This window comes from Hordeum vulgare, chromosome 5H (genome assembly GCF_904849725.1).
Source record: "Hordeum vulgare subsp. vulgare chromosome 5H, MorexV3_pseudomolecules_assembly, whole genome shotgun sequence".
Lineage (NCBI taxonomy): Eukaryota > Viridiplantae > Streptophyta > Magnoliopsida > Poales > Poaceae > Hordeum > Hordeum vulgare.
The window spans coordinates 407,586,937-407,659,025 of NC_058522.1; the positions used below are offsets into that span (position 1 = coordinate 407,586,937).

Below are 72,089 nucleotides of genomic sequence, written 5' to 3' on the forward strand. Positions count from 1 at the left end.
CACAAGAGATACTTGATAGAACTTGGAACTCCGGAAAAGAAAGATAAGAACACTTGAGAAAAGAATTGATATCGAGAGCCACTCCGGACGAAGAATTGAAATCATTTGATGAAACAAGAATAAGAATTATGTTATGCTTATCCTTCACCAAATTAAATTGATGACAAGCAACGGATCTCGCATCCAACTTATTCTTCTAAAAAGATTGAGGAGAGATATGAGCACAAACTAGAAGAATTGTTGCAAGAAACACAGGTGAGAATTGAAATAAATGAGGCAACCATCAATGAATGGAAAAACATGAGAAAGAAGGGATCATGAGCCACCTGAGAGAAAACTATAACAAGGCACCGGAAAAACCCGAGAGACGAACGAAGAGACAACAATTGAGAAGAATTGAGGATGAAAGCTGAAAGCTGAGAACGAAGAATCTTCTAACATGATGGCCTTCGGAGCAACGAGAATGAAAATACAGAAATGCACTCGATAGCAAGAAAGGGATTACTCATGACTGACAACAATTAAGATTATGACACAAAGCTGAAATGATGAATCTTCAAAATAATGAACCAAAATAGAGAGAAACACTCCTTCGGATAGCAAGCTGAGAATGAGGAGGAGAACACCACCAAGAATTAATGAGACACTCCGGAATAAAGAAGAATGCAAGGTTGAGCCAAATATGAGAATTAATTCAAATAGATCTTGAAGAAGGGATATGACTGATGAAATTCATACTTACGTCATAGTTGAAAAGAATTAAAGATCTCTGAAAAGATTAGAAGAGACATATAAGATCCTGGGGAAAACCTGTGGGTTATGGGCCCACTCAAAGAAATCACCGTTGACAAGATTGCTTAGAAGAGGGATATTGCACCGGTACAAATGAAAACTAGATGAGGTTGAGAACCTCGAAATAATGAAAGATCTGAAACAAGAAACTCTGAGATATCTTCAACGCACCGGATGAAAAGAGAGGAATGAATAACCAAGATAGGCTCGTAGAATCTCCAACATGAAAGAGAATTACAAGGATAATTAGGATATGATGAACACGGATAGCTGAATTAAATTCACCGGAAAAGATGACAAGAATGAATAAAGATGAACACGAAGCTCCTGAGAATCTTCACAATGAATCACCGGCTACAAAAAGGAAGAAGAGATAGCGGAAGCATCACTGAATAAGAAGGCACTTGGATGAAATCCAAACACTGAAGAAAAGGGCGGGAGGGCGGGGAAAAAACAAAGACGACTTGAGACAGATGAGACAAACTCCGGAAAGAATTGAGAGAATGATCTGCAAAAATTGGAGAGGGTTGAATTCAGTTGCAGAGAAGCACACCGGTTGAATGGAATTGATACGATGACTCCGGTTTAAAAGGAATTGACATGACAATCGATAAAGCAAAAGAATTAATACTCTCATAAAAATATGAGAACACCTCTTAGAAAAGATCTGAAATCACCACTTGACATCGAAGCAACACAAAATTGTTGGAAGATCGTCCTATAAGTAACTACTTGAATTCCCACATATGAATTCCCGAAATAACTGGTCATGCAATCTGGTACACGGATACAAGGAGTAATATCACACAACTCCTATACTAACCCGTCACCTGTATCACATCCGTCAACACACAACCAGAATCTCGGACCTTCATCTACAACAGACCCTCGTGATCACAACGATACAAAGTATGGCAGTACTCCCGAACAATCTGCACCAGTACTGGGGACATCGGGGTTATCTCGCCACTACTAGTATTGAAGCAATTACGAACATCCTTCGTTCTGAGATATTAAGAAATCTGAATGATAACGATGTACTCAAGAATCCCCTGGAGCTCAACTCCCCTGAAACTCAAAGCAGATAGGAGGCACCAAGACAGAACTCCGTCACATCGGCATCATATAGATTCCAAAAATATCCGCATGATCCTAAAAAAAATTGAGTGAGAAGAGGAGTAGAATTAAATTATTACGTCAAGATTCCTCACCAGAGCATAGACGAGGAGAAAAAAGAATCCTACTCTCCGATATATAACTAGACTCAAACAGTTTTTCACTAGACTTGACTCGGCCAAGTTCAATCAATCAAGGGGGCTCCTAGGTCGGTACTGCCCTGATACCAACTTGTCATGCCCAAGATGCGACCATATCCTCAATTTGGCACGAAGGCCTCGTCAGGGATAGAAGCGCATCTCGTCGTGTCGCAAGAATGGATATCGTTACAAGTACATGTACTGAAAAGAAGAGATATATATATAGAATTGGCTTACACTCGCCACAAGCTACATCAGAGTCACATCAGTACATTACATATTCATCAAGAGTAAGAGCAGGGTCCGACTATGGACGAAAATAAACGACAAAAGAAGAACGACGTCCATCCTTGCTATCCCAGGCTGCCGGCCTGGAACCCATCCTAGATCGATAAAGAAGAAGAAGAAGAAGAAGAAGAAGAAGCAAATCCAAATGAACAATCAACGCGCTCGCGTCAAGTAACCTTTACCTGTACCTGGAACTGGTGTTGTAGTAATCTGTGAGCCACAGGGGACTCAGCAATCTCATTTCCAAAGGTATCAAGACTAGCAAAGCTTAATGGGTGAGGCATGGTTAAATGGTGAGGTTGCAGCAACGGCTAAGCATATATATATGGTGGCTAACTTACGAGTACAAGTAATAAGAGGGGGAAGATCTACGCATAACGGACGTGTCTACTGATGATCAAATGAATGATCCTGAACACCTACCTACGTCAGACATAACCCCACCGTGTCCTCGATCGGAGAAGGAACTCACGAAAGAGACAGTCACGGTTACGCACACAGTTGGCAAGTTTTAATTAAGTTAACTTCAAGTTATCTAGAACCAGTGTTAAACAAAGCCTCCACGTTGCCACATAACCGCGGGCACGGCTTTCCGAAAAGATTTAACCCTGCAGGGGTGCTCCAACTAGTCCATCACAAATTACCACAAGCCGCATAGAAATCCTCAATCACGAAGCTCGCTATCTCGTCGGATTCCCTAGTGGAAAACCTCAACTCTGAGATTACCCAAAGCATCACCGGAATACCGATGCACAAGATATCTCGTCAAAGGTAAAACTAATCCAGCAAGGACACCCGGTGTGTCGACGAACCCGATAGGAGCCGCGTATCTCGTTCTCAGGACACACCGTCTATGCAAAGTGGACGGGAACCAAACGTCGAGTTGCCCCGTGGTGGCACCGCCGACTGCTAGGTGGGAGGACCAACACTCATGAGGAGCACTGGCCCGGGGGTTGATTAAATTTCCTCGGGTTAATTACCACATATGCAGTTCATTAGTTATTAGGCAAATGTAGTACCAAAGTTGGGCCCTGCCAGACCAGCTTTAATCTAAAACGAATTATCAAGGGGGTCCCCATAACAACCTCGATCGTGTTAGGAGCGCTCGTTTATGGAACATAACACCGGTAGCCGAAACTAAGGGGGCAAAGGTGGAACAAAACACCAGGCTAGAAAGGCCGAGCCTTCCACCTTTTACCAAGTATATAGGTGCATTAAATTAAATAGCATTAATATGGTCATATGACAAGGAACCCATGTTATCACATGGAAGCAACTACACCTGCAACTAGCAACGCTAACAACAAGGTTAAGCAAGCAGTAACATAGCCAATCAGTGGTTTGCTAGGTCGAACAGGTTGAAGGTTTCATGGCATTGTTGAGAGGCTGATATTTAACAAGTGGTAGGCAACGAGACATAAACGATAGAAGCGATAAACTAGCATGGAATGATAGTAATGGTATGTGGGGAAATGGTCATCTTGCCTGAGATCCCGTTGAGAAGAAGAATGACTCCGAGAAGTCAACGAACAAACGTAGTTGAACGGGTCCTCACATTCCGACACGCTTGCGGAAGTCTATCGAGACGGAGCAAACCGGAAACAAACAGCAACACAGATATTCACCACACGATGCACAACATGATGCATACCCTAATATGATGCATGATCAGTTCATCGATGCACGAGATGGCATGGCAATTCACCTCACGCAAACACTACACATTAAGTGAAGCTCGATATGCAACGAGTTGCATATCGACGAAACTCCATGATTAATTATTTAATTCACTCCCGATTATTTGCACCGCAATATTTAATTGTTGTTAACATGGCAAGGGTGTAGCGATGATCCTACATGGCATCCTAGACGGTTAACACGCGGAACAAAGAACGGAGCTACGACACAAGAACATGCAACACAAGATTATATGCCATGAATGCGGTAGGCATGCAAGTTCAACCACGGCAAGAAGGGAGAGAAGCAGGTGTCGCCACGGCGAGTGAAAGGGGAACTATGTCGGCAAGACGGAAACGATGCCACGGCAACGTACCTATCTCGATACTCAACGAGATATCGGTGCCACGATCTGGAAGCGTGTGCGGGAACATTAAATAAAGATGGGGTGATCCCGTATCTCGGGTTCCCATGTGTCGAGGCACGACGAAAGAAGACAACGTACAACGGGCAACATACGATGCAACATACATTCAACTCATACAACACATTCGTTCGTTACACGACACGTCTCATCGGTATACCTTTGAAGTGTGCGATTCGAAGCGGATCGGTTCGTAGCGGACGTCGTGGAAGTAGTCGTACACGGTCTCGTCGATGGTAGTCGTTCTCTCGGCGTCGGTAGACGATATTCGGTGTCGGGAGTCGAACACGGTTTCCGGGGGTCGTCGAGGACGTCGTGGTGCTCCGCGAATTTGTCGATGACTCACGGTGGCGGGGATGGTGCACGCGGCGACGGCAAGCGAGAACAACACGGCTAGCGAAAGCAGACAACCACCAGCAACTAGCAACTAGCCTAGCAACATCATCTAACAGAAACTAGCAGCAACTACATCGGCAACATGCACAGCGACCTGATAGCAGCAAGCAACAAGTATCTGCAGCAGCAGCAAGCTGCAAAGCAGGCAAATAGCAACAACAGCTATTAGCTAGCAAGCAGCAGCAAAACCTACCTAGCAGCAGCAACCTACAGCAGCGGCTACCAACTAGCAAGCTAGCAACAGCAGCTAGCTACAGCACCAAAGCAACAGCAACAACAACCTGCAACTACGGCCAGCAACAGCAAGCAGGCACAAATAGCAGCAAGCAACGACAGCTAGCACGGCACGGCACAACAGCAACAACAAACTTGACAGCAGCAGCAGCAAAACGGCACAACAACAGCATTAGGCAGCAGCGACAAAATGCAACAGCAGGGCAGCAATCGGCAAGAGCAACAGCAGGCAAGCGGCACTGCTCGACAGCAACAAAAACGCAGCAGCGGCACAACATGCAGCAGTTTCGCACAACAACAACAGCAGCAGACAGCGACTCAAGCAACAGCAGGAGGCACAGCAGCAAAAACGCAGCAGCGGCAGGCAGGGGAACGGCGGCGCGGCGCTGCCGGAGGGTGCAGGCGGGCGAGGTCGAGGAGCAGCTGAGGCCGGCGGCGTGGGGGACCTCCGGTGACATCCGGCAGGGGGGCCCTCCTTGCGCAGGCGGTGGGCGGCCATGGCGGCGGCCGCACGAGCTCGCGAGGGCCGAGGCCGAGGAGAGCACGGCGGGCGGCGCGCGGGAGTCGATGCAGACGGGCATGGCGGCCAGCTGATGCGGGGCCTGGTGGCGCAAAGGAGAGGGTGAGGCAGGGACTTGCACGCGGGGCAGAGGGGATCGAACGGGGAGGGGCGAGGTCGCGAGGGAGACAAGGAGAGGACGACGGCGCTCGGGAGGAAAGGGATCGAGCTGAGCGAGGCTCCTGCTCGCTACGGTAGCGGGGTTAGTTGGGCCGGCCTGGACCTGGGAAGGCCTTAGCCGGCTGGGCTCCTCCCCCTATTGTTTTTTTAACATTTTAAACAGGAAAACTTAAACAAAGAAAACTTTTTAACAAACTAAAATAATTAAAAAATGCCTTTGCTCCTTTGAAAAAAAATTAAACCCCAACTATATAAAAAAATAGATTGGGCGTTTTTAAAGAAGTAAAAATAAAACCCTTTTTAAGAATAACATAAAACCCTTTTATTTAAAGAATAAAATAAAAACCCTTTAAAAGAGAAAAGAAAAAGAGAGGGTTTTTTTTTAAATAACTCACAAGGAGAAATAAAATTAAACCCAAGGGTTGCCCCCACATTTAATAAAAGGATTTTTAAAAGAAGACGCTTTTTTTAGAATGGTTAAAACGGAAACTTTAGCAAACCGCAAAAACAAAATAAGAAGGGAGAGGGGGAACTACTATCGCACTACGACTCGGTGATCACTCGAAGCACAACACTCAATACACCACTCGAGACAAACGATGCAAGATGCCATGCATGATGCGACGATGCAAACTAAATGACAATGCAACAAGTAAAAATACCCACACGACGGAAACAGAAAGGAAAGGGGAATCTTCTGGGACGTCGGTCTCGGGCTGTCACAATTATATCGATGAACGGCGGCTAGTTATGTGTCGCCCTATGTTGTGAATGTTATATGATGGATATTATCCAGCAATATCATCGATACAGTGCCTGCGAGTTTTCCACATATTGTGCTTGCTAAGTTACTACTGTTGCTACTGATGTTACAACTGCTACAAAACTGCTATCACTGTTATCGTTACTGCTGCTATTGTTACCAATGCTATCAAAACTATCATATTGTTGTGCTACTCATCATTGTGCTGCAAATACTAAATCTCCAAGTGTGATTGAATTGACAACTCAACTACTAATACCTGCAAATATTCTTTGGCTTCCCTTGTGTCGAATCTATAAATTTGAGTTGAATATTGTACCCTCAAAAACTACCGCGATCTCATATACTTGTGGTTTATCAATGTGGAACGTGAATATTACAATTAAAAATATGAGTATGAAAATACAAATATATGAGAGTTAGTATACTTGATTAGTTTATTGCTGCAAAATAGTTTCAAAACATACCTTGGAGTTGTCCATGCGGGTGTCTTCTTCTGTGACAGCCCTAGAATAATTGGTTGCAATTAGTTGCATCATCATCTTGCATCATTTTAAACCCAAATGTTTTTGAATTTTGGACTAACAAAACCCTAGCACCTCACCTCACTAAAGGAAATTCTACTAAGTGTGATTTTTAGTGAACACAAAATGGATTTTAGAAATGTTCATCTTTTCTGATAAATGTTGGCAACAACATTTCAGTGATGACTTTTATTTTCAATAACTTTTGACATTTAAATTAATCCACAAAAGGCACTGGAAATTGCCAAAACAAATAACTATAAATATTTAGTTATTTCAAAAATACTAAATCTTTTTGTGGAACTTGGAAATAGTCCAAACAAAACCCCACAAATGATTTCAATATTTTGGCCTAGGGTTGGAGCCAAAACAAATAAAAACAAATGCCAGAAAGTAAATAAAAACAGAAAAGGAAAAGAGAGAGAGAGAGAGCTATCCTGTGCTCACCTGCTGGCCCAGCCCACCAGGGGCACCCCTGTCTTCTACCTCTTGCCAGAAGGCAGAGGAGAAGCAGGGGACGGCGAGCTCGCGAGGGCGCCACCTCCTCCCTGCGTGCCTGCCTCGTCGCCCTCCTCTCCCTTATCTTCGCGCTGCTGAGCCGCCCCCGACCCCTCTGCCTCATCTTCTTCCTCCCCTTCTCTTCTCTCTTCTTCCTCCCGCCATTGACGAGCTCGGGCTCAAGCTCTCCACCACCCCCTCCGGCCCTCTCTAGCCCAGCTGATGTGTCCCATAGCTCCGCCGCTCACCTCCCCATCTCTACGCGCGAAGAATCGAGCTCAGACACCCTGCCGCACCGCCATCCGCATCAACTTCATCGTCAGCCACCGAACCTCCCCGGCGTCGATTCGCCGCAACCGGAGCTTCCCCGGCCTCTACGTGTGCGCAATCCGAACCCGTGTGAGCCACCGGACTCGTTCCCCCTCTCCTTGTCGAGCTCCCCTTCCTCTAACCTTGCTAGCCGTCGGAGCCGAAGCTCCTGCCGCCGGCCATGGCGTCGCCGTGGCCAGTGCCACTTAGGGCCGCTGCCGAGCACCTCTCTGTGCTCTCCGCGCTCGCAGGAAGCCGTAGCCGGCCTCAGCTGCTTTCCCCTGGTCCCCCAGTCTTGAGCCCGACTAAGCAGAGCTCCGGCCGCCGCTTAGGCTCATCGCCGTCGTAGTTCCGGTGCCCCTCCGGCCACCTAGCTGCCACATAAGTACTCAGCGTGTCCTATAGTGTGAGAGTAAAGGTGTGAATCTGATTTGGTAAAGGTAGCGATGAGAGGCCATGTAGGAGTACATGGCGGGTTGTCTCATTGGGACCGTCCTTAAGAACTGAGTTCTGTGTGTGTTATCCAAGACAAATACTACCACACATTGGGATACTTAATTGACCCTCTCGACTTATTAATCGCCTAGATCTCTGTCCAGGAGTTGCAATTAGTTTCTGGTGTTTGTAGGAAAAGTGTTGGCGGCCGTGTTTAGCTCTGCCCGACGGGGTAGGCTTCACTACGGTAGATACACAGTGGCACGGTGTACCAAGTGGCACCCGGATGGTGGGCTTGGGAACCGTGCGCACATTGTTTGGGGCCGTAGAGGAAACCTCGGCCGGACTTCTTTGCGGGTTCAGTCTCAAATAGGCGATAAACCTGGACTAGGGTCTTGTGTGGTTAACGGTCATGGCCGACACCCACGCCAGTGCTTCCGCTTGAAGGTTGCCGAGATGCATGACGTGCATATGGTGATAAGTAGTGGGAGCGTATGTGAAGAAGTATACCCCTGCAGGGTGTTTCAATCTGTTCGAATAGCCGCGTCCTCGGATATGGACTACTTGGAAACATTACGTGGTACATAGACAACTTAAATGGATACTTTAAAACATGCAAGATAAGTGTGAGTGCTATGGAAGTCCTTCTCGTAGGGAAACGAGGGTGGATCCATAGTGGTGTATTGAATTGGTGAATATGTGGACTCGTGTGCGCTATCCCACCTCAAAGAAACAACTTGTAGTCGTAGTACAGGTTAGCCAAGAGTCAAAGCTGGCTTGCTGCAATCAAACCCCACAATCCTTTCATTGAAACATGATGCATATGTAGATAGTTCTGATGTAAGACTTGTTGAGTACTTTTGTACTCACGGTTGCTTTATTTATGTTTTTGCAGAGAAGGCTTAGACTCATTAAAAGGTTCTACGTGATGTGTTCGATGTTGACCAGAATAGCTTGGGAATCCCAGACAGAGGTCTAGCTCCTTTGGTAGGGTCGTAGTAGCTTTCAGGCACTTCCGGCCACTTTTAGTAGATGTCTATACCCAGATATGATTTGCTTCCGCTTGTTGTTTGTATGACTTGAGAGTCGGGTCACGAGACCCCTGTTTGTAATATCATACTATGTTGACTCTTATGAGTCTTTAATAAATGCTTGAGTCATAGAGTTATGTTGTGATGCCATGTTGTATCTACACATATCGTGCATAATGTGTGTATGTTTGAAATGCATTATATGTGTGGGATTTCGACACCTAGTTGTTTGTCTTTAGTAGTACTCTTTACAGGGAAATGCCTCTTTGTGTTTCCATCGGGCCTTGGTAGCTTGCTACTGCTCGGAACACATTGATTGACCGGCATGTATCCTTCTTTGCTGTTGTGTCTGTCCCCTCGGGGAAATGTCACGCGGTGTAATGGAGTCCTTGTAGCTTGCTACAAGTCGTCTACACACGCTGATGACCGACACCTGCTTTGCTGGGTTATGTATGCATGTCCCTGTACGGATGTACCGCTTGGGTTTATAACTAGTCATGCCGACCCGGGTTCTTTGTCGTTTGAATGCTATCAACATATTCATATACGTGAGCCAAAAGATGCAAACGTTCCCGGCCAAGGTAAGGTGGCAGCCGTGGAGTTTACCGTGCGTGAGGCCGCAAAGTGATGTGATGTGTTACAGGCTGGGTTCTTATGACTTAGGATTGGGGTCCCGACAGCTTTGGTATCAGAGCTTGACTGCCTGTAGGATAACCAAGCCAAACCGGTCGATGTTGAGTCTAGCAACTCTTTAGTTATATAAGGGAATTGTTTGTGAAAGGGAATGTAAGGCTCTTTTTACTCCTTTCCTTGTGTCATCCTTATTCTGAGTCACCCTCTTCTTTATTCTACGGGCTTTAAGAATTAGGCTTTCCCATCTATTCATTAGGATGACGAGTTACTATGTTGGAGACTTATAGAAAGATTGTTGTCTTTCTGGATCAGTGTCTCCATAAGAATTCAATTGTTATGTTGTTAGTTTTCTTGCAGGTTGCCTCATATTTCATGCCCGTACAGCCGTTATGCTGTCCGAATTTTCCAAAGTTCCCAAATAGTCTGATGCGATTGCAAATTCCTTTCTCTTTTCCCAATGTCTTTTGGTCGGACAAAGCACACCAATAATTGTGTTGAGGTACTTTATTACCTCGATGTTTTGTTGAAGTATTAGGAAAACATGTTACTCTGAAAACTACCCAATAGTCTAGATGTGTTTTGGTTTCCAGTGTGATAGTTCTGGCCATCATCTTCGAAAAAAAACATCTCGTGATGTTAAATAGCTTGTAGGTACTCTATTTCTGGGTTCCTGAATCCAATGATCATTCTGCTCATCTCTGTTGATAGTGTTGCTAGTTCCTTTAGAATGATTAGTAACCTTGTTGTAGTTCCCAAGGTTCATGGTATATCATTTCTCCAACACCATGAATCATCTTTGGCAGAAGTTCTCCGTGAACTAAAGATCATAACAAGAGTGCTTGTGATGAGTTCTCTACTCCATATTGTGATTCTGCCAACTCCACTCTTTTGCATGGGTTATCTGGAAGAATTATGTTGAACTCTTTCTACATTCTAATCCATGCATCCATAATTCAAGAATTTATGTGCTCTTGAGCTGGCCCTATCTAGTTGTATTTTGACCTTCATCATTGAAAGGATAGTCAAGAGTAGTTGTGCATTCTTGTTATCAATGTCTTTTACTCCTGTGGTCTGCCAAGTTGTTCTATTCTCGAATGACTGGGAGAAGCAAACTCCAGTACCACATCCATCTCTTGGATTGGGTCAAAGTAGTTGTATTCCGCAGATCGAAATGCTAAACCAGCTTTTGCTCTGTTCTATCTTGGAGTATTACCCTCTTTTTGTCAAGAGTGCTATGAGAATTGCACCATCTCTTATGAGCTCTTGATGTAGTGATACTTTTCGCTATCATTGTTCATTCCTCGGTTTTTGTGTTGGTTGTAACCGAAATATCGACAAGTGAGCCATGATGTGTGAAATCAATACTCCTAGCAATGTTATTGCTTGGTAGTTAATGGACAATAAATTCACTCTTATGGTGATGATGATTGAATCGTCATCCTAAGATTGAGCGTGCTACCTAGTCCATGTTGCATGGTGCACTTTTCGATCTATGAGTTAGGATTTTGTCAATCCCTCGTTCTATTGATCACATCATCTTGCCTTGAAAAGTGAGATTGTTCCCGAGCTTAATAATATATCGGTGGTTCGTGATTTTCCGAATATCTTCTCGGAAGTATTACCAGGTTGTTTCCTGACTATTATGATAGAGCTCGTGATCCAGTTGGTTTTTCTATAAACCAACCCCTTCTCCAAGAATCCGTATTGGATACCCCGAGCTAGTTGGTTAAGCTAAACAACAACTTGGAGAGTTGGAAGATAAAAGCTTCGCCTAAACTCAGCTCATTTAAAAGGGATATCTTTCTGTTGTGAGAGTCTTGAAGAAAGATGATATTGCCATCGGTTGATTCATGTGATCAATTGTTGCATATATTATCTTGTTCAATTTTGATTTGAGCATGGGCTATCGTCAAATCAAACTCAGAACCAAAGATTTTCGTAGCAGTGTTTTACTCATGGATTTCTCTGAGCATACACCATTATATTCTTTGATCTGACCAATGCTATTATCTTGCTCACATAGTTATGGAAATCCATTTATATGGGTATCTTGATGAATTGTTGTTGAGCCCATCGGCAACATTCTAATTTGTTCCATGATCTATGTTGGACATTAAGCTAGTGCTGGAAACTTTGTAGACATTGTCTTCGTGTCTCGTGCACGAGGTATATGTTAGGTGTAAGAAGTGAATTCCTCTAATTCATGTGCATCTGATGCAAGTTGCCGCCGTGAATTCGAGAAAAGTTAATTTGTTTCTTCGGAATCATCCCAAGTCAATCATGCACGTGCGAAGTATTCTATGGTTTGATAGACTGATCATCTTCACTCCATATGTATCTCCTAGTATACCAAGCCACTGATTGATTTGTTCAAGGAAAAGAAGGTAAGTGCCATTCCTGAAGGTACCAGACGGACTTGTACATGGCTTCGTTATCCGCAATGATGGTTCCCATCCAGAACTCGGTAGTGTTTTGTTGTAAGATTTTTTATGTGTTCACAGTTGTCTTGGGCAGTGTGTTCACGTGGGTCTTGCGATCCAACTCATGTTCTGGAGTTGTCTTCCGTAGTTCATTTCCTGAGAATCTCGCAACGATATCTCGTCGATTTGTGTTGCAAACTTTCTTTTTGGACATGCTGAGTCTGAAGCATCGTGGCACCAACCGGAGCTGAATCTCAGGCAGTTATAATGGTTGGAACTTCCCCAAGAATTATAATATTGGTCTTTATGTAACCCGGTAAAGTGGTGAAATGGCTAACACACCTAGCCGGAAGACTTGATATTATAATATCTTGCATCAGCAATCTTAGCCATCTTCCGTGTGGTTCTTGTATGACCTATTTTATAAGTTGTTCCTCATGGATCCCCTTTGAGCCCGAAGTCCGATCTATATTGATGTGCTAGATATAAAGCATGACTTATAATTGGGTTGTGCTAGTACATCAAGGAGAACATTAGAAGCGGAGTGCTAAATGTCTCTCGGTCGATCAACCAGATTTCGTTCCCTTGGCACAGCTAAGGTGAAATCTGAGGAAGTGTTGTCTTCCTTTGCATCTGCATCCTCCATCACTGTTCATCATGGTAGTATGTTGTGTCACCAGGATCCTTGGCACGGATGTTGGTAAACCTTGATGAATATGGAAATGCTCAAGTTCTTGAGAGCACGCTCAGACACTAGGTTATATCCTCGGTAATACTTGGAATGTGCCTTCCGTTCGCCGAGATGTTCTATAACTCTAGTTTCTTTCCAACTGAGTATGCCATTCTTTCAGTTCCTCCAACAATTAATTGTGAATTGCCTTACTCTGGTATGAAGAGTTTCAATGATCTTAGGATCAAAAGTAATTCTTTTTGCCACTTAGGGGAATAACTCTAAGAGTCACCTTCCTAAGGTGCCCCATTGTGGTATGAAGGGCAACCTAATCCTCGCTACTTTGAAACCTCGTCCCCATCTATTTTAAGCGTGGAATTGTTGCCTACCAATTGAACCTTCGTCATATGCCTCATTTTCTCATCCGTGTTATGTGTTTTGTGTCTCAGCTCAAGGGACGTTCCTATGTCTCATTCTATGAGTTAATCTTGAGTTGCTCGATCTTTGAGGAGATCGAATCTTGTAGAGTCTTCCTGTTCTTGTCGTCGAGCTAAATGAAGACCTCAAAGACAAAGATGTCAAGATCAACATAATGCGATGACTCAATATCCTCGAGAGGAGCAAATGGATCATGAAGATTGTGATAGTTTAGTGTTCCCTCTTCCTCTTCCCGACTACGTTTGAATCTTGCGGCGAGATTCTTGTTTAGTGGGGGTGAGTTGTGACAGCCCTAGAATAATTGGTTGCAATTAGTTGCATCATCATCTTGCATCATGTTAAACCCAAATGTTTTTGAATTTTGGACTAACAAAACCCTAGCACCTCACCTCACTAAAGGAAATTCTACTAAGTGTGATCTTTAGTGAACCCAAAATGGTTTTTAGAAATGTTCATCTTTTATGATAAATGTTGGCAACAACATTTCAGTGATGACTTTTATTTTCAATAACTTTTGACATTTAAATTAATCCACAAAAGGCACTGGAAATTGCCAAAACAAATAACTATAAATATTTAGTTATTTCAAAAATACTAAATCTTTTTGTGGAACTTGGAAATAGTCCAAACAAAACCCCACAAATGATTTCAATATTTTGGCCTAGGGTTGGAGCCAAAACAAATAAAAACAAATGCCAGAAAGTAAATAAAAACAGAAAAGGAAAAGAGAGAGAGAGAGCTATCCTGTGCTCACCTGCTCGCCCAGCCCACCAGGGGCACCCCTGTCTTCTACCTCTTGCCAGAAGGCACAGGAGAAGTAGGGGACGGCGAGCTCGCGAGGGTGCCACCTCCTCCCTGCGTGCCTGCCTCATCGCCCTCCTCTCCCTTATCTTCGCGCCGCTGAGCCGCCCCCGACCCCTCTGCCTCATCTTCTTCCTCCCCTTCTCTTCTCTCTTCTTCCTCCCGCCATTGACGAGCTCGGGCTCAAGCTCTCCACCGCCCCCTCCGGCCCTCTCTAGCCCAGCTGATGTGTCCCATAGCTCCGCCGCTCACCTCCCCATCTCTACGCGCGAAGAATCGAGCTCAGACACCCTGCCGCACCGCCATCCGCATCAACTTCATCGTCGGCCGCCGAACCTCCCCGGCGTCGATTCGCCGCAACCGAAGCTTCCCCGGCCTCTACGTGTGCGCAATCCGAACCCGTGTGAGCCACCGGACTCGTTCCCCCTCTCCTTGTCGAGCTCCCCTTCCTCTAACCTTGCTAGCCGTCGGAGCCGAAGCTCCTGCCGCCTGCCATGGCGTCGCCGTGGCCAGTGCCACTTAGGGCAGCTGCCGAGCACCTCTGTGTGATCTCCGCGCTCGCAGGAAGCCGTAGCCGGCCTCAGCTGCTTTCCCCTGGTCCCCCAGTCTCGAGCCCGACTAAGCAGAGCTCCGGCCACCGCTTAGGCTCATCGCCGTCGTAGTTCCGGTGCCCCTCCGGCCACCTAGCTGCCACATAAGTACTCAGCGTGTCCCCGCGATCCCATTCCGCCCTTCGGCGCGTCAAATGGATGTCGATGACGCGATTCCGGCGAGCCTCCGTCGCCCTGTTGGTCGCCGGCGTTGACCTCGCCGGCCTGAGCCACTGCCATGTGGGCCCGGCCGGTCAGGATTAGATTAGCCTAATAAAGCTACTAATTAACCCAGAGCCACTGACAGACGGGCCCCACTTCTTATTAATTCATTAGTTAGCTAATAAAATCCTGTTATGAAACTGAGTCACTGACGTGTGGCCCCCACACGTCAGGTTTGACCTGGCCCCGGCCAGTTGACTGCTGACGCAGTAATTGATTTCCTATTATAAAATAAATCCAGGAAATTTCTAAAACTTGTAAAAATCATAGAAATTAAAATATAACTCGGATGAAAATAATTTATATATGAAAAAGGATCAGAAAAATCCAAAGAATCTGATTATGGCATTTTCATGTATGTTTGAAAAAGTTAACAACACCAAATAGGAAAAATGATGAATAGGGTAAATTTAATAAATAGTTTGGAGTTGGAAATTGATACTTATTTGATTTCCACTTCAACTGTTATGACCAAACATTGGTCAATGCAAAACAGTACCTCAAAATACTAACCCCATGCATGTTGGAACAATTTGTTATGAGCATCAGGTCGAATCAATTATAAGGGTACTTGGAAAGATACCCGGCTTGAAGTGATGTTTGGATCCTAATTCAAACCAACTTCAACTTAAGAAATGATAACCACATAAGCCCTGCCACCTTTCATTTCATGTCTTGAGCATGCATCATAGTGTTGCATTTCCGTGAAGTAATTGTTGTTCTTTCTTGTTTGTCGGTGTTGTTCCCCCTCGGTAAACGATGTTTCCGACGATGTGATCGTTGACATTGATGAAGACTCATTGCTATCTTCAGACGTGTCAGGCAAGCAAACCCCCCTTGAGCATATTGATATAAACCCACTCTCTCGCTCCTGCTCTCTTTTACTGCATTAGGACAAACACGATTCAACTGTACATGTTATCGGTAGTTGAACCCATTCCTCTGCATGACCTGATTTTGTCACAGTAAATAGTTGAAACCACTTAGCATGAGTAGCAACTGCTTGAGCCTTGTTGTGCTTACTCATCCATGCTTGTTTACAATGCCTGCTATGCTTAGAGTCGTGTCGGGTCTGATCCATCTGAATGATGTATCGGAATGGTTGTGTTCATGTCCTATAGTGTGAGAGTAAAGGTGTGAATCTGATTTGGTAAAGGTAGCGATGAGAGGCCATGTAGGAGTACATGGCGGGTTGTCTCATTGGGACCGTCCTTAAGAACTGAGTTCTGTGTGTGTTATCCAAGACAAGATACTACCACACATTGGGATACTTAATTGACCCTCTCGTCTTATTAATCGCCTAGATCTCTGTCCAGGAGTTGCAATTAGTTTTTGGTGTTTGTAGGAAAAGTGTTGGCGGCCGTGTTTAGCTCTGCCCGACGGGGTAGGCTTCACTACGGTAGATACACAGTGGCACGGTGTACCAAGTGGCACTCGGATGGTGGGCTTGGGAACCGTGCGCACATTGTTTGGGGCCATAGAGGAAACCTCGGCCGGACTTCTTTGCGGGTTCAGTCTCAAATAGGCGATAAACCTGGACTAGGGTCTTGTGTGGTTAACGGTCATGGCCGACACCCACGCCAGTGCTTCCGCTTGAAGGTTGCCGAGATGCATGACGTGCATATGGTGATAAGTAGTGGGAGCGTATGTGAAGAAGTATACCCCTGCAGGGTGATTCAATCTGTTCGAATAGCCGCGTCCTCGGATATGGACTACTTGGAAACATTACGTGGTACATAGACAACTTAAATGGATACTTTAAAACATGCAAGATAAGTGTGAGTGCTATGGAAGTCCTTCTCGTAGGGAAACGAGGGTGGATCCATAGTGGTGTATTGAATTGGTGAATATGTGGACTCGTGTGCGCTATCCCACCTCAAAGAAAGAACTTGTAGTCGTAGTACAGGTTAGCCAAGAGTCAAAGCTGGCTTGCTGCAATCAAACCCCACAATCCTTTCATTGAAACATGATGCATATGTAGATAGTTCTGATGTAAGACTTGCTGAGTACCTTTGTACTCACGGTTGCTTTATTTATGTTTTTGCAGAGAAGACTTAGACTCATTAAAAGGTTCTACGCGATGTGTTCGATGTTGACCGGAATAGCTTGGGAATCCCAGACAGAGGTCTGGCTCCTTTGGTAGGGTCGTAGTAGCTTTCAGGCTCTTCCGGCCACTTTTAGTAGATGTCTGTACCCAGACATGATTTGCTTCCGCTTTTGTTTGTATGACTTGAGAGTCGGGTCACGAGACCCCTGTTTGTAATATCATACTATGTTGACTCTTATGAGTCTTTAATAAATGCTTGAGTCATAGAGTTATGTTGTGATGCCATGTTGTATCTACACATATCGTGCATAATGTGTGTATGTTTGAAATGCATTATATGTGTGGGATTTCGACACCTAGTTGTTTGTCTTTAGTAGTACTCTTTACAGGGAAATGCCTCTTTGTGTTTCCATCGGGCCTTAGTAGCTTGCTACTGCTCGGAACACATTGATTGACCGGCATGTATCCTTCTTTGCTGTTGTGTCTGTCCCCTCGGGAAAATGTCACGCGGTGTAATGGAGTCCTTGTAGCTTGCTACGAGTCGTCTACACACGCTGATGACCGACACCTGCTTTGTTGGGTTATGTATGCCTGTCCCTGTACGGATGTATCGCTTGGGTTTATAACTAGTCATGTCGACCCGGGTTCTTTGTCGTTTGAACGCTATCAACATATTCATATACGTGAGCCAAAAGACGCAAACGGTCCCGGCCAAGGTAAGGTGGCAGGCGTGGAGTTTACCGTGCGTGAGGCCGCAAAGTGATGTGATGTGTTACAGGCTGGGTTCTTATGACTTAGGATTGGGGTCCCGACATCTTCATCGAGGAAAATTGGACCTCACTAGTGAGGATGACTCTCTCCATATACGTTGATGTGGTAACTTTGTTAAAAATGAATACATAGTTGCGAAATCCAATGAAAAGAAAGTATGACCTTGAAAATCAATAAAATAAAGTATCTAAAAATAGAATGGAAAACTTTTGAATTACAGTTAGAAATGTCATTTGGAACAAAAATGTGAAGGACGACTAGCATGAATATATGATGTGGCAAAGTTACATGCGTAGACTAATGCAAAAATAATTATAATTTATAAGTTAAACGTGTGACTTGCTTATGTGATAAATTTTGCATGACTTAGTGGGATAGAAGACTTAAATGTATTGTTTAGTGGGACGTTGAGGTGAACACTTTGCATGTTGAGAGAATTGAGACCAATTTCTTAAGAATGTAAGATATGATGGCATTTTGGTGGGAAGGTTAGATAGGAGAATGTGGGAATTGTGATGATTTGATGACATATTTCACTAACACTACTGATCCCCTCTTAATAATGCGGGATCTCTATACTCACGAATAAACAAAACGAGATACATAGATCTTTTGTTTCTTCTTCCTTGAGTCATATCCATATTGTACGTCTGTGATCCACACACATTGTCATATACGGACTAACACATGAGGTTTACTAGACAAACATAGTTAGTCCCCTACATGTATATTGTCACCAACATCAAGAGAAGATTTAAGGGCATGGTTGCATTTTAACCAACAACAAGGAGGGTGAAAATAACTTGTGTTCGCTGGTCCAAAAAAGAGGACAAAAGTGACGACTTCGCCAACCTCGTCGAGCTATCGTATTTGGATGAGGAGGACGAGGACGACTAGATGATGGCAGTGTTGGAGTAGTGGTAGTATAGCAACACATATTTTGAAAATGCCACTTAGGGCCAGTTCTTTTGAGCATAGCTGTGGAAATAAGCTCTTGTGGGTGCATAGTGATGAGAAAGGCTCTCCTCGTGAGCATAAGATCCTTTAAGCATCAAGGGAAAACACTTGTCGCAATAGCATCACGGATGGAACCCATAGTACCATCATCAATGGGTGCATAGTGATGAGAAAGGCTCTCCTCGTGAGCATAAGATCCACTCTCAACCATGTCAATGAGGTGCCGCCATCGCATACTCATTTGTCACACTAACATCATCAAATATAGTACTCAGTTTGATCTCATCCTCTAATGGAGCAAATCGAAACTTGGCGGCAAGTTCATTTCTCTGAAAACAAACATATCACAAATTAGTGCAACAATTGCAAGAGCAACAAATTCCAAACAATGGTCGTATTAATGTATACTTGTATCTCATTTGCCCACCATTCATCACTAGCTGCAATAGTCTTGGTAATAGGATCAAACCCAATGCATGTTGTCTTTTGGGTTAATGTCTTCCAAACAATATAATCTTTTTTCAGCACATCCCACTTATTCTTGAATTGTTTTTTGCTATATTCTCTCCTCGTGCGCTCAAAAAACTTTCCTACCACATTGTCATATCCAAGTGGTGTCAATGTTCCTTCTTTGCCACGGTTATTGTCATTCACTTCTTCCACACATATATCAATGAAAGTTCTAAGACCAATATTATCCCAATGTGCTTTCATCTATTTTTCATCATGCCAATACAAAAAATTGGAATAATTAGTATATATGAGCTGCTCACAGCAACAGAAATCAACCACACAATCTATATCAAATTTCTTTCATATGAGTTGCTGTAAAAAAAATCCCAAAAAATAACACACATGAGCTGCTCACCTTGCTGCCTCACAGGAGGGGAGAGGGAACGGTGGTGGGGCGCCGGAGAAGTGGGTCGCCGAAGGAGTGGGTCGCCGGAGTGTTGCGCCGGACCGGGTCGACGGGAGGGAGGGGTGCCGCCCGCGGGGACGGATCTGGGGGCGTTCGCGAAGTGGGAATGGAGCAGCGGGGAGGGGGGCGGGGAGGGGCGACGGGGAGGGGCGACGGGGCAGGGCGGCGGGGAGGGGCGGCGGCGGCGGCAGGGCGGGGCAGCGGCGCAGCGGCGCATGGGAACCCTGGAGCAGAGAGACCGAGAGGTGGGAGAGGCTCGCGCGGTGTTGGATGCGGGACGAGGCGAGTTTTTTCTCTCGGTGGCAATTCGGCCGTAAATAACACCAAACAATATGACCCTTCGCCATACCTGTTCGTTTCACTTGCGGGAAGCTGCGGGAAGCCACCACGGACAAGCTTTTTCTCATTGCACTTGCCTGGGAGGTGAAAATAAGCTGAGGTAACTTTTTCTAAACCAGTTCTTTTGGGCTTCTGGCTTAATTTGACAAAAGGCTGAAAAAAGCTTCAAAAGAACTGGCCCTAACGACATTTCAAATCGCAATAAGTACGTAAATGTGACAATTTTAACCACTAATATAATTTCTAATAAAACTATCATGTTTGATGGTGTTTATGCACTATTTTGGTTGGATTAAATGCCATTTAAACTAAAACCAAAAATTTGAACCAACCAAAGAAAAATGTATATGGATGCTTCATATGGCGATTTTGTGTTTGCACATAGGCCCAATAACCTTCAAATCATTATGGAATACGCTCCATATGACGGATGGCGATACACATTTTGGTGACTGCTAGAATTTATCTAATTCGATTTCTTTCATGATAATGACTTCAAGTAGGGATAAATATCCTCACGCCATCGTCGCCATATCCAGCTGGAGATGACCGACACAAGGATTTTCATTCTGGTTGCTGATACCAACTAATGAAGATTAGTAGGCCATGGATCACACAATACCTTTAACAAGATAATCAACACAAATACGTCACTGGTGAGCCCGATCAACAAAGCTTTTAACAAGATAATCAAGACAGCCCGATCAACAAAGCACGGGACAAGAGTTTTCATGTGGACATGAAACAGTGTTCGAGTCAATATCTTTAAGATTGAATGTTCAATAGCCGAATGCGCCAACACTCCACGCCAAGAAAAAAGGCACTAGCAGATTGATGAGACTTCTTCACAGTAAGTCCATCGCCACACTCGCAAGTGAGCTGCACGTGTCTCGGTGGGTATCTGTCCGTTGCCACTCCATATCAGTGCTAGAAAAACTGCAACATCCATCATATCGTCGAAGCCGCTGCCCTGTGATAGATGTTGTCATCAACACTGAACAATATGTTGCCGTCACAAACCTCCTCCTACGATGGCCGCTACCCTCACACTGAATTTCCTTTGCATGCCACACATGACCACTATTGCCATGCTTGTAGATTCGCTAACACGCTTGTAGATGCGTCTCTGTGTCCCTTAATCGTCTTATCCCCATCTTCAAGGGTTGTAAGCCACATCACAATGACCCGCGGAGACCGTCACCGCCATCACTGGTCCTCATAGTGATCCGGCCAACGTCGTCGACGTCGTTGAGACATACTCTCTCCGTTTCTTTTTAGTCTGCATATAAGGTTTGGTCAAAGTCAAGTTTTGTAAAGTTTGACTAACTTTATATTAAAAAGTATCAACATTCACAACATGAAATCAATATTATCAGATGCACCACGAGATGTATTTTCATACTATATAATTTTAATATAGTAGATATTCATATTTTTAATATAAATTTGATCAAACTTTATGTTGTTTGACTTTGACCAAATCTTATACGCGGAGTAAAAAAACGGAGGGAGTACGTAGAAGCGGTTGCCCCCTCCAGCCCAAAATACATGTGAATTGATTTCCATGGCAGGAGCCCAAAGGCAGAACGTTTGTTAAGAGAAAATTAATTCCAAACATCACTCTTTGCCAAAAACACACCAAACCAAGCATAGAGAACAATCACACAAAAGGTTTCCATTTCGTGCTAAAAGAGATCTGGCAAAGATCAAAATCTTTCAACATCAATGCCCACGTCATATACCGCATCAGGCTGACCGGTAGGTCCATCCGGCAGAGCTTTGTGACGCACGCCTCCCATCCTTTCCCCTCCTGGAAGCTGTTCCTGCGGGGCCCGCACTCCCCTGCCCCGCTGCACCATTCCCGATCTTCTACTTCATAAATGAGCCCCCCAGCCTTTTCCCCCCTATCTCTCTCTCTCTCTATCTCTCTATCTCTACCTCTCCTCACGCCTCCCCGGTTTCTCTCTCCTCACACGGAGCAAACAAGAAACTGAAGGAGCGCAATGGCAACGCCAACGGGCAGCCAGAGGCCAGAGCCATCGGCGTTGCGTCACACGGGGTACATGCGGAGGGGGGGCGATGATTCGGCGCCAGGCAGGGCCTCGCGTCGCTGCCGCACTGGCTCATTACGCAGCACATCGCTGCTGCCAGCAGGTCGCGACGAGCGCGCAGCCCAGAGAGAGAGAGAGAGAGAGAAACAGCCAGCGGCGGCTGGCACTCGCAGAGAGGGGAGAGGATTGACTCGCCAGTATAACGCTCCCTCTCTATCTCTTGTCCTGTTGCTCGCTTTTGCGGAGGGGCGGAGCGGAGAGTGGGGGGGTCTCCGCGCGGCGCTTTGCTCTGCGCCTTGCCAACCAAGGCCTCCGCCTTCTTTTCACCCTCTCCGGTTCTTGCTCTCGGCGCTGGAACGGGGATTTGCTTTTCTTGTGCGCCTGCAGAGGTGCGATCTCTGGCCTCGGTTCTTGCTCCGCCGATTGCCTCCTCCTGGCCGTGGGGGTTTTGGGGTTTGGCTTCTTTTTGGTTCCTTGGATTGGAATTCTGACTGACTGACTCTTGTTCGTGTGGTTGTGCCGCGTGTTGCCAGGACGGACGGACGAACCGGACAGCTTTGGTTCCGAGGCGAGGTTTGGCTGGCCAGTTGGTTTAGGCAAGGTGGGTGTTTGTCCATGGAGCTCGATTCCCTAGCTTCTGCCTCTCTCTGTACTTTTGTCCCCAGATGTTTTCTGTGGCTTTCAAGTTCGCTTTGCCTGATGATGAATTAATCATTGTGCGCGTGCGGTCTCCAGTAGTGTGGGTTAGTCCGGATCGATGGGTTGTAATGATGATACTATTGCCGTGCCAAAATAGGCGACCTTTTATGGAGTACTACCTCACAAAGCGCCCTTGTGGATTTGTGTTCTTCAAACCGTGTTCTCTTCTTCCATCGATTAGAGTTTCCTGCTACATGGTGGATTACTTGAATGCTGAATTGCGTTTCTTGGTGGGCGCAATCATTGATTACATGTAAAATAGGCGAGTTTTTATGTTATTTATTTTCTACCTCGCAAAGGGCTGTTGTGGATTTGTGATCTTAAAAAAAAAGCGTGTTCTTTCTTTCTACTATCGATTAGAGTTTCCTGTTACATGGTGCCTGGGTATTATTTTCATTTCGTTACTTGGTGGGCGCAACAATCCTTGGTTACCCGTGCCTTGAAACTCTGTTTTTCTAACCTCCCCTGTTTTTTTTCTAATTATTACTGAATGCAGTAAAATTCTACAACTTCAGTCAACATATCCATAGGTGGTAATTTATACCAACATGCCTTGTACCAATGCAAATGATTACTTCCTTTGTCAGCCATGATGGATCCCATGTCAATCATAACTCGTCTTCGTTGTTCTGATTGTAAGTCAAATTTCCTTCTCAGGAAGTGAAACATGGGTGCAACAGCCTCGAAGCAAGACCGCAACACCGCACTGCAGCTCTGCAAGGGTCGTCTGAAACACATTGAACAAGCAATTGATGCAAGGTATGCCCTTTCGGCTGCTCATCTGTCGTACGAGCAATCTCTGCGCAATGTCGGCTTTGCTTTGAGGCAGTTTGTGGAGTCACACCATGAGGGTGATCCGGAGAAGTCCCCTCGCTCTTCGTCTGCTTTACCGTCCCCATTGCCACCTGCAGACAACACTAACTTTTCACCACTGAAAGTGCCCCGCCATTCTGATATTAGTCGCTTGAGGTCAGAAGTAAGCCCATCCTTGACAGTGACAGTCAACCCAAGTGATGGTGATGCTAGCTTCATCAAAAAACGGCAGCTCATTCCGACTTCGGTTTCACCACCGTTGCCTTCGGAAATTTGCCCCCCATGGGATTTCTTCGAACCAAATGATGTGAGTGAAAATGTTGCAACCCATGTCTCAGAGAACTGTGAGGCAACTTTGGATGATTTTGGCCATGCCGGTGAAAGGGACCAAGCTTCCTCGATCAGAAGTACTAGTCAAACAGCTGAGGTGCAAGAACAGTTGGGAACACATGGATGTAGAAACCTCGATGACAATTTTGACCATCTTAAGTTGAATTGCAATGACAGTAGTGAAATTGAGATTGCTGATACAAACTTACCAAATGACTCAAGCTTACACAAAGGACCTGATCAAGTGCAGACACAGATTGTGGAGTGGCAGAATCCTACACATATTAGTGACAATAGAAATATTGAAGTCCACTCTGTAGACAAGGTTAATGTATCCAAAATATCTATTGAAAGGGAAGAAGACAAGGGCAGTTCCGTCACCAGCGTATCAAAAGATTTTCTGTCTGATGTGAAAGAACTCGAGCGTCAATTTGCTCGCGCAGCTGAGTCTTGCCATGGGGTTTCAAGGATGCTTGAGACAAGGAAAATTCGACTTAGCTTTTCTACCAAGATAACAGGTAAGGAATGATATATCTCTCTGTCCCAAAATAACTGTCTTAACTTTGTACTAGCTCTACTATAAATTTGTACTAAGCTTAAGACACTTATTTTGGGACGGAGGGAGTATTTTTCAGTTAGACAGTTCTCCTGAACTTCTATGGTTATACTTGCTTAATATCGGTGCTAATTATTGCAGGGAAACCGTCGGGTGCACTTTCTCTGTCAGCTTCCTTGATCTGTTGCAATGCTGGAAATGTAGCTTCCCATGGTATATTTACTGTTCATATCGAATACATTAATTTGTGAAGTTTGTACTCTAAATAATAACAGCCTCATTCAGATGGATATTTTACTCTAACTGTTTTACTGCAGAATCAGATCAGCATGTCACAAAAGTGATCGCTTGGAATCGCTCACTTTCATCACGATCATCATCATCTAAAAATCCACTATTTTCAGCTCAAAAGGATGATGACCCTCCAGAAAGCATTAGCGATTTTGTTGAAGAGTTTTGTATGGTTTCAGGAAGTCATGCATCCTCTTTAGATAGACTCTATGCTTGGGAAATAAAGATTTATGATGAGTTAAAGGTGAGCTAACATATGTTGTTCAACAGATGCTTATAGGATTAAATACACTGAAAATGGAACTTTTGCTTTATCAGTATAGAATCATGAGATTGTGCTTGTGCTGTGTTTTCCAGTAGTTCTGTAGCATATAGAGCTGATCAAACTGTTTTTGTTTTATGCCATCTATCCAGTTGTGCGTTGACCTTTCTGTAGGTGTAACCACTATTTTCAGTAATATATGAAGCTATATTGTATTAAGCAGAGTTGTAATGACGCTACAAATGTATATTTAGAAATCATGTGAACGCGTTTTTGATATGTATGCTATTGTGTGTCACATGTTAATGTTCTACAAAAGGAAACCACATATGGCATCCAACATAATTACACCATTGTTGTATTATGCACAAAACCAATATATTTTTCTAGTGAGCTCTCAGGCATTTTCTGGATTTAGATAGTCTTAATTGTAATGTGATGCCTCCTTTTTCATCTGGGCTAAATGTTGTGTAGCTAAACAAAAGTATGTTCCTACAACTCACATGCTCGAAAGAAGGAGTTATTTCCATTTACTTGGAGATCCTCTTTGCACGATGAGCCATCGTTATGATCCTATGATCACGCAGAGAGGCGCTACATTTACGGGCAATTTTGTATGTGATTAAATTTCCGGGGTGAGGTATCAAGTTATAGTTGGAAAGCAGGGGGCGGAGGGTCCACACTGAAAATCAGTGGGGGGTAGAGATTGGCGTGGAGATGGGTTTGTATGTTGTTTTCTGTAGGTGTTTTACCTAAATCTAGGATTTTTGGATCATGCCTAGGGGATATTTGCGTCTCAAAAATAAAAGCTTTACTTCTGCTGTCCTTATTTTTCAGCAATCTTTTGTGACATATTTTCCAGTAAGTTAGCTTACAGGAATTATGAAGCTGTAAGTGGTGATTATATTAGCTCAACCATAGATGGTAACGTTTGAATTATCACACGTTACTGCATTTCTTTATAATAATGAATTGTATTTGAAAACAAAACATATTATGGTCTTACAAATTTATTTTTCAAACCATCCAGCAGATATAGATCGGTCATGTCCATTTCATGTCCAACACAATAGGAACTTCAAAGGATTTTACAAATAAATAGTTTTCTTTTGAAGTTAACGTCCAAGGCTACCCAATTGTCACCAAATTTGTGTTAATGTTTGATTTAATATTGAATAAACAAAAATTGCATGATGCTCAGGGTATATTATTTATACCTACTACAACGGTCGCTGCTGTTCCATTTGACAATTGAAGTTGCACTCTGAGTATCACTAATACTAGATATTATGAAATCTAACATATACGCTTGGTACTTCACGTCTATTCCCCCTAACTAGAATGCTTAACATCTTCGTGCTATTTAACAAATGTACAGAAAAATAGGTTCAAAACAGAATAATGTACAGGTTGCAAGAATCATGATTCAATTAAAAAAATGTTAAACAGAGCCTCCCCTGGTATGCGCATGGTGTTGGTAGAAACAATCAGCTAAGAATTAACATTTTGTGTAATTGTGTACGAACCATTGTCCCCATGAATGTCATATGTCCGAGTCTCTGTTTGTTTGTACGCAGCATTTCCTCTCAAAAATTATAGGGGAACCCATAACCTTCTTAGCAAATTGGCTCGCAGTAGAAAATATTGGTATCTGCCATAGATATGCTTTTAACATAAGAACAACAGTTATATTCTACTCCCTCTGTAAACTAATATAAGAGTGTTTAGATAACTGAAATAGTGATCTAAACGCTTTCATATTAGTTTACGGAGGGAGTACCTACCTACTAGTGGATTAGGCCATTTATTCCCACATTCGATAGTTATTTCTACTTTGCAGGTTATGAATGTGTGCATTAAGTTTCTGAAAACATAGGCCATATTTTTGTAAACAATAGGTTATTTTAAACACCTTTTGTGGCTGTATCCATGATTTACTTTTTTTATTTTATGTAGAGCTGTTTCTGTTTTAGGACTTATCTATAGTTTGTCGGTTGCTGCATTTTCCTCGTGTTTGTCAACGCATCCTTTTGCAATAACCTTTCACTTTGTTGATGTCCGCTACACGCCAAATAAAATAATACTCTCATCATGTGGTCGGTGAATAAGCCAATGGTATTAGCATGCGCAATATTAGGCTTACGTCTGCTCACTACTCACACTAGATCTAAGCTATTCGGGGTTGATTTACTGGGCGATACCAAAAGACACAGAAGCTAATTATGATTTAGGTTGGAGAAAAAATAAACTAGAATTTACAGAAAAATAGAATACATCCATCCATCCACCAGCCTTGGATCTTCTTCAAGATCTGTGCGATAAAGCGCCATCTAGGATTCAGATCTCATGTTGCTTGAAGGTAGGCTGTTTAAAATGAAAAATTTGGGGAGGGCTGATGAGGATGGGAGCTGACCAGGGAATAAGATCTTGGATTGTTGGAGGGAGGTATTGTGGCATGACAATGCTATCAGCTTGTGTGAGGGGAGGTTTAGCAAGCGAGGAGAGGACTTTATTGGTGGTGGATGAGAGAACTGAAGGGTTATGCTTTTTTTACAAAAGCGGATGTTTAATAGGTTTCTATGTTTGGCATTAAACCAAATATCTAATACATATTGGAGCTATTCAACAAGTGTACAGAAAAAATAGGTTCAAGGCAAGACAATGTACAAGGTTGAAAGCATCATAAGTCAATTCTTACAACAAATATACAATGTGAAACAGAGCCTTCCCAAGTATGTCTTCGGTGTTGGCAGAAACAATCAGCTCAGAATTATCATTTTGTGTAATTGTGTACAAACCATTGTCACCATGAATATGTGCGGTTTGTGGCTTGATTGTACAAAAATTTCTTCCCAAAAATTATAGGCCAACCCGTAATCTTCTCAGCGAATCGGCTCCCGGTAGAACAAAATTGGTAACAGCGGTACATATGCTTTTAACATAAGAACTACAGTTTTATTCTACCTACCTACTAGTGGATAAGGCCATTTATCCCACATTAGGTAGTTTATATTTACTTTACAGGTTATGAATTTGTGCATTAAGTTGCTTGAAACATAGACCACATTTTGGTAACCAATAGGTCATTCCGTTGACACTTTTTTGTGGCTGTATCCATGATTTAATTTGGTAGTTTTTTTAATGTAGAGTTGTTTCTGTTTTAGTACAGATCTATATTTTGTCGGTTGCTGCATTTTCCTCGTGTTTATCGTTGTGTTCTTTTGCGATAACCTTTCACTTTGTTCATGCTTGCTACACGCCAAAAAATGAATACTCTTGTGCATGGTCGGTGAATAAGCTATGGTATTAGCATGTGCAATATTAGGCTTACGTGTGCTTGCGACGCACACTAGATCTTAGATATCCGGGGTTGACTTACTGGGCAAAACCAAAAGCTATAGGAGCTAATTATTGATTACTAATAATGAACTATAATTTACGTAAAAATAGGATACACCCGGCCATCCACCAGCCTATGCGATAAGGTATTATGGCATGACAATGATATCAGCTTGTAGGAGGGGAGGTTTGGCAAGTGATGAGAGGACTTTGAGTGACTTGGAAGGCGGTGGGTGAGAGACTGAATGGTTAGGTTTTTTTTAAAGGCAAATGTTTAAAATATGGTTTCTATGTTTGGATCTTAAACCAAATATCTAATACATCTCTTATACTTTGCATTGTTCAACATATCTGAATTATGATTAGTATTTATTTATATATATCTAATAAATGCACAAATTTTCTTGGCATAACCTCTCATTGGCGTCCCAGTATTTTTAGGTTACGGATTACCTTATTACTGTGAGAAGTTTCAGTAAATCCTGCCATTTTGCATTATTTCTATATAAGTGTGCATGATATTCTGTCTTATTTGCTACACTCTGACATAACTGCTTCAACTGGTGTTGCAAACTTGTGATTTGTAGAATATTGAATCAATCGAGCAGATATACGACAAAAAATGTGCTCAGCTAAGCCATCAGTGTGCAAGGGATGCGGATGCCAGGCAAGTTGACAAAACTCGGGTAACTATCAAAGGGTTGTATTCGCGACTCACTGTAGGAACTGAAGTGCTATACTCAATTTCAAAAACAATTGAGAAGTTACGAGATGAAGAGTTGCAGCCCCAACTTCTTGAATTACTACAAGGGTAAGCCTTTATTTGCTTCGTAGCGCTATGTACAATACATATGAGGACTATTGTCAAAACTGTATTTACATTTGTTATGGTTAAATAGTGAATTCCTTTTGAGGATGCAAAAACTGAAGATATTGGCTAAAATGTTATATGTAGGCTTTGACATTAAATGTGGATATCATCATACTTATTATTGTGCATGACACTGACAGGCAGACACGCATGTGGAGAGTGCTGCAGGAAGTTCATCAAATGCAGCAGACAATTACATCTCCAACAGATGCAAAGTTGTCAACAATATCTCCTCCGAGCGAGTCGTGGGGACATACCTTGATGAACCTCATCACTGAACTGGGTGTCTTCTACTCCAGTTTGGCAGGCTGGGTTGATGCTTACAAAAACTATGTGGGTGGTCTGCACTCCTGGCTGCAGAGATGTGTGGTGCAACCACGAGACCGGTCAGGCGGAAGGAGCCTGACCCTCTCGCCTCGCCAACACCTTGCTCCACCCCTATTTGTTCTCTTGGGAGATTTGTCCGCAGGAATGTCATTGCTCCCGTCTGAAGAATCATGTGATTCCATTAAGCACCTTGCAGCAGATCTCAAGAAAATGTACAGGCACCACCAGGCAGCCAAGAAGAGATCTTCAGACACTGGGGCAGAGCGTGACAAATCAGAGACTGAATCGGAGATGGCAGCCCTGCAGGGCGGTCTGACCACAATGTTTGATCGACTCTCGAAGCTCTCAGGTGCAATGGCCAACTTGGCTGAAAATGTGAAACGAGAGGCGGAGACCGCCCGGGAGGCATACGCCATCGGTCGTCGCGCAGAGTAAGTTACAAGATCGTACCAGGTCATTTTTTTCGAGTTCAGGTGTTGGTTTATAGGACAGACAAAATGGAAACAAGTTTTCTTGACAGAAAAAGAATGACGGTGATGTTTAGTTTCGGTATACCGTGAACTGTTGTGCGTTCCTTTGCCTGGGCATAGTATCTTGGGCGTTGACGGTCGGACCAGTCATAGCTGTTGTAACCAGACGGTTCTGGGGCAGATTGTGCTTCTCTGCTTGTTTGTTTACTACTCCATTTATCTGCTGCTGAGCCTGGGTAATCTGCAGCGATCTGTGCTATCTTGGCACTTGGCAGTGACAGGTCCTGACTCCTGGGCCTAATGGGATCAGGAATTTTTGAGTTTTCAATCTCGCTTGTTTTTGGTTGGCAGATGACGCCGTGCAACAGGGCTTTCTTCGGCTACGAATTGCCAGTTTCTGTGTATGTGCTCAGAGTTGTGAGTTCTAACCTCAGCAGCACGGAGTTTGTGCGGTCAGGTCATGTGGCCGCTTTGCTTTGTCCCTGATGCTCTTCCCGGTGAATAAGACCTCATCGTGGTGGATCTGAGTAGGGGGTCGAGAGGGGAGGAAGAAGGCGGCGCGGTAGGAGGGACTGGGAGAGAGGAGATAGGGTAGAAGGCAGGGAAGACCGGGAACTCCTACCTGCTGCTCGCTGCGGCAGGGGGTTGCTCCCACGCACAAGCGGGCGCCCAACTGGGCCGGTCCAGATTCTTTTTTCTAAAAAAAGGATAATTTCATTTTGTTTTTTGTTTAATTCTTTTTTCCCTTTTTAGCCCTTTTGTTTTCTTTTTTATCAAAACGAAAAAACATTGAATTTCTCAATCATTTTTTGAAAGCATGAATGTTTTTAAAATCAGATAACAAATTTGAAAGCGCGAATAATTTTTTAAAGCACAAACATTTTTAAATCTTGAGTACAAATTTTCAAACCAAGAAATTTTTTCAAAAATACTGAACATAGTTGGGACCGCAAACAATCTATTAAAGCATGCACAATTTTTGAATCTTGAGAACAAATATTAAAACGAAGAACAATTTTGAACAATCCTGAACAAATTTGGGACCCTGAACAATTTTTTAAAGCACGAACATTTTTTTAATCTTGAGAAGAAAACTTTGAAACGGATAACAATTTTGAAAACCCCGAACAAACTTGGAACCGTGAACAATTTTTTAAAAGCACGAACATTTGTTGACCCTTGAGAACAAATTTTAAGAATGAGAACAATTTTAAAAAATACTGAACAAATTTATAAACGTGAACAATTTTTGAAAACACGGACATTTTTTGAATCTTGAGAACAAATTTTAAGAATGAGAACAATTTTAAAAAATACTGAACAAATTTATAAACGTGAACAATTTTTTTAAACACGAACATTTTTTGAATATTGAGAACAAATTTCAAAAACAAGAATTTGTTTGGAAAAATATTTTAGAAAATCCAGAATATTTATTGGAAATCCAGAATATTTTTCTAAAAAGCAAAAAACATTTTTCTAAAAACATTTTTTGTGAAAAATAACATTTTTTGAAATTTGCAAACAGTTTATGAAACGGGAAATATTTTTCAACTTATGTACACTTTTTAAAACAGGAACATTTTTTGAAATTACGTACATTTTCTGAAATGACAAACATTTTTAGAAAATGAAGAACCTTTTTATAAACTTCCCGGACATTTAAAAATCATGAATATTGTTAGAGTTGGGGAACAAAATTTGAACACATTTTCAATTTGTGAACAAATTTTTTAAAAAAAGAGAAACTATTTTTATAAAAATGTGAAAACAAGAACATATTTTGAAAACTGTGACCTATTTATGAGAAAAGGGACATTTTTTGAAAAATCATGCAGTTTTTTGAGTAGGAGAACATTTTTTTAAAATATGAACACATTTTGGAAGCATTAACATTTAAATATATTGTGAACAAAATTATGAACACGAGAATATTTTTTAAATTCAAAATAAAATTTAGAAAATGTTAAAAAAGAAAAAAGGAACGAAAGTGAAGGAAAATATGGAAAAATAAAAAATAACATTATTTGAAAAGTGGAATAATCTTTTTAAACCACGAATATTTTTTGAAAATGTAGAACATTTTTTGAAGTTATGAATGTTTTTAAAAACAGCAAATATTTGAAATTTAATACATTTTTATGAAAGCAAAGAAAATATTAATTTTTAAAAAAATTTCCAACATGCACTTAGTTTAAAAAATAACCGTAGAAAAAAAGAGGAAAAAGAAACAGATAAAAAGACAAAACAAATGTAAAAACCGAAACTACCTCCAGATTTAGATGAGGCGGCCCAGTTGAGCCCCTGTGCGTTTTTCTGATTGCGGCAGAAAGTCGAGGCCACGCACAGGGCTGTTCTCCGACTGGGCCAGCCCATGCGGGAGCTCCAGCGCAGTAAAAAAAAAAAATATGCTACGCGTCGTTCAGATTCAATCTCACGATCGCGCCATAGAAGACACTGGTAGCTAGCCACACCTGCGAAACAGAATTCGTAGAGTATATGCGACGCAAATATTTTAGAACTACCTACTGCCGTAGAATGGACTATTTTTACTTTTCTTTATAGCTTCTTAATATTTATGAATAGTTCTTTAAAAAATTCTAAACGTTTTTGAAGAACACGCATACAATTTGAAAATTTATGGAGAATTTTCGAATTTTTAACCAATATTTAAAAGAAGGAAAGGAACAATTCTTTCAGTTGTGAACAAAATTTCTATAAGGAATATTTTGAAAAACAACACAACCAATTTTTATAAACACTAACATGTTTTTAAAACTATGCGAAGAATTTTAGAATATGTGAACAAAATTTAATAACACAAACATTTTTTAGATTTGTGAACAAATCTTGAAACATGGGAAATCACAAAAAAGTTTTGGAACAACTGTGAACAAATCTTGAAACATGGGAAATCACAAAAAAGTTTTGGAATAACTTTTTTTACATTCGTGAACTAATCTTGAAAATGGTCCATTTTCTAAAATTTCAAATAATTTTTGACAATCATGAATAAGTTTTTCTAAAATATGTGAACACTTTTTGAACATATTTTCATAATAGTGACATTTTTATAATTTGTGAACAAATTTTGAAAACAGGAACATTTTTCAAAAGCGGGAAAAGTTTTTAAGTTGTGAACACAATTTGAATAAAGTGACATTTTTTAAAACTACACAATTAATTTTGATAAACACTAACAGGTTTCTAAACTATGTAAACAGTTTTGGAATTTGTGAACAAAATTTAAAAATACAAGCATTTTAAAAATTTATGAACAAATCTTGAAACATGGGAACATTTTTTAAAATTTTGAACAATTTTAGGCAATCAGAAACAAGTTTTAGAAAAAAATGGGAGCAATTGATGAACTTTGTTAGAAATTTCAGGAAACACGATGTTTTTTGCATACGTGAACTAATTTTGAAAATGGTACATTTTTTAAAGTTTCAAATATTTTTTTGAGAATCATGAACAAGTTTTCTTAAACGGTACCATTTATTGAAAAAAGGAACACTATTGAAATGAGAAATGTATTTGGGAAAACCATTATGTTCATTGAAAAAAGGAACAAAATTGAATAGGAGAACCTTTTTTGAAATTACAAACAATTTTTGAAAATGCAAACAAGTTTTGATTTTTCGCAAACTCGAACATTTTTTGAAATTACGAACATTTTTTACTAAAACTCAAACCTTTTTTCCATATTCCCGGGAACATTTTTTGAATTTGTAAATTTTTAAAAATGAACATTTTTAAAAACTTTGAAGCACTTGTTGAATTTGTGAACAAATTTTGACAATAAGAACATTTTATTAAGTTGTTGAATACTTTTAAATTTGTAAACAAAATTAAAAAATGCATACATTTTTTGAATGTGTGAAAAAAATTGAAGTTGTGACCATTTCTTTAATGTGCCAAGAAAATTTCAAAATGAGAACATTTGTATTGAATCTCTTGACCAATTATTATTTTGATAATGAAATTTACAACACAAACCATTTTTTGAAATTATAATTTTTTAGAAATTCTAAACATTTTTCAAAAATAAGTGAACAAAATTATAAATTCCAAACTTTATTGGATTCTCGAACAATTTTCCAAAGAAGCAAACAAAATTTGTAACTTCCGGAAAAAAATTGCAAATTTAAAATAAAATGATAAAAGTAGAAAATAAAAGATGAGAGAAAATAAGAAAGGCCAAAAAAAAACAATCAGCAAAAAAATAGAATAGAAAAATGAAAATGGAAAAGACACTAAAAATGAAAAGATCGATCTTAAAAACATACTAGAAAGTTTCGAAAACCCAAAAAACTCAATTAAAAACATCCTTGAAGGTTCTCAAAAACCGGTATCCCTGAAACGCTAAATGGGTCGTCTCATCTCCGATCGGTCGTTTGACCCCTTTTGCGGAACAACGACTCTTTGCCACAAAAAAGGGCAAATAGGGTTTTTAGAAAACCCTATTAGTTGTTAGTTGCGACAAATTTTTGAGGATTCACACAGGCTAGGAATGCTAGCAACGAGAGATGGGCAGGCCGAGTTCCCGCTTTACTCACCGCATCAAATCGGTTTTGGGACCATCTAGTAGGTTTCGTGAACCGTTTTTTCCTATGTATTTTGTACCTTTGGTTTTATTTTGCATTTTTTCTTCTTCTTTTTGTTTCTCTTTTCCTTCCTTTCTTGGAAAACTTTCTAAATAAGCCGGCTGATTTCACGCGTGTTTAAGCCGCCTCGAGGGGCTGGCACGCGTCCATGAGAGACCGTTTAACCGTCCTTCCCCACAACCTTACCTTCTTCCTCAACCTCATCTTCTCCCTCTTCCTCCTTCAGATGTGCCCGGTCTCCTTTGTCCACACTCCGCTTTCTTCCTATCCCTTAGCGCCTCACCCTCCATGACCTCTCTCATCCCGGTCGGCGGAGTTGCCGCTTCTACGAAGGAGGGGGTGCCGCTGCAATGCGCGCGGGGGGGGGGGGGGAGGGTGGCTGGCGTTTGACGACGAGTGACAACAGAGCCGTGCTACAAAGGGGGCAGCGATGCGGTGTTGCAGGCTTGCCGATGGCAGCAGCATCAGGCAGTGAGGTTGCAAACCACCTTGTCTAAGCTCCATTGAAGCGTCGCCGGAGTTGCAATGGTGCTTCGTCGGCGCTACAATGAAACTTCGTTGATGCTGCATCGGAGCACCGGTTCTGCTTCAATGGAGCTTCGATACGTCTCCAACGTATCTATAATTTTTTATTGTTCCATGCTATTATATTATCAACTTGGGATGTTTTATATGCATTTATATGCTATTTTATATCATTTTTGGGACTAATCTATTAATTCAGTGCCCACTGCCAGTTTCTGTTTTTTCTGTGTTTTTGACCTTTTTCACATAAGAATATTAAACGGAGTCCAAACGGAATAAAACCTTCGGGATGATTTTTTCCATAACAGAAGGGATCCAGAAGACTTGAGAACCAAGGCAGAGGGCCACGGAGGAGGCCACGAGCCCCCTTGGCGCGCCCCAGGGAGGGCGCGCCTAGCAGGCTCGTGGGCCCCCCGTGCCTCCTTTTCCCTACCTCTTTCGCCTATAAGTTCCCTAAAATCCCCAAACCAACAAAGAGAGCCACGAAAATACTTTTCCGTCGCCGCAAGCTTCTGTTTCCGCGAGATCCCATCTCGGGACCGTTCTGGTGCCCTGTCGGAGGGGGATTCGGACACCGAGGGCTTCTTCATCAACACCATTACCTCTCCGATGATGCATGAGTAGTTCACCACAGAACTTCGGTTCCATAGCTAGTAGCTAGATGGCTTCTTCTCTCTCTTGGATCTTCAATACAAAGTTCTCCATGATCTTCATGGAGATCTATCCGATGTCACTTTCTTTTGCGGTGTGTTTGTCGAGATCCGATAAATTGTGGATTTATGATCAAATTATCTATGAATATTATTTGAATCTCCTTTGATTTCTTATATGCATGATTTCGTATCCTTGTAATTCTCTTCGAGTTATGGGTTTCGTTTGGCCAACTTGATATATAATTCTTGCAATGGGAGAAGTGCTTGGTTTTGGGTTCATATCGTGCGGTGTCCTCACCTAGTGACATAAGGGGTAGCGAGGCACGCATCGTGTTGTTGCCATCAAGGGTAAAAAGATGGGGTTTATATCATATTGCATGAATTTATCCCTCTACATCATGTCATCTTGCTTAAGGCGTTACTCTGTTTGTTATGAACTTAATACACTAGATGCATGCTGGATAGTAGTCGATGTGTGGAGTAATAGTAGTAGATCTAGAAAGTATCGGTCTACTTGTCTCGGACGTGATGCATATATGTATGATCATTGCCTTAGATATCGTCATGACTTTGCGCGATTCTATCAATTGCTCGACAGTAATTCGTTCACCCACCGTAATACTTGCTATCATGAGAGAAGCCTCTAGTGAACACTATGACCCCCGGGTCTATTTTACACATTATATATTCACATCTACATACAAAAATACCAAAAATACCTTGCTGCACTTTTATTTATTTATTTATATTTACCTATTATCACTATCGGATCTCACTTTGCAAGTAATCGTAAAGGGATTGACAACCCCTTTATCGCATTGGGTGCAAGTTTGTTTGTCTTTGTGCAGGTGCCTTGGTGCCTCATCTTGATACTCCTACTGGATTGATACCTTGGTTCTCAAACTGAGGGAAATACTTATCTCTACTTTGCTGCATCACCCTTTCCCCTTCAAGGGAAAAAACAACGCAAGCTCAAGAAGTAGCAAGAAGAATTTCTCGCGCCGTTGCCGGGGAGTATGCAAGTGAAGCATATCTACCAAGTACCTATCGCAAACTCATCTCTTGCATTTACATTATTTGTCATTTGCCTCTCGCTTTCCTCTCCCCCACTTCTAAAACAAAATTTACAAAAATATTTGCCTTTCTTTATTTGCCTTTTTCATTTGCCCTTTCTAGCGCTTGCTTTCTGTTTGCTTGTGTGCTTGTCTGCTTGCTAAGTCACCATGTCTGAAAACAATAAATTGTGTGACTTATCTAATACTAGTAACAATGATTTTATTAGTACTCCAATTGCTCCTGCCACTAGTGCGGATTCATATGAAATTAATGATGCCTTGTTGAATCTTGTTATGAAAGAGCAATTTTTCGGCCTTCCTAGTGAAGATGTCGCATCCCATCTTAATACCTTTATTGAGTTATGCGATATGCAAAAGAAGAAAGATGTGGATAATGATATGATTAAATTGAAGTTATTTCCATTCTCATTACAAGATTGAGCAAAAACTTGGTTTTCATCTTTACCCAAAACTAGTATTGATTCATGGAACAAGTGTAAATATGCCTTTATTTCCAAGTATTTTCCACCTTCTAAGATTATCTCTCTCCGTAATGATATCATGAATTTTAAACAACTAGATCATGAACATGTTGCACAATCTTGGGAGAGAATGAAATTGATGATTAGAAATTGTCCCGCTCATGGCCTAAGTCTTTGGATGATTATACAAATTTTCTATGCTGGTTTGAATTTTGCTTCTAGAAATATCTTGGATTCCGCCTCTGGTGGAACTTTTATGGAAATCACACTAGGAGAAGCTACAAAACTCCTAGATAATATCATGACAAATTATTCTCAATGGCACACTGAAAGGTCACCTACTAGTAAAAAAGTGCATGCTATAGAATAAATTAACTCTTTGAGTGCTAAGATGGATGAGTTAATGAAGTTGTTTGCTAGTAAAAGTGCTCCTCTAGATCCAAATAATATGCCTTTATATTCCTTGATTGAGAATAACAATGAAAATTTGGATGTTAATTTTGTTGGTAGGAATAATTTTGGTAACAACAATGCTTATAGAGGTAACTTTAATCCTAGGCCTTTTCCTAGTAATCCCTCTAATAATTTTGGGAATTCCTACAACAATGCTCATGGAAATTATAATAAAATACCCTCTGATCTTGAGAGTAATATTAAATAGTTTATTAATTCGCAAAAGATTTTCAATGGTTCCATAGAAGAAAAACTGCTTAAAATTGATGACTTGGCTAGGACTGTTGATAGAATGTCTCTTGATATTGATGCTTTGAAATTGAGATGTGTTCCTCCCAAGATTAATATGGATGAAACTTTGAAAGCTATGCGTGTTTCCATGAATGAGAGTAAAGAAAGAACCGCCCAAATTCGTGCTAGACATGAATGGCTTAAAAAGGCGTGTTCTCGTGATGAGAATCACGAAGATCTTAAAGTGCTTGGTGTGACTCCTATTGAATCCTTGTTTTATAATGTCAATCTTAATGATGATGGGGCTGGATGTCAATCCACTTTGGTTGAGAAACGCCCCAATGATTCGGAGTCTATTTATCTTGATGCTAAAAATACTAAAAGTGGAGTAGAGGATATCAAAACTTTGAATAGTGATGAAATTACTACTTTGGATTTCAAGGAATTTAATTATGATGGTTGCTCTTTGATTGAATGTATTTCCTTGATGCAATCCATGCTAAACTCTCCACATGCTTATAGCTAAAATAAGGCTTTTACCAAACATATCGTTGATATTATGATGATATCTCTTGAAGAGAAACTTGAGTTGGAAATATCTATTCCTAGAAAACTTCATGATGAGTGGGAACCTACTATAAAAATTAAGATTTAAAAATTATTAATGCCATGCTTTGTGTGATTTGGGTGCTAGTGTTTCCACAATTCCAAAATCTTTATGTGATGTTCTAGGTTTCAATGAGATTGATGAGTGCTCTCTTAATTTGCATCTTGCGGATTCTACTATTAAGAAACCTATGGGAAGGATAAATTATGTTCTTATTATTGCAAATAGGAACTATGTGCCCGTAGATTTCATTGTGCTTGATATTGATTGCAATCCAACATGTCCCATTATTCTTGGTAGACCTTTCCTTAGGACTATTGGTGTTCTTATTGATATGAAGGAAGGGAATATTAAATTTCAGTTTCCATTAAAGAAGGGCATGGAACACTTTCCTAGAAAGAAAATAAAATTGCCTTATGAATCCATTATGAGATCTACTTATGGTTTGAGCACTAAAGATGACAACACTTAATTCTATTGCCTTACGCCTAGCTAAGGGCGTTAGATAGCGCTTGTTGGGAGGCAACCCAATGAATAAATTTATTTTTGCTTTTTTACTTTCTGTTTTATTGAGTACACACCATCATGATTATTTTATGATTGTGTTTTTTATGTTTTAATTAGTTTTTGTGCCAAGTAGAACCTTTATGATTAGTTTTGGTGATAGTTGTTTAATCATGCTGAAAAAAGATAGAAACTTTGTGCTCACGAAATTATTTTTAATTCCTATCCATAAAGAGATTTTGAGTTGATTCTTTTTGCTTCTGATTGATATGCAAATTTCCCTAATTGTAACAAAAATTTCAGAATTTTTGGGATAGCATAGGTATACGAAAAATACAGATTGCTACAGAGTGTTCTGTTTTTGACATATTATGTTTTTGTTGTGTTGATTGCTTATTTTGATGAAACTATGGTTACTATCGGAGGGTACGAGCCATGGAGAAGTGAGAGTACAGTAATATAACATCAATCTAAATGGAAATTAAGTTTACTACAGTACCTAAAAAGTTGGTGGTTTGTTTTCTTATGCTAATGATATCACGAGTTTCTGTTTAAAGTTTTGTGTTGTGAACTTTTCAAGTTTTGGGTGATGTTCTTATGGACAATGGAATAAAGAGTGGAAAGAGCCTAAGCTTGGGGATGCCCAAGTCATCCCAAGCCAAATTCAGGGACACCAAAAAGCCTAAGCTTGGGGATGCCCCGGGAAGGCATCCCCTCTTTCGTCTTCAATCCATCGGTAACATTACTTGGAGCTATATTTTTATTTACCACATGATATGTGTTTTGCTTGGAGCGTCGTGTATTATAGGAGTCCTTGCCTTTTGTTTTATCAAAATCATCCTTGCTGCACACCTTTTGAGAGGGACATGCACTCATCGTGAATTTGTTAGAATACTTAATGAGCTTCACTTATATCTTTTGAGTTAGGCAATTTAGCTCGCATGTGCTTCACTTATATCTTTTGAGCTAGATAATTTTGCTCCCATGAGCTTCACTTATATCTTCTGAGCTAGATAATTTTGCTCTAGTGCTTCACTTAAATCTTTGTAGAGCACGGCGGTGTCATATTTTGTAGAAATAAAAACTCTCGATCTTCACTTATATCATTTTGAGAGCGCTCTCTCTAAATAACGTGGTAATTGGCGTGTGTTATGAAATTAGTCCTAAATATGATAGGCATCCGAAGAGGATATAATAAAAACTTTCATATTCAAGTGCATTGATTAGTAAGAGAAGTTTGATTCCTCACAATTAGTTTTGCGATATGGATATGGTAATATTAGAGTTATGATAGTAGGGTGTTGTGAATCTAGAAATACTTGTGTTGAGGTTAGTGATTCCCGTAGCATGTACTTATGGTGAACCGCTATGTTATGAAGTCTTTATGACTAATGTGAGTCCATGGTATAGATGCACTCTCACCCTTCCACCATTGCTAGCCTCTCTAGTGCCGCGCAACTTTCGCCGGTGCACAAAACCACCATATACCTTCCTCAAAAGAGCCACCATACCTACCTATTATGTCATTTTCATAGACATTCCAAGATATATTGCCATGCAATTTCCACCGTTCCGTCTCATGACATGTGCCATCGCTTTCATATTACCATTGCATGATCGTAAGATAGCTTGTAACGACTAAGATGCGGTCCTTTCCGATTTAGGGAACGAGGCCCCAAAATGGAAAGAAGCGCATCTAAGCGTTTCGCAAGCACGATAACATAGCACATACATAATAATAGAATGACAAATAAGGATTCATCTGCCATCTCATAAACAATATCAGAGTTTACATCACGCATTTATTCATACAAGGTAGTTCCGCTACAGACTACATAACATGAGAAAAGGCTATGCTACCCTGCATGCTTGCCCATGATCACGACCATGTCTCAGTCTTCTGGATAGTTCACGTACAGGCGGTCGTTCTCCTCATCATACTGCCACGTCAGCTGCGTGCCGTCGGGATCACCTGTGTCGGGCATACCTGTACCTGTTGGTGTGTTGAAGTAATCTGTGAGCCACGGGGACTCAGCAATCTATGACCTCGGTGCCAGAACTAGTCAAGTTATTAGGTAAGGAAGGTTCGGTGCTTAGGTTGCAGCATCCTAAGCATTTATGGTGGCTAACTTACGTAGAACAAGTATCGAAGGTGGTCTATACTAGCGATCGAATACTAGCTGATCACTAAGTGATCCAAAACACCTACTTACGACAATCATAACCCCACCGTGTTCTCGATCGAAGAGAGGTCTTCGAAGGGGACAGTCACGGTTACGCACACAGTTGGCAATTTTATTAGATTAGGTTCAAGTTATCTATAACCGGATGTTAACAAATATTCCAAGTTGCCACATAACCGCGGGCACGGCTTTCCGAAAGATTAAAACCTGCAGGGGTGCTCCAACTAGTCCATCACAAACGGTCACGGGCCGCAAAGTAATCCTCTATCAAGAATCTCGTCATCTCCTCGGATTCATTAGAGGAAAACCTCAACTCTGGGGAGAACCAAAGTTTCACCAGGATTCCTATACGCAAGATATATCGATAAGGTAAGACAAGACTAGCAGGACCTCCCGTCGTGTCGACGACCCCGATAAGAGCCGTGTATCTCAGTCTCAGGACACGACGGATGGAACTAGCTACGAGAACCAAACCTCAAGTTTCCTTGTGGTGGCCCCGCAGGCAGACCAGGTTGGACCAACACTCATGAGGAGCACTCGCCCGGGTTGTTGATTAAGTCCTCGGGGTAGCTATTCCCTATGCAGATTAATATTAAGTGATTAGCAAATTAGCACCAATGTTGGGTCCTGCCGGACAAGTCTTAACACTACACGATTTATCAAGGGGGTCCCCATAACAACCCCGAACATGTTAGGAGCGATCAGGTATGGAATCAAACACCGGTAGCCGGAAACTATGGCGGCAATAATGGAAACTAGTCCATCACAAACGGTCACGGGCCGCAAAGTAATCCTCTATGACGAATCTCGTGATCTCGTCGGGTTCCTTAGAGGAAAACCTCAACTCTGGGAGAACCAAAGCTTCACCGGGATTCCTATACGCAAGATATATCAATAAAGTAAGACAAGACTAGTAGGACCTCCCGTCGTGTCGACGACCCCGATAAGAGCCGCGTATCTCAGTCTCAGGACACGACGGATGGAACTAGCTACGACAACCAAACCTCAAGTTTCCTTGTGGTGGCCCCGCAGGCAGACCAGGTTGGACCAACACTCATGAGGAGCACCGGCCTGTGTTGTTGATTAATTCCTCGGGGTAGCTATTCCCCATGCAGATTATTATTCAGTGATTAGCAAATTAACACCAATGTTGGGTCCAGCCGGACAAGTCTTAACACTACACGATTTATCATGGGGGTCCCCATAACAACCCCGAACGTGTTAGGAGCGATCAGTTATGGAATCAAACACCAGTAGCCGGAAACTACGGTGGCAATAACGAAACAAAACACTCGACAAAAGGCTAGGCCTTCCGTTATTTACCAAGTATATAGGTGCATTAATTAAATAACAGATTTAACATAATGATATCAACTCATGTTATCACATGAGCAACTGCACGTGCAACTAGCAACGCTAACATTAGAAGCTGAGCAAAGCCTACTTAGCCATTCAATATTTGCTAGGAGGGGAAACGTGTTTGAGTTTCATGGCAATATCAGGAGGCAATTATTTCAGAGGTAGGCAGCGACCATATCACGAAGGAAGCGTGAATCTAGCTTAACAATTCGAGAGATGGAATCAAGGTCATATCATCTTGCATGTGATGTCCTCAGCTTGGAACTGCTCTTGTTCGTCTTGCACGTACTCTCCCGGATCGACGTAATCGCTCTCCGATCCCGGTGCTACCCAACATAAAAATAGCATCCAATGAACAACAACACAACAAGATGCAACAAGCACATGATGCATGAGATGGAAATGAACATGCATCTCTATTCTAGTCACTTGCACATGCATGAGAAGAAAATACAAGCTTCTGGATAGAACTGCACTCTAATCTATCTTAACAAGCATGAGGATGCCATGAACAGATGCATCACGCGAAAACAATGCAAAAACATATAAAGAACGTTACGAACGGAGCTACGGATCAACCAGAAACAACGAAACAAGAAATGGAGTCCTACGGATCAAATCCATCACAACACACTCCAATGGCATACTTATGGTATTCCCAGGTTCCATATCACAAAACAAACAAGTATGGATGGGGTGGTGCAAGGAAATATCACCACACCATCAACTATGCACTCACAAGCATCAAAACATCAAAACTATACATTCTGTCCTAAACAACATCATAGTAGTTTGAGGGCTACATGCAAAGCACCTACAGCCACCCAAATGTGCCAAATAGGATATGTGGCAGAAGCTATTCAAAAGCTCTACAAGCATGAGCAAAAAGCTAATTCAAAGGAGTTTCACACAAAAAGTTCTACAGCTGCTAACTTGGACAAAAATACCAGTTTTCACGGACTTCGTGAAAATCTCAGTTTCTCACTAGCTGTTTATGCTCTGAAGCATTTTGACAGCTCCCAAAACAATATCTACAGGAAGCCAAATGGAATGAAAATTGACAGAGAGCTAGACAAACACAAAATCTACAACTTCTCAGTTGATTGCAGGGGCTGATTCCCAACACATAAACTTCTACAAGCACAACTACAAGGAAAGAAAATAACAGCAATTTCTCAGACTTAGTGAAAATCACAGATTTTCACTAAACTGGAATTTTCAGCCACATGCCTACTTTGACTAGGCACATCTTGCACATATGAACTCCTAAGCATGAAAAAAAACCAACATGCTATAGAGGGGTTCACCCTCTACTGCCACAACAAGGAATCAACCTCTTGGGCTCATCACATCACATGGAACCAAGCTCTAAACATTGAACAAAACAGAAATATGACATTCCCAGAAAGTGTTCCAAAGTGGAATCTGAAACCACCATTGGATTCCTAGGATGATTCTACCCCAAAAACATATATAATACCTAGGTACTTGCATAGAACAAATGAGCACAAAGCTAAGAAGAAAATATACATGGAATCACATAGAGGTGAATAGTGCATCATCACATGTGCTTCTCACTAGATTATCACCTACACATCCACATGCACACTATCAACACCCCAATGGTGACATGCGGGTTTAGACATCATGTATGTGTGCCATAGCACACCACCACACACACACTTACCTCAAGCACCTACACATGCTAGTAAAACACACACACTAACTACACTCACCTCATGCATTCCTACAACTACAAATACAAGCTTGCACATGTGCTTATCAAGGCACAAATGTCTTGGGCATGTGTGTGTCACACACACATGCACACACAAACATCACATGACCAACTATATATACACACACACATAAGAACCACTACTACACCACAAAGTATGTGGGGAGGGGGTGAACCCACACACACACACACTCATACACTTGCACATCTTGGTGCATAAGCTTATCACCTAAGCACAAGGGTAACCACATCATGCATCACTCTAGCCTAGTTTAATATACACACATACACACTCACACACTCACATACATGAGCTAGGTCAACATACACTAGCATACAAATACCTACACATGCACCACACAAGATATATCTACACATGCTCTGTAGCATCATGAACAAGGACAACCTGCTGCTTGGGAGGCAACAAAAATACCTCACATGGTGATCTAGCACACCACAACAGCTACATAAAAAACAAAAGAAAAACAGAAAAGAAATAGTAAAGCAAAAAATAAAAGGAATGGGGGGATTGAACCCAGGACTCCCTGGTTCCCCACCAGCAACAACACCACTCTGCTACTTGCCCACAATTCGACAGAAGAGAGAGGTAAAACAGGTTAAGCTGCCCCTGCTGCTGCTGATGCTACTGTGCCGAATAAAAATGCAAAAGGGGTGGCGCGCTGCGGGACTCGAACCCACGACCGCCTCATCAACACACCACACTGCAAACCACTAAGCTGCGCTACGAGACTTAACAGAGAATAGGGGGTTTCCCTATTGGGTACCCCTCTCTGCTCCTGCAACAGAGACGGCGCAGCGTCTCTCACAGGACCATGACCTTCTACCACTACTGCTCCTCTGCGTGGAGTACCTATGATACCACTACTGCTGCGAGGGCAGCCGTTCCCCTGAGCCACGACGAGCAGAGCACACCTCACAGAGAACAACCATGCACTTGTTGTACTCATCCCGAACAGAGAGGCATGGCCACGAGCTCCTACACATGCATCTAACGAGGGGGAAGGGAGGAAGGAGCTAGGCTCAGCGAGGGGAAGGAGTGGAGAGGGTCCCGGGCGGAGGAAGAAGCCTGAAGAAGAACCAGAGCCGATCGGATGCAGAACCGACGCAGGTGTACCGGACCGCCGGGAACGTGCGGGAGACGTGGTCCTGCCCTTCGATGTGGTCGTGCCCCGACCACAACGACAGCGGGAATGGAACGCGGAGGCCTTCCCCGAGCTCCCTGACATGCTGGACAGTGCCGGAGGCGAGGGACGCACAGTGGACGACGGCGGCGACCTACTGCTATCTCTCTGCTACTCTCCTCTGCAACTAAATATTTACAAAACAGAATTTAATCCTCTGTTTTGTGAATATTTGCACCTCTCAAACAAAGTTTCAAATCACTAAAACCATAGCATCACATCCACCACAAAACATTCTAAAACATGACATCTTTGAAACAAGGATGAAGCAAGAGAATCTTGGGCTTGAGATAAAAGAGAGAGGGGAAGTTTTAAAACCTAGTTGAAATCCACATAGTGCTTCCTACTAACAAATACTCCACTCCACATCACTTCACAAACATCACACCACCGCATGACACACCAGAACATGGATCACAAGAATAACAAATACAAATATGCATGGATGAATGGATGCATGAATGCAAAGGGAAAACAAGACAAGGTTACACACATGAAATAACATATGCATTGAGCTCTCATAGCAATGACAAGATGGACCCACATACAGAAGGTTCCAAATATGGCAAGTTACACTCTTGGGGCATTACATAGCTAGTGAGATGTTTCAACGTCATACGCGAAGCTAAATCGTTGCACATCCCGGTACACTGCCGGAGGCATTTCATATAGAGTCATTATTGTTCTAAGTATCGAGTTGTAAGTAAATAAAAGTGTGATGTTCATCATTATTAGAGCATTGTCCCATGTGAGGAAATAAAAAAAAGAGGCCAAAGATGCCCACCAAAAAAAGGGAAAAAATGAAATGAAAAAAAGAGGCCAAAGAGCCCATACAAAAAATGAGAGAAAAAGAGAGAAGGGACAATGCTACTATCTTTTTCCACACTTGTGCTTCAAAATAGCACCATGTTCTTCATTATAGAGAGTCTCTTGTTTTGTCACTTTCATATACTAGTGGGATTTTTCATTATATAACTTGGCTTGTATATTCCAATGATGGGCTTCCTCAAAATTTCCCTAGGTCTTCGTGAGCAAGCAAGTTGGGTGCACACCCAATAGTTTTTATTTTTGAGCTTTCATACACTTATAGCTTTAGTGCATCCGTTGCATGGCAATCCCTACTCATTCACATTGATATCTATTGATGGGCATATCCATAGCCCGTTGATGCGCCGAGTCGATGTGACCATCTCCTCCTTTTTGCCTCACAACCTCCACCACACTCTATTCCACCTATAGTGCTATATCCATGGCTCACGCTCATGTAGTGCGTGAGAGTTGAAAAAGTTTGAGAAACTCTCCCACACTACAAAAAAGATCTCGACCCAAGATCTAAGACTGAAAGAACTCCGGGAATTCAGAACGGAGGTGATCCTCGCGTTCCCAAGTAGCCTCTTTATCGGAATGGTGTGACCACTGCACTTTGAGAAATTTGACAATCTTGTTGCGAGTCTTGCGCTCGGTCGCCTCGAGAAGCGCAAGTGGATGCTCACGATAGGATAGGTCGGGTTGAAGGTCGATGTCTTGAAGATGAACAGTGCGCTCGGGAGTCTTGAAGCATCTCCGGAGCTGAGAGACATGGAACACGTCATGCACAGTTGCAAAGTTTGAAGGAAGCTCGAGCTGGTATGCAAGGTCGCCTCTCTTGCCAACAACTGTGAAAGGACCAACGAAACAAGGCGCAAGCTTGCCTTTGATGCCAAAGCGTTGTGTACCCTTCATAGGGGACACCTTGAGATAGACGAAGTCATCAAGCTCATAAGACATGTCACAATGCTTGCTATCATAATAGTTCTTCTGACGGAACTGCGCTGCTGTGAGATTATCCCGAATGACCCGACACATCTCTTCAGCTTCTTCTATCAAGTCATTCCCAAGAATCTGACGCTCGCCGGTCTTGGACCAGTTGAGCGGGGTACAACACTTCCTGCCATAGAGAATCTCAAACGGAGCTTTGCCTGAACTAGCTTGATAACTGTTGTTATATGAGAACTCAGCGAAAGGCAGGCAGTCTTCCAACTTCATGCCAAAAGAGATAACACAGTCTCTCAGCATATTCTCAAGGACCTGATTGACTCCTTCCACTTGACCACTAGTCTAAGGATGAAAAGTTGTGCTAAAGCGTATCTTCGTGCCCATCGCAGACTGAAAAGAGTCCCAGAACTTGGAAGTGAAGATACTTCCGTGATCCGAAGAAATCATCATAGGCACGCCGTGCAAAGACACTATCCTGGAAGTGTACAACTGTGCAAGCTGAGTTGCGGAGATGAATTCCTTGACTGGAAGAAAATGAGCCACTTTACTCAACTTGTCGATGACGACGAAGATGGCATCGTTACGCTTCTTGGACTTCAGAAACCCGGTGACGAAATCCATCTCAATATGGTCAAACTTCCACTAGGGAATGGGCAATGGATGCAAAAGACCTGCTGGACGTTGATGCTCTGCTTTCACCCTTCGACATACATCATATTCATTTACGAACTGAGCAATCTCACACTTCATGCGAGTCCACCAGAAGGTCTGTTTCAAGTCCTGATACATCTTGGAGCTTCCAGGATGTATAGAGAGCAGAGAGTTATGAGCTTCTTCCATGATTACCTTTCTGAGATCACCTTTCGGAACGACAAGACGATCCTCAAAGAACAAAGTGTCTCTGGCATCAATATTGAAGCACTTATATTTGGGAAGTCCCTTTGCCAAGCCAATCTTGACTTTCTTCACCATTGCATCAAGAAGCTGTGCTGCTCGGACCTGATCTTCCAAGGTAGGAGATATCTGAAGATTTGCAAGAAATCCCCGAGGTACTAACTGAAGGTTGAGCTTTCTGAAAGATTCACAAAGGTCAGGCTGGAGAGGCTTCAGAATGAGGCTGTTGCAGTAAGCCTTCCTGCTCAAAGCATCTGCCACGACATTAGCTTTGCCTGGTGTGTACTCAACACTCGGATTAAAATCTTGGAGCATTTCCACCCAACGAGTTTGCCGGAGATTCATGTTAGGCTGGGTGAAGATGTACTTGAGACTCTTGTGATCAGTGAACACTTCAACCTTTCGTTCCAACAAGAGGTGTCTCCAAGTCATCAAAGCATGTACCACTGCTGCCAGCTCAAGATCATGCACAGGATAATTCTTCTCCGCTGGCTTCAACTGCCTAGAGGTATAAGCAACCACTTTCTTCTCTTGCATCAGAACTGCACCAAGACCTTGAAGAGAGGCATCGCAGAACACTTGGTAGGGTTTAGAATCATCAGGAGGAACCAAGACTGGAGTAGAGGTGAGCTTCTCTTTGAGTGTGTCGAAGGCCAACTGACACTCTCGAGACCAAGCATACTTCACGCCCTTCTGAAGAAGATTCGAGAGAGGCTTAGCAATCTTGGAGAAGTTCTCAATGAACCTTCTACAATAGCTTGCAAGCCCGAGAAAGCTTCGAAGCTGCTTCACATTCTGCGGAGGCTCCCATTCAATAATGGCCTGCACCTTCGGCGGATCAACTTTGATGCCCTCGGCAAAGATGGTCTGCCCAAGATAGACGACTTCTTTCAACCAGAACTCACACTTGGAAAACTTGGCATAGAATTTGTGCTCCCTCAGCTTATCAAGCACCAGCCTGAGATGTTCTTCATGTTCTTCCTCAGTCTCTGAAAAGACCAGAATATCGTCGAGATACAACAAGACGAAGTCATTCTTGAACGGAGAGAATATGTAGTTCATCATTCGACAAAATGTCGGAGGAGCATTTGCCAGACCAAAAGACATGACCGTATACTCATATGAGCCAAAACTAGTCCTGAACGCAGTCTTCGGAATATCCTCTTCGCGAATGCGAATTTGATGATAGCCCATTCTGAGATCGAGCTTGGAGAAGATCTTAGCCCCTTTCAACTGTTCGAACAACTCATTTATGTTCGGAAGTGGATACTTGTTCCTGATTGTCTTCTTGTTCAATGGACGGTAATCGACACACAGTCGGTCCGTGCCATCCTTCTTGTTGACAAACAGAACTCCACATCCCCAAGGAGACGAGCTCGGTCTGATCAGACCCAAACGCTCCTGCTCATCGAGTTGCCTCTTAAGTTCCTTCAGCTCTTCTGGACCCAATTTGTACGGCCATTTGCACACAGGCTCAGTACCTGGTTCAAGCTCAATAACAAATCAACTTCTCGGTGCAGAGGCATTCCTGGAAGCTCTTCTGGAAACACATCTTCATATTCGCAGACCACTCGGACTTGCAAAATAGGATTAATCTCACCCTTTTCATTCAAAGAGAACAGACGGATTGTATCATCGCGCGCCGCGAATATAATCACGTGCTCCGAAGAGTGAGTAAGTTTCACTTCTTTAGCTTCACAATCAATCGATGCCTTGTTCATGGCCAGCCAGTCCATACCAAGGATCAAATCAATGTCGGAATTGCCCAAGACAATAGGAGATGCCAGAAAGGAATAGCTACCCATCTTGACAGAAACACCCGAAACGAACAACTGAGAGCTCATCCGCATACCCGGAGACACAACTTGCAATGACTTTGGTAAAAACTCGGTCGTAATATTATTACGAGATGCAAAGGGATATGACATGAAAGAATGCGATCCGCCAGAATCGAACAACACTTTAGCAGGAATATCATTGACGAGGAGGTTACCCATGATCACATCTGGCGAGTTTTCTGCCTCAGCCGCATTCACCATGTTGACTCGAGCAGACCTGGGGTTGAACTTCACGAGAGCATTGCTTGGAGGTTTGCCTCGAGGAGGAGGCGGAAGACGGAGCTGAGAAGTGCACTTGTTGGCATAGTGACCCTTCTGCCCACACTTGTGACAAGTAACATCTGCTGGCTGACAGTACTATGTATGAGGAGGCCCTTGCTTCTGCTGCTGGAATCTCTGCTGGAAAGCTGGGTTGGGTGGGTGGGAAGAACCACGGCCACCTGAATGTTTGAACTACTGCGTGTGCCGAGGAGGAGGAGGAGGAGACACCCAATATTTCTGTTGCTTCTGAACCACTTGAGTAGAGGAAGACGAGCTGGAATCTCTGAAGCGCTTCTTAGAATTCTCCACCCTGAGCAAAGCTGCCTCAGCCCTGAGAGCTAAGTTGTAGAACTTATCGAACTCCTCAGGATCATGCAAAGCGAGAGCTAACTGCAAATCTTCTTTCAAGCCACCTCTGAAATGATAAATCTTGCTCTTCTGATCAGGGATATCCTGCAAGGCGTATCGGGCTAGCTCATGGAGCTCGACGTTGTACTTGTACATGGAGTTACCACCTTGCTTCAAGCGCCTGAACTTCTCACGCATTTCCTCCACAAAGCTGGATGGAATGCAGTGGGATCTGAAGTCACGGCAGAACTCATCCCAAGTGGTCACTCTAGCACCCCTGGAATCCTTCAACTATTGCCACCAGATAGATGCTTGCCCCTTCAGCTGGAATGTTGCAAACTTGACGAAATCCTCAGGACGAACATTCCTGCATTCAAAGTGCTTGTTCATGTCGCGGATCCAATCCTCATCATCAAACGGCTGGTCACAGGAAGTGAAAGTCTTCGGCTGATTTGACAGGAACTAACTCAGATTAGCAAATTGATTGCCACCATGCTGGAAATTGCCTTGCTGCTGATTAGTCCTCTCTTGCAACAACTGTAACAACATCTGAGTGTTTGCATTTGTAGCAGCCATCACCGCTTGCCAAGCCTCTACAGGAGGAGGCGGCGGTGGAGGAGGATTCTCCGGAGGAGGAGGTGGTGGCGGCACATCCTCACGACCTGGATTCTGATGAGTTGGTGGTTCCATCCTGAAGACGGATAACACATTGTTGGGGAACGTCGCAAGGGAAACAAAAATTTTCCTACGCGCACGAAGACCTATCATGGTGATGTCCATCTACGAGAGGGGATGAGTGATCTACGTACCCTTGTAGATCGTACAGCAGAAGCGTTAGAGAACGCGGTTGATGTAGTGGAACGTCCTCACATCCCTCGATCCGCCCCGCGAACAATCCCGCGATCAGTCCCACGATCTAGTACCGAACGGACGGCACCTCCGCGTTCAGCACACGTACAGCTCGACGATGATCTCGGCCTTCTTGATCCAGCAAGAGAGACGGAGAGGTAGAAGAGTTCTCCGGCAGCGTGACGGCGCTCCGGAGGTTGGTGATGATCTTGTCTCAGCAGGGCTCCGCCCGAGCTCCGCAGAAACACGATCTAGAGGAAAAACTATGGAGGTATGTGGTCGGGCAGCCGTGAGAAAGTCGTCTCAAATCTGCCCTAAAAGCCCCATATATATAGGAGGAGGGAGGGGGACCTTGCCTTGGGGTCCAAGGGATCCCCAAGGGGTCGGCCGAGCCAGGGGGGAGGACTCTCCCCCCCCAAACCGAGTCCTACTTGGTTTGGTGGGAGGGAGTCCTTCCCCCTTCCCACTTCTTCCTTTTTTTTCTTTCCTTTGATTTTTTTCTTCCTTGGCGCATAGGGGATTGGTGGGCTGTCCCACCAGCCCACTAAGGGCTGGTGTGACCCCCTCAAATGCCTATGGGCTTCCCCGGAGTGGGTTGCCCCCCTCCGGTGAACTCCCGGAACCCATTCGTCATTCCCGGTACATTCCCGGTAACTCCGAAAACCTTCCGGTAATCAAATGAAGTCATCCTATATATCAATCTTCGTTTTCGGACTATTCCTGAAACCCTCGTGACGTCCGTGATCTCATCCGGGACTCCGAACAACATTCGGTAACCAACCATATAACTCAAATACGCATAAAACAACGTCGAACCTTAAGTGTGCAGACCCTGCGGGTTCGAGAACTATGTAGACATGACCCGAGAGACTCCTCGGTCAATATCCAACAGCGGGACCTGGATGCCCATATTGGATCCTACATATTCTACGAAGATCTTATCGTTTGAACCTCAGTGCCAAGGATTCGTACAATCCCGTATGTCATTCCCTTTGTCCTTCGGTATGTTACTTGCCCGAGATTCGATCGTCAGTATCCGCATACCTATTTCAATCTCGTTTACCGGCAAGTCTCTTTACTCGTTCCGTAATACAAGATCCCGCAACTTACACTAAGTTACATTGCTTGCAAGGCTTGTGTGTGATGTTGTATTACCGAGTGGGCCCCGAGATACCTCTCCGTCACACGGAGTGACAAATCCCAGTCTTGATCCATACTAACTCAACTAACACCTTCGGAGATACCTGTAGAGCATCTTTATAGTCACCTAGTTACGTTGCGACGTTTGATACACACAAAGCATTCCTCCGGTGTCAGTGAGTTATATGATCTCATGGTCATAGGAATAAATACTTGACACGCAGAAAACAGTAGCAACAAAATGACACGATCAACATGCTACGTCTATTAGTTTGGGTCTAGTCCATCACGTGATTCTCCTAATGACGTGATCCAGTTATCAAGCAACAACACCTTGTTCATAATCAGAAGACACTGAATATCATCGATCAACTGGCTAGCCAACTAGAGGCATGCTAGGGACGGTGTTTCGTCTATGTATCCACACATGTAAATGAGTCTTCATTCAATACAATTATAGCATGGATAATAAACTATTATCTTGATACCGGAATTATAATAATAACTATACATTTATTATTGCCTCTAGGGCATAATTCCAACAGTCTCCCACTTGCACTAGAGTCAATAATCTAGCCCTCACATCACCATGTGAATTACATTGTAATAAATCTAACACCCATACAGTTCTGGTGTCGATCATGTTTTGGCCGTGGAAGAGGTTTAGTCAGCGGGTCTGCTACATTCAGATCCGTGTGCACTTTGCATATATTTACGTCCTCCTCCTCGACGTAGTCGCGGATGAGGTTGAAGCGTCGTTTGATGTGTCTGGTCTTCTTGTGAAACCTTGGTTCCTTTGCCAGGGCAATGGCACCAGTGTTGTCACAGAACAAGGTTATTGGATCCAGTGCACTTGGCACCACTCCAAGATCCGTCATGAACTGCTTCATCCAGACACCCTCCTTAGCCGCTTCCGAGGCAGCCATGTACTCCGCTTCACATGTAGAATCTGCTACGACGCTTTGCTTGGAACTGCACCAGCTTACTGCACCCCCATTAAGAATAAATACGTATCCGGTTTGCGACTTAGAGTCGTCCAGATCTGTGTCAAAGCTTGCATCAACGTAACCCTTTACGGCGAGCTCTTCGTCACCTCCATACACGAGAAACATCTCCTTAGTCCTTTTCAGGTACTTCAGGATATTCTTGACCGCTGTCCAGTGATCCACTCCTGGATTACTCTGGAACCTGCCTGCCATACTTATGGCCAGGCTAACATCCGGTCTAGTGCACAGCATCGCATACATGATAGAACCTATGGCTGAAGCATAGGGGACGGAGCGCATATGCTCTCTATCTTCATCAGTTGCTGGGCACTGAGTCTTACTCAATCTCGTACCTTGTAACACTGGCAAGAACCCTTTCTTGGACTGTTCCATTTTGAACCTCTTCAAAACTTTATCAAGGTATGTGCTTTGTGAAAGTCCTATCAGGCGTTTTGATCTATCCCTATAGATCTTAATGCCTAGAATGTAAGCAGCTTCTCCTAGGTCCTTCATAGAGAAACTTTTATTCAAGTAACCTTTTATGCTCTCCAAAAGCTCTACGTTGTTTCCAATCAGTAATATGTCATCCACATATAATATTAGAAATGCCACAGAGCTCCCACTCACTTTCTTGTAAATACAAGATTCTCCAACCACTTGTATAAACCCAAATACTTTGATCACCTCATCAAAGCGTTTGTTCCAACTCCGAGATGCTTGCAACAGTCCATAAATGGATCGCTGGAGCTTGCACACCTTGTCAGCATTTTTAGGATCGACAAAACCTTCGGGTTGCATCATATACAACTCTTCCTTAAGGAAACCGTTAAGGAACGCTGTTTTGACATCCATCTGCCAAATTTCATAATCGAAAAATGCAGCTATTGCTAACATGATTCTGACGGACTTAAGCATCGCTACGGGAGAGAAAGTCTCATCGTAGTCAATTCCTGGAACTTGTGAAAAACCCTTTGCCACAAGTCGAGCTTTATAAACGGTCACATTACCGTCAGCGTCCGTCTTCTTCTTAAAGATCCATTTGTTCTGAATAGCCTTGCGGCCCTCAGGCAGCATCTCCAAAGTCCACACTTTGTTCTCATACATGGATCCTATCTCGGATTTCATGGCTTCTAGCCATTTGTTGGAATCTGGGCCCACCATTGCTTCTTCATAATTTGCAGGTTCATTGTTGTCTAACAACATGATTGATAAGACGGGATTACCGTACCACTCTGGAGCAGCGCGTGATCTCGTCGACCTGCGTGGTTCAACAGAAACTTGAACTGGAGTTTCATGATCATCATCATTAACTTCCTCCTCAACCGGCGTCGCAATGACAGAGGTTTCCCCTTGCCTTGCGCCACTATCCAGAGGAATGAGAGGTTCGACAACCTCGTCAAGTTCTATCTTCCTCCCACTCAATTCTCTCGAGAGAAACTCCTTCTCGAGAAAAGTTCCGTTCTTAGCAACAAACACTTTGCCCTCGGATTTGAGATAGAAGGTGTACCCAACTGTCTCTTTTGGGTAACCTATGAAGACGCACCTTTCCGCTTTGGGTTCCAGCTTTTCAGGCTGAAGCTTTTTGACATAAGCATCACATCCCCAAACTTTAAGAAACGACAACTTTGGCCTTTTGCCATACCACAGTTCGTATGGTGTCGTCTCAACGGATTTCGATGGTGCCCTATTTAAAGTGAATGCAGCTGTTTCTAATGCATAACCCCAAAACGATAACGGCAAATCAGTAAGAGACATCATAGATCGCACCATTTCTAATAAAGTACGATTACGACGTTCGGACACACCATTACGCTGTGGTGTTCCAGGCGGTGTTAACTGCGAAACAATTCCACATTGTCTTAAGTGAGTACCAAACTCGAAACTCAGATATTCACCCCCACGATCAGACCGTAGGAACTTGATCTTCTTGTTACGATGATTTTCCACTTCACTCTGAAATTGCTTGAACTTTTCAAATGTTTCAGACTTGTGCTTCATCAAGTAGACATAACCATATCTACTTAGATCGTCAGTGAAGGTGAGAAAATAACGATATCCGCCGCGTGCCTCCACGCACATTGGACCACACACATCGGTATGTATGATTTCCAACAAGTCACTTGCACGCTCCATCGTTCCAGAGAACGGAGTCTTAGTCATCTTGCCCATGAGGCATGGTTCGCACGTGTCAAGTGAATCAAAGTCAAGTGACTCCAAAAGTCCATCAGCATGGAGTTTCTTCATGCGCTTTACACCAATATGACCCAAGCGGCAGTGCCACAAAAATATGGCGCTATCATTGTTTACTCTAACTCTTTTGGTCTCAATGTTATGTATATGCGTATCTCTATCAAGATTCAATATGAACAATCCTCTCACATTCGGTGCATGACCATAAAAGATGTTACTCATAGAAATAGAACAACCATTATTCTCAGACTTAAAAGAGTAACCGTCTCGCAATAAACAAGATCCAGATATAATGTTCATGCTCAACGCAGGCACTAAATAACAATGATTTAAGTTCATCACTAATCCCGATGGTAGTTGAAGTGACACTGTGCCGACGGCGATTGCATCAACCTTGGGACCGTTTCCTACGCGCATCGTCACTTCGTCTTTCGCCAGCCTTCGTCTATTCCGCAGTTCCTGTTTCGAGTTGCAAATGTGAGCAACAGAACCGGTATCGAATACCCAGGCACTACTACGAGAGCCGGTTAAGTACACATCAATAACATGTATATCAAATATACCTGATTTTTCTTTGCCCGCCTTCTTATCTGCCAGATACTTGGGGCAATTGCGCTTCCAGTGACCCATACCCTTGCAATAGAAGCACTCTGTTTCAGGCTTAGGTCCAGCCTTGGGTTTCTTCGGCGGATTGGCAACAGGCTTGCCGCTCTTCTTCGAATTGCCCTTCTTGCCTTTGCCGTTTCTCTTGAAACTAGTGGTCTTGCTCACCATCAACACTTGATGCTCTTTACGGAGTTCAGACTCTGCGACTTTCAGCATCGCAAACAACTCGCCGGGAGACTTGTTCATCCCTTGCATGTTGTAGTTCAACACAAAGCCTTTATAGCTTGGCGGCAGTGATTGAAGGATTCTGTCAGTGATAGCTTCTTGCGGGAGTTCAATCCCCAGTTCAGCTAGACGGTTTGAGTACCCAGACATTTTGAGCACATGTTCACTGACAGACGAGTTTTCCTCCATCTTGCAAGCATAGAATTTATCGGAGGTCTCATACCTCTCGATCCGGGCGTTCTTCTGAAAGATGAACTTCAACTCCTGGAACATCTCAAATGCTCCATGACGCTCAAAGCGACATTGAAGTCCCGGTTCTAAGCCATACAAGACTGCACACTGAACTATTGAGTAGTCCTCCTTACGTGCTAACCAAGCGTTCTTAACATCCTGATCAGCCGTAGCGGGTGGTTCATCTCCTAGCTCAGCATTAAGGACATAATCCTTCTTTCCAGCTTGTAAGATTAGCTTAAGATTACGAGCCCAGTCTACAAAGTTGCTTCCATCATCTTTCAACTTAGCTTTCTCTAGGAACGTATTAAAATTCAGGATGACACTTGCGTGAGCCATGATCTACAACACAAATACATTCAAAGTGGACTTAGACTATGTTCAAGATAATTAGAGTTCAACTTAATCAAATTATATGCCAAACTCCCACTCAAAAAGTACATCTCTCTAGTCATTTGAGTGGTTCATGATCCACTTACACTATCCCAAGTCCGATCATCACGTGAGTCGAGAGTAGTTTCAGTGGTAAGCATCCTCTATGCTAATCATATCAGCTATATGATTCATGATCGACCTTTCGGTCTCATGTGTTCCGAGGCCATGTCTGCACATGCTAGGCTCGTCAAGCTTAACCCGAGTGTTCCGCGTGCGCAACTGTTTTGCACCCGTTGTATGTGAACGTTGAGTCTATCACACCCGATCATCACGTGGTGTCTCGAAACGACGAACTGTAGCAACGGTGCACAGTCGGGGAGAACACAATTTCGTCTTGAAATTTTAGTGAGAGATCACCTCATAATGCTACCGTCGTTCTAAGCAAAATAAGGTGCATAAAAGGATTAACATCACATGCAATTCATAAGTGACATGATATGGCCATCATCACGTGCTTCTTGATCTCCATCACCAAAGCACCGGCACGATCTTCTTGCCACCGGCGCCACACCATGATCATCCATCAACGTGTTGCCATCGGGGTTGTCGTGCTACTCATGCTATCACTACTAGAGCTACATCCTAGCAAAATAGTAAACGCATCTGCAAGCACATATGTTAGTATAAAGACAACCCTATGGCTCCTGCCGGTTGCCGTACCATCGACATGCAAGTCGATATTTCTATTACAACATGATCATCTCATACATCCAATATATCACATCACATCGTTGGCCATATCACATCACAATCATACCCTGCAAAAACAAGTTAGACGTCCTCTAATTTTGTTGTTGCATGTTTTACGTGGTGACCAAGGGTATCTTGTAGGATCGCATCTTACTTACGCAAACACCACAACGGAGATATATGAGTTGCTATTTAACCTCATCCAAGGACCTCCTCGGTCAAGTCCGATTCAACTAAAGTTGGAGAAACCGTCACTTGCCAGTCATCTTTGAGCAAAGGGGGTTACTCGTAACGATGAAACCAGTCTCTCGTAAGCGTACGAGTAATGTCGGTCCAAGCCGCTTCAATCCAACAATACCGCGGAATCAAGAAAAGACTAAGGAGGGAAGAAAAACGCACATCACCGCCCACAAAACCTTTTGTGTTCTACTCGAGAAGACATCTACGCATGAACCTAGCTCATGATGCCACTGTTGGGGAACGTCGCAAGGGAAACAAAAAATTTCCTACGCGCACGAAGACCTATCATGGTGATGTCCATCTACGAGAGGGGATGAGTGATCTACGTACCCTTGTAGATCGTACAGCAGAAGCGTTAGAGAACGCGGTTGATGTAGTGGAACGTCCTCACGTCCCTTGATCCGCCCCGCGAACAATCCCGCGATCAGTCCCACGATCTAGTACCGAACGGACGGCACCTCCGCGTTCAGCACACGTACAGCTCGACGATGATCTCGGCCTTCTTGATCCAGCAAGAGAGACGGAGAGGTAGAAGAGTTCTCCGGCAGCGTGACGGCGCTCCGGAGGTTGGTGATGATCTTGTCTCAGCAGGGCTCCGCCCGAGCTCCGCAGAAACACGATCTAGAGGAAAAACTATGGAGGTATGTGGTCGGGCAGCCGTGAGAAAGTCGTCTCAAATCTGCCCTAAAAGCCCCATATATATAGGAGGAGGGAGGGGGACCTTGCCTTGGGGTCCAAGGGATCCCCAAGGGGTCGGCCGAGCCAGGGGGGGAGGACTCTCCCCCCCCAAACCGAGTCCTACTTGGTTTGGTGGGAGGGAGTCCTTCCCCCTTCCCACTTCTTCCTTTTTTTTTCTTTCCTTTGATTTTTTCTTCCTTGGCGCATAGGGGATTGGTGGGCTGTCCCACCAGCCCACTAAGGGCTGGTGTGACCCCCTCAAATGCCTATGGGCTTCCCCGGAGTGGGTTGCCCCCCTCCGGTGAACTCCCGGAACCCATTCGTCATTCCCGGTACATTCCCGGTAACTCCGAAAACCTTCCGGTAATCAAATGAAGTCATCCTATATATCAATCTTCGTTTCCGGACTATTCCGGAAACCCTCGTGACGTCCGTGATCTCATCCGGGACTCCGAACAACATTCGGTAACCAACCATATAACTCAAATACGCATAAAACAACGTCGAACCTTAAGTGTGCAGACCCTGCGGGTTCGAGAACTATGTAGACATGACCCGAGAGACTCCTCGGTCAATATCCAACAGCGGGACCTGGATGCCCATATTGGATCCTACATATTCTACGAAGATCTTATCGTTTGAACCTCAGTGCCAAGGATTCGTACAATCCCGTATGTCATTCCCTTTGTCCTTCGGTATGTTACTTGCCCGAGATTCGATCGTCAGTATCCGCATACCTATTTCAATCTCGTTTACCGGCAAGTCTCTTTACTCGTTCCGTAATACAAGATCCCGCAACTTACACTAAGTTACATTGCTTGCAAGGCTTGTGTGTGATGTTGTATTACCGAGTGGGCCCCGAGATACCTCTCCGTCACACGGAGTGACAAATCCCAGTCTTGATCCATACTAACTCAACTAACACCTTCGGAGATACCTGTAGAGCATCTTTATAGTCACCCAGTTACGTTGCGACGTTTGATACACACAAAGCATTCCTCCGGTGTCAGTGAGTTATATGATCTCATGGTCATAGGAATAAATACTTGACACGCAGAAAACAGTAGCAACAAAATGACACGATCAACATGCTACGTCTATTAGTTTGGGTCTAGTCCATCACGTGATTCTCCTAATGACGTGATCCAGTTATCAAGCAACAACACCTTGTTCATAATCAGAAGACACTGAATATCATCGATCAACTGGCTAGCCAACTAGAGGCATGCTAGGGACGGTGTTTCGTCTATGTATCCACACATGTAAATGAGTCTTCATTCAATACAATTATAGCATGGATAATAAACTATTATCTTGATACAGGAATTATAATAATAACTATACATTTATTATTGCCTCTAGGGCATAATTCCAACACACATTAGCCCACAGAATTAATTGACGGTATAGCTGAATCAAAAAGGCAGGAATATCTGAACAGGAATATTAGCAATTGCACTCGAACAAAATAGTAAGAATGCTTCCTCAAAGTGACTGTCGACAAAATTCTGATTAAGACCACTTGCAAACAAGTATGAGCTAGAACTGCTCGAAACAAACATATGATTGAGATTTCATCTGATATCTTCGTCGATAAGATCGCACGGGCTCGAATTTACAGTACCCATCCTGTGCAAGGTAGTGCACACGACTTACGAAGTATCCCCGAGTCGTAGCGAGCTACAAGGACTCTTTAAGACCAACGAGAACCGCTGTAAGACGACCGTGAACAAACATACCCACTGAATGTCGAATCCCAACCTCACATCATGCATCTGTAGGAAGATTGTCCTATAAGTTACTACTTGATATCCCACCTATGAATTCCCGAAATATCTGGTCATGCAATCTCGTACACGGATACAAGGAGTAATATTCACACAACTCCTATACTAACCCATCCACTGTATCACATCCGTCAGCACATAACCAGAATATCGGACCTTCATCTACAACAGACCCTCGTGATCACAATGATACAAAGTATGGCAGTCCTCCCGAACAATCTGCACCAGTACTAGGGACATCGGGGTTATCTCGCCACTACTAGTATTGAAGCAATTATGAAAATCCTTCGTTCTAAGATACTCAGAAATCTGAATGATGGCGATGTGCACAAGAATCCCCTCGAGCTCAACTCCCCGGAAGAAATCAAGGCAGACAGGAGGCACCAAGACAGAACTACGTCACATCGTTATCATATAGATTTCAAAAATACCCGCGTGATCCTAAAAAAATTTGAGCGAGAAGAGGAGTAGAATTAAGATTTCCTAAGTTGGGAACCTCACCAGAGCATGGAAGAGGAGAAAAAAAGAATCCTACTCTCCGATATAACTAAGACTCAAAACATTTTACTAGACTCGACTCGGCCAAGTACGATCACACAAAGGCTCCTATGGTCGTAAGGCTTTGATTACCAACTTCTAACGACTAAGATGCGGTCCTTTCCGATTTAGGAAACGAGGACCCAAAATGGAAAGAAGCGCATCTAAGCGTTTCGCAAGCACGATAACATAGCACATACATGATAAAAGAATGACAAATAGGGATTCATCTGCCATCTCATAAATAATATCAGAGTTTACGTCACACATTTAATCAAACAAGGTAGTTCTGCTACGGACTACATAACATGAGAAAAGGCTATGCTACCCTGCATGCTTGCCCACGATCACGACCATGTCTCAGTCTTCTGGATAGTTCACGTACATGCGGTCACTATCCTCATCGTACTGCCACGTCAGTTGCATGCCGTCGGGATCACCTGTGTCGGGCGTACCTGTACCTATTGGTGTGTTGAAGTAATCTCTAAGCCACGGGGACTCAACAATCTATGACCTCAGTGCCAGAACTAGTCAAGTTGTTTGGTAAGGAAGGTTCAGTGTTTAGGTTGCAACATCCTAAGCATTTATGGTGCCTAACTTACGTAGAACAAGTATCGAAGGTGGTCTATACTAGCGATCGAATACTAGCTGATCACTAAGTGATCCTGAACACCTACTTACGACAATCATAACCCCACCGTGTTCCCGATCGAAGAGAGGTCTTCGAAGGGGACAGTCACGGTTACGCGCACAGTTGGCAATTTTATTAGATTAGGTTGAAGTTATCTATAACCAGATGTTAACAAATATTCCAAGTTGCCACATAACCACGGGCACGGCTTTCCGAAAGATTAAACCCTGCAGGGGTGCTCCAACTAGTCCATCACAAACGGTCACGGGCCGCAAAGTAATCCTCTATGACGAATCTCGTGATCTCGTCGGGTTCCTTAGAGGAAAACCTCAACTCTGGGAGAACCAAAGCTTCACCGGGATTCCTATACGCAAGATATATCAATAAAGTAAGACAAGACTAGTAGGACCTCCCGTCGTGTCGACGACCCCGATAAGAGCCGCGTATCTCAGTCTCAGGACACGACGGATGGAACTAGCTACGACAACCAAACCTCAAGTTTCCTTGTGGTGGCCCCGCAGGCAGACCAGGTTGGACCAACACTCATGAGGAGCACTCGCCCGGGTTGTTGATTAAGTCCTAGGGTAGCTATTCCCTATGCAGATTATTATTAAGTGATTAGCAAATTAGCACCAATGTTGGGTCCTGCCGGACAAGTCTTAACACTACACGATTTATCAAGGGGGTCCCCATAACAACCCCGAACATGTTAGGAGCGATCAGGTATGGAATCAAACACCGGTAGCCGGAAACTATGGCGGCAATAATGGAAAAAAACACCCGGCAAAAGGCTAGGCCTTCCGTTATTTACCAAGTATATAGGTGCATTAATTAAATAACAGATTTAACATAATGATATCAACTCATGTTATCACATGAGCAACTGCACGTGCAACTAGCAACGCTAACATTAGAAGCTGAGCAAAGCCTACTTAGCCATTCAATATTTGCTAGGAGGGGAAACGTGTTTGAGTTTCATGGCAATATCAGGAGGCAATTATTTCAGAGGTAGGCAGCGACCATATCACGAAGGAAGCGTGAATCTAGCTTAACAATTCTAGAGATGGAATCAAGGTCATATCATCTTGCATGTGATGTCCTCAGCTTGGAACTGCTCTTGTTCGTCTTGCACGTACTCTCCCGGATCGACGTAATCGCTCTCCGATCCCAGTGCTACCCAACATAAAAATAGCATCCAATGAACAACAACACAACAAGATGCAACAAGCACATGATGCATGAGATGGAAATGAACATGCATCTCTATTCTAGTCACTTGCACATGCATGAGAAGAAAATACAAGCTTCTGGATAGAACTGCACTCTAATCTATCTTAACAAGCATGAGGATGCCATGAACAGATGCATCACGCGAAAACAATGCAAAAACATATAAAGAACGTTACGAACGGAGCTACGGATCAACCGGAAACAACGAAACAAGAAATGGAGTCCTACGGATCAAATCCATCACAACACACTCCAATGGCATACTTATGCTATTCCCAGGTTTCCATATCACAAAACAAACAAGTATGGATGGGGTGGTGCAAGGAAATATCACCACACCAGCAACTATGCACTCACAAGCATCAAAACATCAAAACTATACATTCTGTCCTAAACAGCATCATAGCAGTTTGAGGGCTACATGCAAAGCACCTACAGCCACCCAAATGTGCCAAATAGGATATGTGGCAGAAGCTATTCAAAAGCTCTACAAGCATGAGCAAAAAGCTAATTCAAAGGAGTTTCACACAAAAATTTCTACAGCTGCTAACTTGGACAAAAATACCAGTTTTCACGGACTTCGTGAAAATCTCAGTTTCTCACTAGCTGTTTATGCTCTGAAGCATTTTGACAGTTCCCAAAACAATATCTACAGGAAGCCAAATGTAATGAAAATTGACAGGGAGCTAGACAAACACAAAATCTACAACTTCTCAGTTGATTGCAGGGGCTAATTCCCAACACATAAACTTCTACAAGCACAACTACAAGGGAAGAAAATAACGGTTGTTTCTCAGACTTTGTGAAAATCACAGATTTTCACTAAACTGGAATTTTCAGCCACATACCTACTTTGACTAGGCACATCTTGCACATATGAACTCCTAAGCATGAAACAAAACCAACATGCTATAGAGGGGTTCACCCTCTACTGCCACAACAAGGAATCAACCTCTTGGGCTCATCACATCACATGGAACCAAGCTCTAAACATTGAACAAAACAGAAATATGACATTCCCAGAAAGTGTTCGAAAGTGGAATATGAACCACCATTGGATTCCTGGGATGATTCTGCCCCAAAAACATATATAATACCTAGGTACTTGCATAGAAAAAATGAGCACAAAGCTAAGAAGAAAATATACATGGAATCACATAGAGGTGAATAGTGCATCATCACATGTGCTTCTCACTAGATTATCACCTACACATCCAGATGCACACTATCAACACCCCAATGGTGACATGAGGGTTTAGACCTCATGTATGTGTGCCATAGCATACCACCACACACACACTTACCTCAAGCACCTACACATGCTAGTAAAACACACACACTAACTACACTCACCTCATGCATTCCTACAACTACAAATACAAGCTTGCACATGTGCTTATCAAGGCACAAATGTCTTGGGCATGTGTGTGTCACACACACACATACACACACACATGCACACACAAACATCACATGATCAACTATACACACACACACATAAGAACCACTACTCCTACACCACAAAGTATGTGGGTAGGGGGTGAACCCCCCCACACACACACTCACACACTTGCACATCATGGTGCATAAGCTTATCACTTATGCACAAGGGTAACCACACCGTGCATCACTCTAGCCTAGTGCAATATACACACATACACACTCACACACTCACATACATGAGCTAGGTCAACATACACTAGCATACAAATACCTACACATGCACCACACAAGATATATCTACACATGCTCTCTAGCATCATGAACAAGGACAACCTGCTGCTTTGGAGGCAACAAAAATACCTCACATGGTGATCTAGCACACCACAACAGCTACATAACAAACAAAAGAAAAACAGAAAAGAAATAGCAAAGAAAAAATAAAAGGAATGGGGGGGATCGAACCCAGGACTCCCTCGTTCCCCACCAGCAATAACACCACCCTCCCACTTGCCCACAGTTCGACAGAAGAGAGAGGTAAAACAAGTTAAGCTTCCCCTGCTGCTGATGATGCTACTGTGCCGAATAAAAATGAAAAAGGGGTGGCGCGTTGCAGGACTCGAACCCACGACCGCCTGATCAACACACCACACTGCAAACCACTACGCTGCGCTACGAGACGTAACACAGAAGAGGGGGTTTCCCTATTGGGTACCCCTCTCTGCTCCTGCAACAGAGAGGACGCAACGTCTCTCGCAGGAGCATGGCCTTCTTGTTGGGGAACGTTGCATGGGAAACAAAAATTTTCCTACGCGCACGAAGACCTGTCATGGTGATGTCCATCTACGAGAGGGGATGAGTGATCTACATACCCTTGTAGACCGTACAGCAGAAGCGTTAGAGAACGTGGTTGATGTAGTGGAACGTCCTCACGTCCCTCGATCCGCCCCGCGAACAATCCCGCGATCAGTCCCACGATCTAGTACCGAACGGATGGCACCTCCGCGTTCAGCACACGTACAGCTCGACGATGATCTCGGCCTTCTTGATCCAGCAAGAGAGACGGAGAGGTAGAAGAGTTCTCCGGCAGCGTGACGGCGCTCCGGAGTTTGGTGATGACCTTGTCTGAGCAGGGCTCCGCCCGAGCTCCGCAGAAACGCGATCTAGAGGAAAAACCGTGGAGGTATGTGGTCGGGCTGCCGTGGAAAAGTCGTCTCAAATCAGCCCTAAAACCTCCGTATATATAGGTGGGAGGGAGGGGGCCTTGCCTTGGGGCTCAAGGAGCCCCAAGGGGTCGGCCGAGTCCAAGGGGGAGGACTCTCCCCCCGCCCAAACCGAGTTGGACTAGGTTTGGTGGGAGGGAGTCCCCCTTCCTTCCCACCTCCTCCTTTTTTTTTCCTTTCTCTCTTGATTTTCTTCTCCTTGGTGCATAGGGCACTTGTGGGCTGTCCCACCAGCCCACTAAGGGCTGGTGTGTCTCCCCCAAGGCCTATGGGCTTCCCCGGGGTGGGTTGCCCCCCCCCCCCCCGGTGAACTCCCGGAACCCATTCGTCATTCCCGGTACATTCCCGGTAACTCCGAAAACCTTCCGGTAATCAAATGAGGTCATCCTATATATCAATCTTCGTTTCCGGACCATTCCGGAAACCCTCGTGACGTCCGTGATCTCATCCGGGACTCCGAACAACATTCGGTAACCAACCATATAACTCTAATATGCATAAAACAACGTCGAACCTTAAATGTGCAGACCCTGCGGGTTCGAGAACTATGTAGACATGACCCGAGAGACTCCTCGGTCAATATCCAATAGCGGGACCTGGATGCCCATATTGGATCCTACATATTCTACGAAGATCTTTATCGTTTGAACCTCAGTGCCAAGGATTCATATAATCCCGTATGTCATTCCCTTTGTCCTTCGGTATGTTACTTGCCCGAGATTCGATCGTCAGTATCCGTATACCTATTTCAATCTCGTTTACTGGCAAGTCTCTTTATTCGTTCCATAATACAAGATCCCGCAACTTACACTAAGTTACATTGCTTGCAAGGCTTGTGTGTGATGTTGTATTACCGAGTGGGCCCCGAGATACCTCTCCGTCACACGGAGTGACAAATCCCAGTCTCGATCCATACTAACTCAACGAACACCTTCGGAGATACCTGTAGAGCATCTTTATAGTCACCCAGTTACGTTGCGACGTTTGATACACACAAAGCATTCCTCCGGTGTCCGTGAGTTATATGATCTCATGGTCATAGGAACAAATACTTGACACGCAGAAAACAGTAGCAACAAAATGACACGATCAACATGCTACGTCTATTAGTTTGGGTCTAGTCCATCACATGATTCTCCTAATGATGTGATCCCGTTATCAAGTGACAACACTTGCCTATGGCCAGGAAACCTTGACCATCTTTGATCAACGAGCTAGTCAACTAGAGGCTTACTAGGGACAGTGTTTTGTCTATGTATCCACACAAGTATTGTGTTTCCAATCAATACAATTATAGCATGGATAATAAACGATTATCATGAACTAAGAAATATAATAATAACTAATTTATTATTGCCTCTAGGGCATATTTCCAACAGTCTCCCACTTGTACTAGAGTCAATAATCTAGTTCACATCACCATGTGATTTCAACGAATCCAACACCCATATAGTTCTGGGGTCTGATCACGTCTTTCTCGTGAGAGAGGTATTAGTCAACGGTTCTGAAATTTTTTAGATCCGTGCGTTCTTTACTAATCTTTATGTCATTTTATAGATGCTGCTACTACGTGCTATTCGGAAATGCTCCAAATATCTACTCTACTATACGAATCCGTTTCACTACTCATAGTTATTCGGATTAGTGTCAAAGCTTGCATCGACGTAACCCTTTACGACGAACTCTTTAACCACCTCCATAATCGAGAAAATTCCTTAGTCTATGTAGTTACTAAGGATAACTTTGACCGCTGATCAGTGATTCAATCCTGGATCACTCTGTGTACCTCTTAACAGACTTGTTGTAAGGCACACATCAGGTGCGGTACTCAGCATGGCATACTTTAGAGTCTATGGCTAAGGCATAGAAGACGACCTTCGTCTATTCTCTTTATTCTGCCGTGGTCGGGTTTTGAGTCTTACTCAAATTCACACCTCACAACGCAACCAAGAACTCCTTCTTTGCTGATCTATTTTGAACTCTTTCAAAAACTTGTCAAGGCATGCATCTTGTTGAAACTTCTATTAAGCGCTTTCGATCTATCTCCATAGATCTTTGATGCTCAATGTTCAAGTAGCGTAATCCAGGTACTCCTTTGAAAACTTCTTTCAAACAACCTTGTATGCTTTACAGAAATTCTACATTACTTCTGATCCACAATATGTCAACCACATATACCTATCAGAAATTCTATAGTGCTCCCACTCACTTCTTTGGAAATACAAGTTTCTCATAAACCTTGTACAAACCCAAAATCTTTGATCATCTCATCAAAGTGTATATTCCAACTCCGAGATGCTTGCACCAGTCCATTGAAGGATCACTGGAGCTTGCATACTTGCTAGTATCTTTAGGATCGACAAAACCTTCTGGTTGTATCACATACAATGTTTGCTCAAGGAAACCGTCGAGGAAACAATGTTTTGACATCCTATGTGCAATATTTCATAAATAATGCAGCAACTACTAACATAATTCTAACAGACTTTTAGCATCGCCACGAGTGAGAAAGTCTCATCATAGTAAACTGTTTGATCTTGTCGGAAACATCTTTGCGACAAGTCGAGCCTTTCTTAATAGTGACTTATCACCATCATCGTCTGTCTTCCTTTTAAAGATCCATCTTTACTCAATAGTCCTATGACCATCAAGTAGTTCTTCCAAAGTCTCCACTTTGTTTTCATACATGGATCCTCTCTCGGATTTCATGGCTTCCAGCCATTTGTCGGAATCCGGGCCCACCATTGCTTTCTCCATAACTCGTAGGTTCATTGTTGCTCAACAACATGACCTTCAAGACAGGGTTACCGTACCACTCTGTAGTAGTACGCGACCTTGTCAACCTACGAGGCTTGTAGTAACTTGATTCGATGCTCGATGATCAACATCATCAACTGTCACTTCAATTGGTGTAGGCGCCATAGGAACAACTTCCTACGCCCTGCTACACACTGGTTGAAGTGATGGTTCAATAACCTCATCAAGTTCTACCACCCTCCCACTCAATTCTTTCGAGAGAAACCTTTCCTCGAGAAAGGATCCGTTTCTAGAAACAAACACTTTGCTTTTGGATCTGAGATAGGAGATGTACCCAACTGTTTTGGATATCCTATGAAGATGCATTTATCCGCTTTGGGTTCGAGCTTATCAGACTGAAACTTTTTCACATAAGTGTCGAAACCCCAAACTTTCAAGAAACGACAGTTTAGATTTCTCTAAACCTCAGTCTATACTGTGTCATCTCAACGGAAATACGCGGTGCCCTATTTAAAGTGAGTGCGGTTGTCTCTAATGCATAACCCATAAACGATAGTGGTAATTCGATAAGAGACATCATAGTATGCACCATACCAAATAGTGCGTGGCTATGACATTCAGACACATCATCATACTATGATGTTCCAGGTGGCATGAACTGCGAAACAATTTCCACATTGTCTTAACTGTGTACCAAAACTCGTAACTCAGATATTCATTTCTATGATCATATCGTAGACAGTTTATCCTCTTGTTACGACGAACTTCACTCCGAAACAGAATTGAACTTTTCAATATTTCAGACTTGTGATTCATTAAGTAAATACTCTAGTATCTACTCAAATCATCATTGAAGTAAGAACATAATGATATCCACTGCGTGCCTCAGCACCCATTGGACTGCATACATCAAAATGTATCACTTCCAACAAGTTACTATCTTGTTTTATCTCAATGAAAACAAGGCCTTGCTCATGTGGTATGATTTGCATGTCACTTGTGATTCGAAATCAGGTGAGTACAAAGATCCATCAGCATGGAGCCTCTTCATGCAATTTATACTAACATGACTCAAGCGGCAGTGCCACAAGTAAGTGGTACTATCATCATTAACTCGTATCTTTTGGCACCAATATCATGAACATGTGTAACACTACGATCGAGATTCAATAAACCATTGAAGGTGATTATTCAAGCAAATAGAGTAACCATTATTCTCTTTAAATGAATAATCGTATTGCAATAAACACGATCCAATCATGTTCATGCTTAACGCAAGCACCAAATAACGATTATTTAGGTTTAACACCAATCCCGATGGTAGAGGGAGCGTGCGACGTTTGATCATATCAACGTTGGAAACACTTCCAACACGTATCGTCACCTCGCCTTTAGCTAGTCTCCATTTATGCCGTAGCTTTCATTTCGTGTTACTAATCACTTAGCAACCGAACCGGTATCCAATACCCTTATGCTACTAGGAGTACTAGTAAAGTACACATCAACATCATGTATATCAAATATATTTCTTTCGACTTTTGCCAGCCCACTTATCTACCAAGTATCTAGAGTTGCTCCACCTTAGTGACTGTTCCCCTCATTACAGAAGCACTTAGTCTCGGTTTCGGGTTTAATCTTGGGTCTCTTCATTAGCGCAGCAACTGTTTTGCCGTTTCACGAAGTATCCCTTCTAGCCCTCGCCTTTCTTGAAACTTAGTGGTTTTACTAACCATCAACTATTGATGCTCCTTCTTGATTTCTACTTTCGCAGTGTCAAACATCGCGAATCGCTCAAGGATCATTGTATCTATCCTTGATATGTTATAGTTCATCACGAAGCTCTCACAGCTTGGTGGTAGTGACTTTGGAGAACCATCACTATCTCATCTGGAAGATTAACTCCCACTTGATTCAAGTGATTGTCGTACTCAGACAATTTGAGCACACGCTCAACGATTGAGCCTTTCTCCTTTACTTTGTGGACAAAGAATCTTGTCGGAGGTCTTGTACCTCTTAACAAGGGCACAAGCATGAAATCACAATTTCATCTTTTTAGAACATCACTCATGTTCCGCGACGTTTCAAAATGTTTTCGGTGCCTTGCTTCTAAGCCATTAAGTATTTTGCACTGAACTATCGTGTAGTCATCAGAAATGTATATGTCGGATGTTCACAGCATCCACAGATGACGCTCGAGGTGCAGCACACCGAGTGGTGCATTAAGGACATAAGCCTTCTGCGCAGCAACGAGGACAATCCTCGGTTTTACATACTTAGTCTGCAAAGTTTGCTACTATCAATTTTCAACTAAATTTTCTCTAGGAACATATAAAAACAGTAGAGCTATAGCGCAAGCTACATCGTAATTCGCAAAGACCATTAGACTATGTTCATGATAATTAGTTCAATTAATCATATTACTTAAGAACTCCCACTCAAAAAGTACATCTCTCTAGTCATTTGAGTGGTACATGATCCAAATCCACTATCTCAAGTCCGATCATCACGTGAGTTGAGAATAATTTCAGTGGTAAGCATCTCTATGCTAATCATATCAACTATACGATTCATGCTCGACCTTTCGGTCTCATGTGTTCCGAGGCCATGTCTGCACATGCTAGGCTCGTCAAGCTTAACCCGAGTGTTCTGCGTGTGCAACTGTTTTGTACCCGTTGTATGTGAACGTTGAGTCTATCACACCCGATCATCACGTGGTGTCTCGAAACGACGAACTGTAGCAACGGTGCACAGTCGGGGAGAACACAATTTCGTCTTGAAATTTTAGTGAGAGATCACCTCATAATGCTACCGTCGTTCTAAGCAAGATAAGGTGCAAATAAGGATTAACATCACATGCAATTCATAAGTGACATGATATGGCCATCATCACGTGCTTCTTGATCTCCATCACCAAAGCACCGGCACGATCTTCTTGTCACCGGTGCCACACCATGATCTCCATCAACGTGTTGCCATCGGGGTTGTCGTGCTACTCATGCTATTACTACTAAAGCTACATACTAGCAAAATAGTAAACGCATCTGCAAGCACAAACGTTAGTATAAAGACAACCCTATGGCTCCTGCCGGTTGCCGTACCATCGACGTGCAAGTCGATATTTCTATTACAACATGATCATCTCATACATCCAATATATCACATCACATCGTTGGCCATATCACATCACAAGCATACCCTGCAAAAACAAGTTAGACGTCCTCTAATTTTGTTGTTGCATGTTTTACGTGGTGACCAAGGGTATCTAGTAGGATCGCATCTTACTTACGCAAACACCACAACGGAGATATATGAGTTGCTATTTAACCTCATCCAAGGACCTCCTCGGTCAAATCCGATTCAACTAAAGTTGGAGAAACCGACACTTGCCAGTCATCTT

General features: G+C 43.1%; 1 protein-coding gene across 2 annotated transcripts; it reads left to right on the forward strand.

Annotated features, from left to right (window-relative positions):
* The first annotated feature begins 22,044 nt into the window (after positions 1-22,044).
* On the forward strand, positions 22,045-30,204 carry LOC123399049 (protein ROLLING AND ERECT LEAF 2-like). 2 transcript variants are annotated; one of them, XM_045093477.1, is made up of 7 exons: positions 22,045-22,553; positions 22,698-22,765; positions 23,521-24,524; positions 24,704-24,775; positions 24,880-25,097; positions 29,042-29,265; positions 29,466-30,204. In XM_045093477.1, exons 3-7 carry the CDS (start codon positions 23,531-23,533, stop codon positions 30,085-30,087), a joined length of 2,130 nt encoding a protein of 709 aa, XP_044949412.1. In that variant the 5' UTR covers positions 22,045-22,553; positions 22,698-22,765; positions 23,521-23,530; the 3' UTR covers positions 30,088-30,204. The 2 variants fall into 2 exon arrangements, with proteins under 2 accessions (XP_044949412.1, XP_044949413.1); XM_045093478.1 differs by lacking the exons at positions 22,045-22,553; positions 22,698-22,765 and having other exon boundaries at positions 23,242-24,524.
* The last annotated feature ends 41,885 nt before the right edge of the window (positions 30,205-72,089 follow it).

Coding starts and splice junctions, on each gene's coding strand:
- LOC123399049 (XM_045093477.1), top strand. CDS start 23,531: ATGGGTGCAACAGCCTCGAAGCAAGACCGCAACACCGCACTGCAGCTC. Junction 24,525..24,703: donor CTTTTCTACCAAGATAACAG/GTAAGGAATGAT, acceptor TAATTATTGCAG/GGAAACCGTCGGGTGCACTT. Junction 24,776..24,879: donor TGGAAATGTAGCTTCCCATG/GTATATTTACTG, acceptor GTTTTACTGCAG/AATCAGATCAGCATGTCACA.